Here is a 60,948-nt window from a genome sequence, read left to right as displayed (position 1 = left end):
AGATATTCGCCACTGAAGAGCTCCCGTGGCCAAAACCTCCGATAATCCGACATCGTCACGATGCTGATCGGAGCAAATACTGTGACTTTCACAAGACAAAGGGCCACAACACTGAAGAATGCATAGATGTAAAAGACATGGTCGAAGCATTTGTCAGAGATGGGACGCTCGCGCACCTCGTGGCGCAATAAAGGCTGAGCAGGCGGATGCGTGTAGAACCCCAGCTGGGGAAAACGAATAAAAATTCCAGCTTCAACATTGAGACTACATGCTGCGTAAAGAACGAGATCCCGAACCAGGTGCGTATCGGCTCGATGGCGCTCCCATCCCAACATGGAATGGAGCTCATTTACACAGTTTGCATGTAAATCAATTCCAATTTGTAAAGAAAAGGCCAAGAGCCACTTCTAATGGAAATGATTCTCTTTTAAGAACATCGAAGCTGATGATTTTACATTTATACTTTTCTGAACACAAATATGTCGGTTTTCACCGCATAATTACGTGAGGACATTGCATGGGAAGGCGGTCCTACCCGCACGAACCCGAAAAACGTGACAAACCTTCACGCAACCGCGCGTCGAACGGTTAAACTATGCAACACTGGTGACGGCATTCACATTACGTGAAGTCGTTGCGTGGGAAGGCGGTCCTACCCGCACGAACCCAATAACGTGGCAAACCTTCACGCAGGTCAGTTGAAGGAAAAGTTCAATTCTCCCATTAAATGAAAGTGCCGGTCTATCCGCATGAATCATGAAAGGAAACTGAACACTAACCTATCGACAACCGCGCGTCGAATGATCAAAAACAAAATTCTTAAAAGGATAAGGAAAACCTACACGCAGGTCAGATAAGGGTAAAGTTTTACCATCATACTAAGTGCAAGTGACGGTTCTACCCGCACAATCACGAAAGAGGAAGCAAAACTTCACACCTATTATCAACCACGTTCAAAGGTTAACTTATCCTCAAAAGATGAGGAAAACCTACACGCAGGTCAGATAAGGGTAAAGTTTTGTCATCCTACTAAGTGCAAGTGACGGTTCTACCCGCACAATCACGAAAGAGGAAGCAAAACTTCACACCTATTATCAACCACGTTCAAAGGTTAACTTATCCTCAAAAGATGAGGAAAACCTACACGCAGGTCAGATAAGGGTAAAGTTTTGCCATCCTACTAAGTGCAAGTGACGGTTCTACCCGCACAATCACGAAAGAGGAAGCAAAACTTCACACCTATTATCAACCACGTTCAAAGGTTAACTTATCAAAAGATGAGGAAAACCTATACGCAGGTCAGATAAGGGTAAAGTTTTGCCATCCTACTAAGTGCAAGTGACGGTTCTACCCGCACAATCACGAAAGAGGAAGCAAAACTTCACACCTATTATCAACCACGTTCAAAGGTTAACTTATCCTCAAAAGATGAGGAAAACCTACACGCAGGTCAGATAAGGGTAAAGTTTTGCCATCCTACTAAGTGCAAGTGACGGTTCTACCCGCACAATCACGAAAGAGGAAGCAAAACTTCACACCTATTATCAACCACGTTCAAAGGTTAACTTATCCTCAAAAGATGAGGAAAACCTACACGCAGGTCAGATGAAGGTTAAAGTTTTGCCATCCTACTAAGTGCAAGTGACGGTTCTACCCGCACAATCACGAAAGAGGAAGCAAAACTTCACACCTATTATCAACCACGTTCAAAGGTTAACTTATCTTAATGCCTTAAGAAATTTCGAAAAGGAAAACCTACACGCAGGTCAGATAAAGGCTAAAGTTTAGCCATCCTACCAAGTGCAAGTGACGGTTCTACCCGCACAATCACGAAGGAGGAAGCGAAACTTTAACCCATTATCAACCACGTTCAAAGGTTCTTATTCTAAACACTTGGAAAATTGCTAATTTAAACTAAGTATGCAAGTCATAAGTTTATAAAGCAAGGAACCCAAAGAGGGAAATAACAATCTTATACGCAAAAAGATTAATATTTCAAGAATATATTACAAGAATGGCCGGGTAACTACCCGCCTAAAAGAATAAAACTATACAAGTCTATCTTAGCAATGGGAAGGGATCTTCAGGATCAAGCTTCAGGGCCGCTTCCACTTGGACCCGCTCCGTCAGAAGAACGGGGTGGTTCGAGGAACGCTTTGAGGACAGCTAACCCATCATCAGCAGCAGCTACTTCGTCCACCTTCTCCACCACTGGATGCGGGAAGGCGGCGTATTGGTTCAATGCTTGGTCATAAATGGCTTCGGTATCCACATCGAACAAAGGGAAGTTGGAAGGCGGGACGCCTTTCTCAACAAACCCTAGACCAAGCAGGAAGCCGGCCTTTTCCCCATCCTCATGAGAAGCGTTGAGGGCTGCGGTCATAGCATCATCGTAAGAGGTCTCTGAAAAGACCCGACGCACAACCTACAAAGAAAACACAAGTATTAAAACCTTTTCTTACAAAAGAAAAGCGTGAAGATAAAACTAAACATACCTGAGGCAACGCTTCTCGAAGAAGCCATTGGAGGGCAGCTTGAGCTTCTTTATGGGCGCGTTCGGCTTCGCTCTTGTTAAGGTTGGCAAGTAAAACTTCCTTTGCGGCAGCCTCTTCGACGCCCTTAAGCTTCCGCTCGGTGTGGTCAAGCACCCCCCTCTGGTCCAGGATTTCCTGGAGTTTCTTGGCATCTTCCATTGCCAAGGCATCATGAGCGCGTTGGAGAGCCTCTAATTTGGCCTTGAGCTCCTCATTCTCCACACGCAAAGGCTCAGCAACGGCTTCAGCCTTGGCAGCCCTCTCGGTTGCGTTTCGCGCAGTCTCCCTGGCCAGCCGAAGCTGTTCATTCACAGCTTGGGCAGCCTTGGAGCGGGCCTCGAGTCGCGCCTGAACTTCAACCTCGAGGGCCTTGAAGGCCTTCTCCTTGTCGGCGGCAGTTGCCGCCAGCTGTTGGTTCTCCTCCCGAAGAGCACGCGCCTCAGATATGTCCTTGGCGCGAGCTGCTTTCAACTTGTCGTTTTCACGACAAAGCAGCTCGACGCGCGGCTGCATCCGGGCCTGGAGAACCCGAAGCTCATTAGTTAGCCTACCCTCCTGGTAGCTAACCATGGCTTCCCCCAACGCACCCGGAGGAGCAGCGTGGCGAGCCCAGTCCACGCACTCCACATGTGTGCGAAGGGTTGTTCCTCGGCGTATGTTCCATCGCGGAACATACACTTCATTGGAATCCGACACTGCAAAAGAAACAAAGGCAGTAAGGAAAAGATGATAAAAAACAAGAGAAAAGAAAGGAACCCTACGCACCTGTAGGGTCAATGACAGGCCGATAGCCGCCAAACCCATCACCTGAACCTAAAGGAAATCCATCCAACAGGTCAGGCAGACGGGAAGGTGGCAAAGATCGGCGGGAAGCCCTGCGCGTACCTGATGGTCCGGCCATCGGTGCCGGTGGCGCGGGCATGGTGGCAGCCGCCGAGGCCGCCGTTGTGGTCGCCGCCGCGGTCGCCGCCTCGTAGGCAGCAGCAGTAACCGCCGGCTCTGTGAAGGATGCTGTAAAAATCGCACTCACAGCCGGCGGTGACGTCATCTCAGCTGGAACAGTCTGCTCAGAGGGAGCAACTGAACCAGCGGTAGCAGGCGCAGGCACCTGGGTCGACGCCTCAGGTAGGCTGACCAAGCCTACCGTCATTGGCGGAAGGGTACTCCTCTGCGCTTCACCCCGGAATGCGTCAACATCCACGCCTGCACAAAGAAGAAAGTGTTAAGATAAATTTATGAAGTAATAAATCTACAAAGACAAACTATGATTGTACTTACGGGTTTTCTTGACCCTGAACGTACGGACGGGCGGGGAGGAACCCGATGGAGCCGGCCTCTTGGTACCGGTCACCGTCGTCTTCGTTGGTTCTCCAGAGGTAACGATCGTAGCCTCCGGAGCAGTGGTCTTCTCACCACCAGGCTCCCCCGCCACCTCTTCACTATCTGACTCCGAGTCAGATAGAACAACTGGATCAGCTGTGGAGGCCTTCTCCTTCCCCTTCACGCCGGCAGCAGCCTTCTTCTTCCGTACAAGGGGAGGACCATCTGCGGATTCCTCAGAAGAAGATAGGATGTAAGGATTTCCAGCAACGGGTACAGCATTGAGGGGTTCAGGATAGAATATCTCCTTACCTGGCCGTCGGTGGCTCAGGATCTCTTGGCCCGGCGGATAGACCTCCACAAACCTATCCGCCGTTTGCTCCAGGATGGGCAACTCATTGTCGTCCAGAGCACGAGTGCCCACCCGCACGGGACTGTCAGCTTCCCGCGGGAACAGGAGCGACTCCAAATTATTCCCCTCTGAATGAAAAAGAAACAGTTAGAAAATTAACTAATATCAGCAAGAAAGACAAGACATACCATAAGGAATAGAGTTCAAACCGTATTCAAGAAGGATGGGAAACCGGGAAGCATCCTTCCATACCCGGCTCATCCCCAGCAGCACCATCCCGGACTCCGCAAACCGGTAAACCGGAGATTGGACCCGGGATATCTTCGCGAACCATTCCGCCTCCTGGTAGCTGGAAGCGTGAAGGCTCGGAAGCGCTTGACCCTTCTTGAACTTCATAGCAATGGGGATGGCGCGGGCAGAGATGTAGAAGAACTCCCGCTTCCACGATCGGAGACTGCGCTCGGTCACGCAGATCTTCAAACCCTTGATACGGGTTGTCAGGGTGTACCACCCCTGGACGCACCTCCAAGTATAGAAGGTCATCAGGCGGTCCACGTAGGGCTCAATACCCAGAATCCGACACACCCACTCGAAGTGCCGGACCTTGGCAATCGCCATCGGATGCACCTCGGTCAGGTGCACCCCGTGTCTCTCCAGGACACGGTACACAAACTTTGTCAATGGGAACCTAAGGTTCCCATAAACAAAGAATGCAGCATATACCCCGATCTTGCCACTGGGGGCATCGTACACAGTCTGGTGGGATTCAGGAAACTCAGGCTCGAGAGACTCGAGCATGAACTTCCTGACGATGTACTGGTACTGATCGACAGGTAGAGCACACTGGCATTCGCCAGCAGTACTCCTATCGTCGGCTACAGCTTCAGCATCATGAGAAGACATTTTTGCAGAAAGAAGAGTGATTTCGGGAAAATGCTTGCCTGAAAAAGGGGAGTATTTGCCGGAAATCACTAAGAAGAAGAAGAGAGGTGAAAGTGTGGATTACAAAGAGGCCTCTCCCCCTTTATATACTAATCGCAATTAATGCGGTGAATTTAATGCGGAGGAGAGAGAAATCGACGGTGCAATGAAACTATGACACGTGGCAAAAAGCAAGCTGGCAACAACTGTAGAAAGGACGTGTGCCAGTAATTTCGCGGCCACGCGCCCGAAAAATCGAGCCCACGCGCCTGAAAAAGCGACTGGAATGACCATGTTCTGTCACGTCACCATAACTTCCTGCACGTCCTTTCCACAGTCAGAAGAAACCGTCGCACGACGTTTCAGAGGTTTGGACTTATCTTTTCACCAACTCTTCGAATTTCAAAATTCAAAATTCGAAAATATTAAAAAGTAAGCGGGAAAATACCCCTTACCCCTCGGCAAGCAAGTAACCGTAAGACGGATGCGGGTACAGTGTTAAGGCAAAACCCTTCACATACCTAGCACCCGCAGGGAATTGAAGCCAAATAAACCTTGGCAAGCAAGTAACCGTAAGACGGATGCGGGTACAGTGTTAAGGCAAAACCCTTCACATACCTAGCACCCGCAGGGAATTGAAGCCAAATAAACCTTGGCAAACAAGTAACCGTAAGACGGCTGCGGGTACAGTGTTAAGGCAAAACCCTACACATACCTAGCACCCGCAGGGAATTGAAGCCAAGAAAACCTTGGTGAACAAGTAACCGTAAGACGGATGCGGGTACAGTGTTAAGGCAAAACCCTTCACATACCTAGCACCCGCAGGGAATTGAAGCCAAGTACCTCGGCAACCAAGTAACTATAAGACGGGTGCGGGTACAGTGTAAAGGCAAAACCCTTCACATACCTAGCACCCGCAGGGAATTGACGCCAGGAATACCTTGGAAGTAAAGTAACCGTAAGACGAGCGCAGGTACAGTGTTAAGGCAAAACCCTTCACATACCTAGCGCTCCGCTGGGAATTGAAACCAAGAAGGATCTTCTGGGCAATGCTTGCGGAAACGGAAATAACATCCCCGCATAGCGGGAACGTCGAGAACTACGTTGTTTGAAGCTCCAGGATGGAATTGGTGGTCTTAACATAATTGATCACTATGTTCAAAACTACCAAAACCTCATGGAAAATACATACAACTGGGACTCAATGCTCCTGACTTGCGAGGAGGTTACAGACCTACCCGCATCATACCCAAAGACCAAGCAGGAAACTCGGGCATTTCTGCAAGTGACAAGGACTTCCGCGGAAAGAATCCCCATGGAAAACCTTACAAAACCCTTTTCAAAACTCTTTGCTCAAGTCCAAAAGTTCACCTCACTTTATTAAACACTCATGAGAAGAACATTGGACTGGGGGGACTTGAAGAGGTAGGTCCCAGCAGAGCCCAGTTGGACCCGCAAGACACCTTAAACAGGGACGTCTGCGCAGAGACCAACTGGATCCGCAGGACCAACCATGCTCAGAGACGTGACGTCCTTACACGCAGTACGCAAGCTGGTCCCGCAGGAAATGCCTCCCAATGGTGAAGGACTCCGCCTGTCCCCGCAGCCTCGGATACAAGCCATTAGGGAAGGCCACCCGCGCAGCATGGCTACACGCACAAGGCACTTAGCTCTTGATCATTCAGTGTCACCTGAAGGAATGAGCCAAGCCGGGAGCAATCCCGCACAGAGGCGGGAGGGGGAATACTCCCGCCCTAATAAGCCAGTCCGTATACTGAAGGATCTTTTACTGTACCTGACGAGGTATGGGCGAAAGATCTGATCAGAGATACGACAGCTCACTGATACAGTATGGCGAGCAGCATGCTCCTGTACTGTATCACTATTAGCCGCTGCCTACTCACCAACTACTGCCATACCACGTGCGTAGCCGTCAGTTGGTGGAACAGGAATAGTATACAGCAGGCCTGGTCACTATCAGCCGCTACCTACCCACCAACTACCAGCAGGGCACGTGCGTAGGCTACTGTTGGTGGAACAGGAACACTGTTGCAGCCGGCCATACCTCTTTGGAAACCTACCTTCGGCTATAAATACCACAAATGGTATGACCATCTCATCTTACCTTGTATGATCATCTTACTACATTATCATCATATTATACCTGATATCTGCTCTAGCAATCTCTTAATATACTTTTATATTTAAAGAGCAATCTAGTCTGATTCTCACGCCGGAGGGTGGTCACAAGGAGGAACCCCCCCCCTTCTCAGTGACGAGCTCACGGTGTCTGTTTTGCAGGTTATCAGAAGAACCATCTTCCAAGGGTCTAACCCCTCGTGGGAAACAGCTATCCAACCCCCAGGTTACCAGTAATCTGTCCGGGGTCCGGTTAGTGTTTCTTCAATTGTTAAACTCCTTTGGTTCATAAAAATATACTTATCAAAAGAAATTAAATCTCACAAATGAACTCAAATTTCAAGGAACTAAAATTGTCACCAATGATAAATTGTAATGTGTTATGGTTTTTTTTATTTGTCAAAGGTTAGTAAACGAAAATATAAGCAAATGACAAAATTTTCCTACCACATTCCCCACATTGTATTTATTTTAACAAAATTAAGACCAAGTCTTGTGTTTTGAAAAATGTCAAAAGTTGGCCGGAGCAAGTGACATGAAACCCTAAACTATTAACCAATAGCATAAAATTAGGTGAGTGAAAGATACATTACACAAAAAGTCACATTACCATTCAAAAAACATTTAAGTATTAAACAAGTACTAATTATATCCATTATCTTCACCAAACTTCTTCTTAAATTCCATTGGTATCCTGAAGAGAGCACAAAAATGTACACCGGAGTTAAAAGATACCGGCAAAGGCGAGGCTACCGCCGCCTGGCCACGGCCACCAATGAATCAAGATCAAAGCGTGGGAGGTGGTCATGGATAAGGATGCCACGTAGGTTGAAGATTAAGCTGAGGTGGAACCCTAAGAAGCTAGTTGATAGTGTTCATAGTGCTTATGTGAGGATGATGATGAAGTTGGCTAGTTCTTCGGTGGTAAGAGGTGGTGCAATACGCGGATATGGCGCCGGGGCAGAGATATGTCAGTTTGGGATGAGACCCATGAAGGAATATGATGAGAAGATGATAATTCAGATATATAAATCGTTGTCGGTCAGGCCGGGGGCACTCGCAGTCGAGCCAGCTGCCCCCAAAACCTGTTTGAAGTAACTTGGTGATCATACTTATGTAACATTAGTTATATTGTATTAATTGTATTATTAAGGATCTTAAACATGAATAAAACACTAGTTCTTCGTCGGTGGTGCACTCACCCAATTCATGTTTAAGAGAGGTCTCGGGGTTCCATTTGGTTAGCAGAGCATTGACGATTTGAGACGTTGCTATGAGTTTTCCGATAACAGGTTCTCCACGTGTCAATGCAAGCCTTTTGATCATAAAGTAATTTTTTGTTATGTACGGTAAGTAAATAGTTAAGTTTTTTACTATTGCACTTTGGAGAGCATATGCATGATAAGCATTAAATGTGTGTGAAAATGGATGTGATGTATTATGGATAGACGTTAGAAGTCAAGTGTGGATGTTGATTGGTATCAAGATGCCAACTTTTATGTCTTACTCAGTTATCGGTTTACATCAACATCATCAACCTATTCTACCGGTTTATTACGACTTGTATTTAATATGAAGAGACATGAGTAGCTACCTAGCATTCATTCATACCTATAATTCCATAGGGGTCGAGTGAATTCACAAAGGCATCTACATTGGGTGCACAAAACCTTAATAATAGATGTCTTGACATGTATGTATAACTGAGTGAAACAAACTTTGTTAATTATTTATTGAGAATTTGAGATCATCTTGTAAACATATTAAATCAAGTCGATCGAGCTCAAGATAGCTTGACTAGTAACTTACACAAAATATATCATAGTTGCGCTAGCTTGTTTTATATAATACTTGTGCTATATAACACTTTTACCATTTGTGTCGTACGTACAGACATACTTACATGAATACATGGTTGTTTTAGAGAGTGATAATTAAAATTCATCACCATTATTAAAGTTGGTATACTAAATTACCATGCACACCCCTAGTTTAGTATATTAAATTATTTTGTTAACTTATGTATAACTGGCTGTCTTTAAAGTAGTATTTCTAATGATTACATGACAAACAAATCTAGCATATACATAAGTTAACAAAACAATTTAATATACTAAATTAGGGGTTTGTATTGATTGGTTTGGGGCGTTTTTCAGACAAATCCATAAGTATAACCAATATGTCAGTTAATGAAGAACCATAAGAATAGCTTATCTGTTATAACAATTTTGGTTAATCGATTTGAATGTTATAATTAGTCGGTTAACCATAGCCAAAACAACGTAAATGAGCCTAAAAGTTTGTTATCAAATATTACAAAATAAAACATGACATGAACCAACAAAATATATAATTCATAATATTAATATAAATATTCAAAAAAAATGCAACATTATATATATATATATGGTTAATATCATTTAAGAACTCATAATTTTGTTGAGAACTTTGAGAACCCTTTATAACCAATTAGATTAGTTTCTTCATTTTCTATTTTTTAATAAAGAAAAGGGTATTATAGTATTTTCAAGTTTTATCGTATATATATATATATACGATATTTTGTTGAGAACTTTGAGAAACATGTAAATTTGAAATATGGTGACCGGCAGCTATCGTTTGATGCAACTCCTATAATCCATGTTCGGATGCACCGCCCCAATTCGATGAGGTTTCGCTTGCCTCACATCCCGTGCATTAACCCGCATGTTGATTGTTCGGATATGTTTGAGTTTGATGATGAGGTAAGTGATCGGTACTCGTGTTGTGAAGCAAGAAAGAGTTTCTTGATTGGTTATGGTGAGGGATATGATGATGATGATGATGATGATGATGAAATTTGTGAAGAACAAGAGATGGAAATTGATGTGAAGGCTGAAGAGTTTATAGCTAACTTCTATGAGCAGCTTAAGCTTCAAAGGCAAATTAACACAAGAAGAAGTGACTAATGGCATTGTAACTTTTTAGGCTTCACAATTTTGGCAGTTTGTTGTATCTTACTTGAATTCTTTTATTTTTCGAAAATACTTTTTTCACAAGGGGCGTTCGGGATTAATGTAAATACCGTAAGCTTCAACCGAGATTTAATAAAAGACTTGAGACATCACATATAATGTTACATTGAGCTTGTTCTAGTTACGAAATGAAATGAATATGTATTTCTTCATGATAAAACAATACATATAGAGAGAGAGAGATAAACTTAACTTTGATACAAAACTCTAACGGGCTTAACCATAAAGTACATCTAATGCAGTACTGTTTTAGAAGTAAGACGATTAGACGAATATTCAAACAGGTGCATTATTCATCAAACAAAGATGACGATATGGCCTTAGTCAAGAAGTCGATTAACACATTGAGAGAGCTTAATGGAACACGAAGGGCGTGAAACTCACCCATTGTTACTTTTTACCCGAACAAAATGTCAATCTCAATAGTATCAGGTTAGTGCATGCATATATGCCACTGTCACAAGAGACAATGGGGACACATAATTAAGAACAATGAGGTTAAAGTAGATTCCATATCCAACATGTCTCGATAATAGCATTAGCAGTTCCAAGATACTCATTCTCAACACTGAAGTGAGATAACAGCTTGATGCATAGATTGACCAAGATAACAAGTTACCATCAAAGAACACCTGAATAGACTGAGAGCATAAGTGGATGATACCTATAGTTGAATCTCATGATGTAAGGTACCAATAATTTAGCGGATAATACACTTGAAGATCATTAACGGTACCAATCATGTATACTATGAAAGAGCCTTAGGCATGCAATGTAGCCTTACCGTCAACCCATGGCCGTTAATCTCCAATTCAAAGTCAATAAAATTTAGAAACTTAAAATGTTTCAAAAAGCACACATCGATCTAAAACAATTCTTTAAACACAAATAGCTAAAGTTCACAAACTACAAAATCAAAAGTTTTTGTTGATCAACTTCACACATTGTCGTACGGTTCCATGTGTCCATACTGACTGTATCCATGCAGGTTCCCGCACCTAAATTTAAAGATTCCCCCCTAATCCACAAAAAGCCTGATATCAGCAAAACACGTTTTATATGCATGGTGTCAGTTTAGGTTCTTGTCGTGTAAGAAATTAACAATTGTTACTGGTGTCAAAATTAGTACCTGACATTAAAAGAGTTTGGTAAAACTAAGCAGATCCATTCTGATGTGTTTTCACATATGCTTCCAACTTCCCTGTTGCTGCTAATATAAGACCTGCACTCAAATATACCTTCAGTTAAACCACAATGCTTCATAGATTTATATTAAACACAAAAACACGAGACTTAAAAAGAGATATAACAAAGAAATACAAAAAACTCAAGTGAAAACAGAAATAATTGCTTCACCTAAAAACAAAGCTGAAGGCTTTCCAGGCCTCGATTTGTACTCGGGATGGAACTGTACCCCTACATAGAATGGATGACTTGGAAGTTCTAAAATCTGAATAACACAAGAAGATAAAATTAACATATTTCAATAACAATAATATTATTTATTGAGAATTACAATTTTATTAAGTGTCTTATCATAAAACAAACCTCCATTCGTTGACCACTTTCATCCCTCCCCACGAATCTTAAGCCAGTTTTTTTCTAAATCTCCAACAACCTCAGGATTCACCTTCATGACAATGTAATACTCAATAAACATGTGACTGTAATATAAATAAGCAATCAACCACAATACCATATTTCTTTATAATAAGAAGAGTTAATTACATGGATGGTCCTTGTGGTTAACCTATATTGCAGGTTAAGTCCCTACCTTTGATAAAAATACACTGATAGTCCTTATTGTTCACTAGCAATTAACACGGATGGTCTGAGTGAATGTCAATAAAGTTTTTGATATTGAAAAAAATACCCTTAAGTAAAAAAAGGGTATTTTGGTCAATAACTAGAAAGTTAACAGACAACCTTTCCAGAGACCATCAGTGTTACCAGCTAGTACACAATAAGGACCATCAGTGTACACAGGTAAGGACCATCGTGTAGTTAATTCTAATAACTAACCTCATAACGATGTCGATGTCGCTCATCCACATACTCTGGATTGTGATACCTAACAAAAAAAAATGAACACAATAACCAAACATAAGATTCCCAATATATTATTAACTTAGAACACTTATAGAGCCAAAAGCGGTGTTTATGAATTTAAGTAGTTAGAAACTTAAGATATAAAATTATACAGTTTTGCAGTGATGCAATCCGGTGTCTGCAATAAGGTTCTTCGAGAGCCAAGTCTCATTGTGTTTCCCATGTGTGTTCTTGAACCCTGAAAGTAAATGCGTAAGAACAGAAGATTGATAATACCCTATTTACATCTCAAAACAAAAGCTTGTGTAAATATAAGAAAACATAAATAATTAAATACCTCAGGCATGAATATTACAACAGGATTGGGTGCATGCTCATCAAATTCGGTACTATTTGCCCCTTTCCAGCCCAAGATCTAGATAAATTGGTTAAATTAATAATATATATCATTATTAAGAGTAATATACATGTAAAGAAACAACTTACAGATCTAGCCATCTCAATAACAGATATCTGCATGCCTAAACAAATGCCAAGATAAGGAACTTTATTCTCTCAGGCATACTTGGCAGCTAGTATCATTCCCTTCACACCACGATCTCCAAATCCACCAGGAACCAAAACACATGCTGAATTCTGAACATAATAATATTTAGTTTCACAAAACTAGTAACTTACTTTGAAACATCATAATATGCATACCACAACAAATAAACTCAAATATATCACGTTACCCTTAGTCTCCCAGGCCTTTATATGAGCTTCGGGTGTCTGCAAAAGAATAATTAGTTAAGATGTTAATACTTGGATTAATATGAATTAAAATGATAAAAGCTCTATACCAATTGGGCACTTTCATCTTCAAGATCAGAGGCTGCAATCCATTCAATTGAGGGTTTTAACGACAATGCAGTGCAGGCATGAAGAAGGGACTGCATTTCAAAAGCATAATTTTCATATATGTTAGTTGTAGCAATGAAAGTGTCGTGTTAATTTAACAGACCAAAATAAAAGATGTTTTTTAGGATGGGAATAATCGCCAATAGTGATACCATGTACTCAGGCATAAACCTTGTATGCTACTTATATAAATAATAAGGAATAGTAAATCTCAAATTCAGCATTGGCACCAAGCCACCAAATATGAATTACACAGCTCAAAAACCTCACAGCTCGGCTAGCTCAAAGTCGGCTTGTTTGTAAACGAGCCGAGCCCGAGCTGAGGTAAGCTCAGCTCGTTGGCTCATTTAGCTCGATGGTTTGTTTAAATTAAAGGAAATAATGTAAAATATACGAATCATAACCCAAATTTAAATGCATATAAATCATAAAATATTAAATAGTTTGTAATGAAGATTTAGGAATTATAAAAAGATATTTTGAGATAAGATATGATTGAGTACTATCGCTCTTTTTTTTTAAATTAAGACTCTCGGACTCACGGAATTATGCCATGTGGCGTAACTAGCTACTTATGTATTAGGGGTATAGATATGTCTGCGAAAATAAAATAATTTTTTTAGAAAAATAAATGAGCTGGCTCGAGCTTTTTACAAGCCGAACTCAAGCTCAACATTTCAACTTGTTAAGATAAATGATCCGGGCCCAGCCCAAGCCCAAGCCCAGCCTGGCTCGGGTCGGCCCGTTTACGGCCCTGATTACACATCGCTGTGAGAATTTTAAAGAAAACCAAACCAAATAAAGACACATCCTAAGCTCAATTAGCATTTAAGATTTCATCATAATATTCTTATTTTAAAACCGCGCATGGAGTAAAAACACGCCAATCAAGTAACTATACCTTAACAACAGACAAATAAGAGTCTGTTAGGCCAACATATTTCCCAACCATTGCAATCTTGACCTGCATACAGTAATCTTACTTCAGTCACTAAATGAAACTATATAAAGGGTAGAAAATGTTTAGGATGAAAAAAATCGTACATGATCGGTTAGGTTGTCAAACGTTTCAGCCCTTGTAGTCCACTCTAGTAAATTTGGAGGTTTGGCTACACTGAAACACAATATCATCAGATTTCCCGCAGCCCGTAAATGATCAAAATTTAATCTTTTTAATGAAAATGTATTCTACCAAGATTCAATGACAGGGCTGTAAACGAACCAAACTGAATGAGACCTTGCTCATGTTCGTTCGCTAAGCATTTATCGGACACATATAACCAAACAGAACTTGTTCGTGTTCGTTCATTTAAGAGATGATTTTGTCCGTGTCCGTTTGTCTACATTCGTTAATTTCCATAAATGAACACAAACGACATAAATGAAAACAAACATATTAATTTGAAAATTGACAATCAAAATACTTAAACTCAGACATCAATCAATCAATCATACCCAGTAAAATCCCACCGACAGCAGAGCTATAGGTAGGGTCTGGGGAGGGTGGGATGTAGGCACACCGTACCTCTATCCAAAGGAATAAAGAGGTGGCTTCCAGAGAGACCCTCGGCTCTAAGAACATGTGTATGAAGCAAAAAAAGGAAATCAAAGTTTAACAGTTATATAAAAAACTACTACTAATTATAATAATATTAATAAAAAGGTCACAGTTTAACCGCAATATAAAAGCTAATAATAATAATAATAATAAAATATGTAAGGGAAATACCATTATGGTATGTGACCTAAATAAGTTAAGTCTAAGCCCTAAGTATTCAATTCTCTCTAAAAATCCTTAACTTTAATTCTACTTCTCCACGAATTCCTATCCTCAACCATGTCCTCGGAGAGGTTTAGGTCTATCAAATCATGCCTAATCCTCTCATCCCAAGTCAATTTCGGTCGTCCTCTACCCCTCCTCCCCTCTATAGTAATGTTTTCTACGGATCTAACAGGATTCGTCGTCTGTCTTCTCTTTACATGTCCAAACCATCTCAATCTCCACTCTCTTATCTTGTCTGCTATGTTCGCCACCCCTAATCTCTCGCGAAGCACAACGTTTCTTATTCTGTCTAGCCTTGTGTGCCCACACATCCAACGTAGCATTCTCATTTCTGCTACATCCATCTTCCGCACTTGTGCCTTCTTGATGGCCCAACAATCTGTTCCATATAGCATTGCAGGTCTAAACTCAGACATAATCACCCAAAATTAATATAAAGTTAAGTACTTGACATAACAAACTAAAATTAAAAAATATAAAATATAAGAACCCTTTAATGACCAAACACAAACAAAAGAACACGAATGGGCATTAATGAACGTTAACGAACGAACATAAACCAATGTTAATGAACGAACACATTACCGAACATTCACAAACACAAATGAACGAACACGACCTCAGTCCGTGTTCGTTCCATTAATTAATCTTACAAAATTCCTTGTTCATTTACAAACTTTCGGTTCGTTTACAACCTATGCAAAATAATAACATATTCCGATCCCTAATCGGTGAATATAATGTAAATATAAAAGCTCACCGGTCTAGTGCTAGCTGTTTCAGGATCGCCTCATGAGCATTTTGGTTCTGAAACAAAATCAATAAAATTTCAGAAATAACATGAAAGATTAAATAAATTGTTATAGTTTACGTACCCGGAGTACAAGAGGAACGTGCCATATGTTTGGAACATCATGAATATTGAGAATGTTAGCAACCTGTTTACAAAATAAATCAAAAAACAAAGAAACATAAAAAACAACATAAGATCACAAAATGGTGAATCCAAGATAAACTTACAGGCACATGGCAAAATTGTGAGAGTTTCTGCTTTGTGTTTTCCAACAATGGCTGCAAGGTAACCATGACAGTTATTTAATACTTAATTATTTATAATAACCATGAGATAAATGAGCCAAAAGAACAACATAACTGGGCAGACCGACATGCTAAAAAGTGAGGTGTTAGGCCTAACGCTCGCAGTTCCCAAACACTGTGTTGTGTAGGTTTTGTTTTCTGAAATAACAAGCATCAAAGGGTTTAAGCGTATGAATATAACATTTTCCCATTTCCTCAAACAACAAAACCAGGGATGTGCATGGGTTCGTCTGTGTCGGTTTTGACTTTTGAGCTCAAACCAAACCAAAACCCAAAAATTTATTTTTTGGCTTTTTAGAAACTGTTTGGTTTCTAATTTTCAAAGTGGGTTCGATTTGATTTCAGTTTTACCATTTGCGCTTGAATATCTTGGGCGGAAAAGAACCCAAAATAATGAATCTGGCCTTGAAACTTTGGGCCTAATTTATTTTATTAACTGGATTTTACATGCTGGGGCCTAAAACTTTTGGGCTACACAATTTATTAATTTCTTATAATATACTTAAAATCAGTTTTTTTTTCTCTTCGTTCGGTTTGGATCTAAAAAAATTTAATTGTGTTTTTCGGTTCGGTTGCGTTGGTTATTAAGATTATGATTCGATTATTTTGGTTTCATGCACGCCCCTAATCAAAATTAAGCTAAATCCAACATGGAAGCGCGGTATTATTACCTGTTCACCAACAACACCAAGCACAGGTACAAGACTAACATGAATAAGACAGAAATTATCTGGTCCTGTAAAAAATAACAAAAAACAAACATAAGCACAATACATACAACAATCATAATAACAATAATGAACATACCTTTTGAAAAAAATAACTGTCGCAAAGCCTCTATGAAGGGCATAGACTCAATGTCACCTAAAGAGGATTACAAATGTTATAACGATATTACCATTCATCAAACTTTAAAACAATACAGAACTTAGAAGTAAGTTTCATAATGAAATACCAACTGTCCCTCCTAATTCTATCACACACACATCAGCCGGGCCCGCTTCGCCATCAACAGGAATAACAGAAACCGACTCGATCCAGTCCTTAATTGCATCAGTTATGTGTGGAACCACCTGCACGGTTTTTCCACGATAATCCCCTTTTCGTTCCTTCTCAAGAACCGACTAAATATGAGCAAAAAAATCAGTTAATCACTATCTTTGCTAGACAAACACAATTATACATTTATATAATTATATCAACCATGAAACATTATATTTGGCACCTGATAGATCTTTCCGGCTGTGATGTTGTTATCTCTAGTAAGTCTGACATCTAAGAACCGTTCATAGTTGCCGAGATCTAGATCAACCTATCAAGATTGTAAAGATATATGAATCATTTATTAATGTAAAATATAGTAATTTAATATTATGTTTAAAGACAAGTAAAAATAACCTTTCCACCATCATCAAGAACAAAAACCTCTCCATGTTCAAATGGAGACATAGTACCAGCATCAGTGTTCAAGTATGGATCTGCAACCACATAAATAAACCCCCTTAATAATAATAATAATAATAATAATAATAATAATAATTACAAATTGATATTCAATTTCCACTTGTAAGCATCTAAATTCATAACAGATCAATTACGAATTGCAACATGCATGACTGCAAGTATTACATGAAACATGATATCAATTTGTTTGTTGTCTCTAAAATTAAAGGGATCAAACAACAGCAAAGTTAGGGACCTAATTGATGATAATAGTACTAACACTAACGAAGGGTTATGTAAAACAAACAAACCGATTTTGATACAGGTGACACGTAGGCCACAGGCCTTGAGGACGACGCCAATGCTACTGGCGGTGACGCCTTTACCGAGACCGCTAACCACACCGCCGGTGATCAAGACGTACTTCATTTCTGTTCTGTGTGTTGGGTGGGTGTCTGCCAAGTGTTTGTGAAAATGTCCCAGTGAAAGATAGTGGAGGTTGGAGTGGAGGTGTGAATTAATTGAGTTGAGAAGAATGTAATGTTAATGTAAAAGGAATTGCAGAGGTCTAAAGGGGCTCATGCCCGGGATTATTTTGACTGCAGTGTTCTTGGCAACGGATGTTGGCGGTTGAATACTGAGCGTCCTTAAATACCGGCTTATTATTCCCCTTTTCTCTCCAGATGAATTATACCCCATTTGTAAAAAAGCTTGTTTGGATAAATTCGGTGAGCATACCCTCCACTGTAAGGAATTGTCGGGATTCAGGTATCGTCGTGACTGGGTTAGAGATGTGTTATGGGATGTGCTTAGACGTGCCGGGATCTCAGTCAATAAAGAGGCACCTGTTAACTTTTTGAATGATCCGCGTGAGGGAAGATCTACCCTGCGTCATGCGGATGTTCTTGTGTTTGGCTGGACAGGGGGTAAGCATGCATGTGTTGACCTCACTGGGGTGTCCCCGTTGGTGGGGCTGAGAGACAGTGGCTTCGTACCGGGACAGGCGGTTTTGAGAGCGGAGTCTATGAAGGTTGCTAAGCATGAGACATCGTGTTTGGAGAATCAGCACGTGTTCATTCCATTTGCCTTCGACCCTTTTGGATCCCTAGCTCCCGAGGCGGTTCGCTTCTTGGAGCGGGTGCAGAAGGTGGTCCACAGTGACTCGCAGAGCCCGAGGAACCAAGGATTTATATTTAGTAGAATAGGCTTTGTGATTCAAAAGGGGATAGCGGCGCAGCTTGTTGCTCGTTTACCCATTATCCAGCTGTAGTTCGGTTTGTGTTATATATAAAAGGATCAATATTTTCGCTAAGCTAAACTTGTGTTTCTACTATACAATTTTAGATTAAAAAAATAAAAATAAGAAGAGTAAATTGTTTTGTCATCGTAGTTTGGCAAATAATGCGATTTAGTTAAAAATGTTTATTTTTTTCAATGGATCATTCATTTTTCCAAATTTTGCCAATTACATCTAAATCAATAACCCATTAAATTTAATTGTTAAGTTAAGGGTATACATGTCTTTTTACTCTTTTTTTATTATAATACTTATTTAAGTATAATTTCGGTTTCCGTCCCTGTGGTTTGTCCAAATATGCTGTTTTAGTCAAATAGTTTTAAGTTTACCCATTATCCAGATGTAGTTCGGTTTGTGTTATATATAAAATGATCAATATTTTCACTAAGCTAAACTTGTGTTTCTACCATACAATTTTAGATTAAAAAAATAAAAATAAGAAGAGTAAATTGTTTTGTCATCGTAGTTTGGCAAATAATGCGATTTAGTTAAAAATGTTTATTTTTTTCAATGGATCATTCATTTTTCCAAATTTTGCCAATTACATCTAAATCAATAACCCATTAAATTTAATTGTTAAGTTAAGGGTATAGATGTCTTTTTACTCTTTTTTTATTATAATACTTATTTAAGTATAATTTCGGTTTCCGTCCCTGTGGTTTGTCCAAATCTGCTGTTTTAGTCAAATAGTTTTTAGTTTACCCATTATCCAGATGTAGTTCGGTTTGTGTTATATTTAAAATGATCAATATTTTCACTAAGCTAAACTTGTGTTTCTACTATACAATTTTAGATTAAAAAAATAAAAATAAGAAGAGTAAATTGTTTTGTCATCGTAGTTTGGCAAATAATGCGATTTAGTTAAAAATGTTTATTTTTTTCAATGGATCATTCATTTTTCCAAATTTTGCCAATTACATTTAAATCAATAACCCATTAAATTTAATTGTTAAGTTAAGGGTATACATGTCTTTTTACTCTTTTTTTATTATAATACTTATTTAAGTATAATTTCGGTTTCCGTCCCTGTGGTTTGTCCAAATCTGCTGTTTTAGTCAAATAGTTTTTAGTTTGCAATTTTTATACCTATCAAATTTGTGATTTTCGTCCTTGCGGTTTCATTTCACTTTAAACCCGGATTTATTAACTCCGTTAAGTCTAGTCGTTAACCCATTTGCGTGCCCCTCAAGTGACGAACAATTTTGTCGTTTTTCTCCGTATATAAACCTCAGTCCTAATTCGCAAGCCCCCTCACGTGAGGGATTGTGGTGTATTTGAAAAAAAAGGACAAAAATGCCCCTCACGTGAAGGGCACACTGACGGGTTTAAACGACCAGGCTTAACGAGATTATTGAGTTCGGGTTTAATTGCAAGTGAAACGAAACCATATGGAAGAAAATTGCAAATTTGAAACTACTAGACTAAACCGGAGATTTGGATAAACCACATGGACGAAAAGCGCATTTCACTTAAATAAGTATTATAATAAAGAAATAGTGAAAATGCATGTCTACTCCTGACTTAACGATTAAATTTTACGGGGGTAGTAATTTAGATGTAATTGGCAATAATTAGGAAACATGGATGATCCATATACAAAAAATAAACATTTTAGATTCAATTCGTATTATTTGTCAAATCACAAGGACAAAAATACCCTTTACTCAAATAAGAAACATGTTAGTAAATTTTACATGTAAAAGAATTATTAAAATAATATTTTAGCAGGTAAAACCCCTATTTTTATACTTTTGTAGAGCTTGTACGTGTAAACAAATTTAAAAGTCATATTAATTAGAAAAAATATAAGGAGTTAAACTATTTTTCCTAAAATGTGTTTGTTTTTATTAGAACACCTTTAACATGTATTAATATACAAAAGCCTAAAAAATAAGAAAAAATAAACTTTTTCCATGTAAAATGAGTTTTTATTAGGTTCTTACATATAAAATTGATGGTTTTCCCGTTTCTCACTTTTTTGTGTTTGCCAAATGAGTCTCGCTCTATTATATATATATATATATATTTCGTGAATGAACATGTTATGGGAAAACTCACAAAGATATTATTGAAGCGTTAGCATACATTCTTCTAGTAATAGTTGTTGATGCAAATAAGAAAATTTTGTTATAGCTATTTAGGTATTCACTGAGTTGAGCATAGTAAAACAAAGAAAAACTGAATGATTTTATTGGAGTTGTTAATTTGAAAATTCCCATAATAGCTAATCATAGGTTCCTAAATAGGATTAAATTATGTTTGTAGGGGTTGTGGTTTTGGTACTAACATTTTAGAAATTACATCATTATAAAAAAGGTTGTAAAGTTGAGTGGTTTTTGTGAGACTGAAGTTGACACAATAAGAAACAACTATGATAGTATAAGATCATTAGACCATTGAATTTGTTGGTTATATATACGATAATGTTTAAGAAATGGGACAAATGTAATTCATATTAACGAATATCCACCAACCTGCACACTCTTGTATTTGAAGTCACTAGGATGTCCCACATGGACCAAAGGTTTTTTTTTTATCTAGGTTTGGTGTTTTCTGAAAGGTTAATGCATTTCTAACCATTATAGTTATATGAAATTCATTGTGAAATTGATGATTATGTTGTGTTCAACTTACACCAAAAGTATGTTTCATATTTTCATAAAATGTATTCAATATAAATGTGATAGTACAAAAGAAATTCTTAGTTCCGATAAAAAAAATTAAGTTGATATAGTTTGTAGGTCTTGATGATGTTTACCGATATGCAAGATAATATATTATTACCAGAGATCAGATGCCTTTATAATTTTGTGAGTATTTTAAAGAATTACATATATGGATCCATATTCAAAACAAATATTAAGAAACTGCCTACGTGAATAAAACCTTTGAAAGCAAAACGAAATTTCCTAAAAGCCTTCATCATAAGTTGATGCATTATAATAAAACTGATCACCCTATTCAAATATGTTTTTAGTTAATTGATGCAAACTCTAGAATAATAAAAAATTGTTCTAAAACAGGTTTATAATATTGAGTGAAAAGAAAGCGTAGACAAATCTATCATAATTTATTGAAGTTAAAGATCAAAGAAGACTAAGTGAAAAAAATAAAATAAAAAACAGAGTTAGAAACCGAACTAAGTAATTAAGACGCAATGCCATACCAAATCAATAAATAATAACAATACTAATGAAGAGTTTTGGAAAACAAACCGATTTTGATTGAGGTGACACAAAGTCCACAAGCCTTAAGAACGACGCCTATGCTACTGGCGGTAACACCCTTGCCGAGACCGCTTACCGTCCCTCCTGTCAACAAGATGTACTTCATTTTTCTGTTGATTTTATCGAATGTTTGGGAAAGTACCAAGCCCGGTAAAGATATTGAACAAACTAGAGGGGAGACAAACATCGACAATATAGTTGGACTACTTTAGTCGTATATTATTTATACATGTAGTGCTAATAATATTATATGATATAATCAGCACAACGCACACGATATAATATATGATATAATCTAAAATGATCTAATACAACATGATGTAGCATGTTATGATATGATACGATATGATACAATAACATAACATAATTTAATATGATTTAATACAACGTGATGACGTCTATTCGAGCCACTAAAACTCTATTTTGTGAAAGGGATCGAGAAGGAGTATAGGCAGACCCAAACTAACCTAAGATAAGCGGATTGGGAATGATCTATTGAAGTTGAACCTTTCCGAGGGCATTGTCAATGATAGGTCTGCGTGAAGACGTAAGAGTAGGTAAAGACTTCTATAGGCTCGTACCATTTTGTCATAGAGTTTGTTTCTTCCCATATGATTTTTTAAAAATATTGTTTATATGTATACTTGTCTACCATTCATATGTTGTTTGTAGCTTATTAATGTTATTTTTATTTTTTATTTTTTTGGTATTGATCTTATAATTCTTTTGTGTATTATGTTATTTTTTGTTTTTAAAATACTTTTAGGTCCATGCATGATTTTCAAAGAGTTCGAGGTCTATCTGAAAGCCACATTTGTATCCATTTGATTGATAGAGGAATGATTAGGCTACATCCCACGCTTCCTAAACAATACTAATAGTTTTGTTATGGATGAAATTCTATCGTGTATGATTGTTGTTGATATGGCACGATACGTTATAATGTAATATTATAAGGTTTGAATTCACGATCTCATATATCACACTATAACTGTCTTACCACCTCATCAAAGTATGAATGACATAATTAATATTCCTTAAGAAATGATTACATTAGAAAAACACTTATCATCATTCTATACCATTTAATTTTTTGTTTTCTTCTCTATCTCTCGTATTAAATGATGATATTAAAAGAATACGATATTTTTTTATATTTATTATAAATTTATTTATGGATACTTATTATTTACTTATGAATAGTTATTATATCATTATCCAATTAAACAAACCTTTTTTTTAACTTAAAAGCTTGTATATGAATCTCACTTATCAAGTTCAAAATTATTTTCGTTAAAATATTTTAGAAAAGGTAATGATAATGATAGTTTTTATTAGTGATTTCTAAAGATTTCAAATACTTAATGTGTTTTTTTTTTTAATTTTTGAAAGGCCAACTAAAAAAAACAGAAACTAGAAGAACCAGACAAGAACACCCACCATAACAACAACAAAAACCACCAAAATTAACACCTACACCAGGAGCAAACTAAACAAGGAAAAAAAACTCCTTCGGATTACAAAGAAAGTTAGTTTGAGTGATAAAATTACAATACATCAAATAATGAAAAAATAGGTGGTATTACAAAAATCCAAGTTTTAGTTCTTATTAAATAATAACCAATTTAAGTTACGGGAAATTACCAAATAAGCGTTTATGAAAACGTTTTTCAGGTTTTAAGTGTCATTTGCAAGAAATTCTCAAAATAGGTATTATAATATAGTCGTGACGAGTAGTTTGTATAACCAATTAAAATCTGACACGTGTCTTTAAACAACCATAACGAGCAGATTTACTAATTATTTACTCGTTACGACTAAATAAGTTTTATCCATCGTAATCAACGCTCACGAGTAATTCATAAGTTCTTTAGTCGCGATGAGTAGATTGTAAGGTTAAACTAGTCGCGACGAGTTAACTACTAATAAACTACTCGTGTAGGGAATATAAACCAGGTAAACTAGTCGCTGCGACTAAATGACTTATGAATTTCTTGTGGGCGTTGATTACGAGACATGAAACTTATTTAGTCGTGACGAGTAAATGACTAGTGAACCTGCTCGTTACAGTTAGTTTAAGGGCACGTGGCAAATTTTAACTGGTTCTACAAACTACTCGTGTGTAATCATAAACTACTCGTCACGACTAGTTTATAATACATATCTTGAGAATTTCTTGCAAATGATACCTAAAACCTGAAAAACGTTTTCATAAATGCTTACTTTGAGAATTTTCCCTTTAAGTTAACCATGCTTATCATGATCTAAAGGAATAAGCACACTTAGTTTGATGATTAACCTTAATTATCATATCAATAAGAAATAGTTAATACTTAATTACCCATATGAAAAGAACCGTTTAAAATTGAACTTAACATTTATTTAACCCGTTTATAGATTCTAATAGTATTATCTATCTATAATATATATAAACGAAAACCAAAAAATCCTAAGTGTCGCGATGTGGTCGCTTCCCCATTTTTTGGAGTCACCAGATTTTCTTGATTTTAAAATGGTGACTTCTCGTTAAATTAACCCGGTTTTGACCCGTTTAAGGTTTAAATTTCGCTGGTCATAATTCTTATGAAACCCAGATGCACTTAAACGGGTAAACGGGTCAGAACACCTCCTTAACCCATTTCCTTTCTATGTTCTCTCTGGTACCGAACCCTTCCTCTCATCCACCCTCTTGTCCACTTCTTTCTTAATCACCACCCATCACCCCAAATTCACAAAACCCTAAACCTCAATTCCGGCCAAAACTGCTACCCTCATCAATTTGGTGATAATCGAAACTGTGTTACGGATCCGATGGCCACCAGATTGCTAGATTTTTGAATGGTGAACTCTCTAATTTCTACTCTTTCTCAACCGTTCAATTAATTGATTGATTCACTGCTTCAGTTGATCAATATTTGCTTCAATTCTATGGCGATCAGTTAGGGTTATCAATTTTGAAACTCATCTAATCACTTAGCAATCCAAAGGCTGGCGGTCATCTTCACTAATGGCTGATGTAAACTGCAATTGCTACAGCCTCTCACAATTGCAAAAGCAGGTGCGTTTGAGAACCAAACCCAACCAACTAAGATATCAAAAAATAAATTGTCTGCATTTTATGGAACTGATCAGCTTTTTAAGTAGGTATGTTGGTTTTTTTATCATCCATTGTCACGTTCGTTGGTGTCAAGAATATGTATTTTTTACATACACTGCTAGAAAACTGAGATTTTCTAAAACTCATTTTTCTGGTTGTTTGTGATTGTGGACGGATTTTAAAGATTAGATTCATATAAGATTTTGTCTTAGGCATTGTCGATAAGCTAGACACTGTCAGTGATTCGTTATTGGCATCCATAAAGAAAGTAGTTTATGTAACAAATAACCCAATATTTATAAAACCGTATATCACAATACCTTCTCCACGTTCCCACACCACCGTCCTCTACCCACCGCCCTAGCTAATCTCTCATCCGATTTGGAATTTGGTTCTGATTCAGAAGTTTCCTCGACCCTAATCAATGGGCAAGATCTCACCAACGGTTTCGAGTTGGATTAGAGCAACGTCTTCTCGCTTGATCCTCCGAGGTTTCTGAATTTCCTTCAATGTCAAACGTATCCATGTTATGATATAATGAAACTAATATGTTTCTAGATTTGGTAACCTAATTTTGCTTTTGCTATGCAAATTTCATATTCTGATATAAAGAAACTAATATGTTTTTGTGAAAGTATGATTGAAACTCACTTACTAGAAACCGGTACTATTGCTTGGAGATCATGATACTGCACGATCAATGATAATGTTGTAAATTCTCTGGCACTACAGATGATTCTTCTGAAATTTTGGAATGCAAACCAGTAATGTTTTTTTCCTGGTTGTTTTGTTTGTAACGAGATGGGTCTGTAAGGTAACATGTCATAGGGTCTGAAAGCATCTAGACTTTTGTAACGGGTCAAACTGAATGAAACATTTTGTTGTTAACGACTTATATTGCAGTTTGGATTAAAGGATCATATTGCATATAAGTTAACGACCCGGGTTAGTAATGCCACTATCAGGTCTGCTATGAAGAATAATAATATATTACCTTTTTATTTATTATTCTGCATTTAATTAAAACTTTGACCCTTTAGGCGCCAAGATAGCTCAACACTAGGCAACATTCATGTCTGCCAAAATGGTCAAACAACTTGCCATTTTAAAGTTGCTATTGATTTGTTTTATTACAATCACGATTACTAACTTCATTAATGAGGCGATTTACTTAAAACATCAAAGTTGTAATTGATTTGTTTTTCAGGCTGGAGCTGTTGGACTCATATTGCAAGCTTCGTTGCATGCTATGTTATTTGTATTTTAAAGATCTGCACAACCATGAATTTGCAGCACAGAAATAATCACAAGGAAGGAATTACAGGGCTTGGCAAGCTAAGTAACATATGCTAGCCTTTTTGTTGTTCTGCCTTTTAGATTTGACAACATAATATTTTTAATATTATTTTATTTTTCATATTGAGGCCTAATTTTATAGACAGTGGTTTACCCGAACTGCAGTTGTCATCATTGGGTCTAAACAAGTCATGTTAAAAAAAATGTTAGATTGATTCCAATCAGAATGGGTTCAGGTCATAACAGTTAACACCATATTGGTTTGATGTAAAATTAGTTCGGGTTATAACAAGGGTTTTAAAAGTACATAAATTTTGGTTCAACTTAAAACAAGTTCGGGTTAAAACACATTATTTTAAAAAATACACTAATAATGATTATGTTGTTTATATATTAAAAACACTCGATGGGAGACTTCTCCGTTTCGCCCGATTTTTCTGTTCGCCTTTATTTTTGTTTGAGCTGTTAGTGATAAATATAACCCAAATAGATCCACTCATAAGTAAATGGGTTAGCGATAACTTCTGTTTTACGGGTGGAATTGGTCAGGTTAGATTGATCCGTAACACTTACCGTCCAAAACTGTTAAAACCTCAAACCCGAATGTAGTTATTATCCATCTTTGTTCCAATTGTTAATCTTTTTATATTATTGTTGAATAAAGGCTCAATCCTGAAGTCATTTGGTGGATCTTGAATATGCACATGATAATTTGAACCAAAAATGCATGAAGACATGTCAATCTCTTGCTAATCAAGGTACGTTACTTCCAATTTTGGTTCATCGTTGCCACTTACACGTACCCGCAGCTGTTGGTGTGATAGCTCTTTTAGTAACTTATCATTACTTACAGATGGTTATACCTAAAAAGACAATTATATTACATTACATTTTAAACTTCAAATTACGAGTCCTCTATACTTATAGTCACCCATTATACTTTATTTATTTTTTAAAATAAAGTTTGTTTAATGCTGCTTTTGATATATATATATATATATATCCCAGAGCATATCCCCTGTATTCGAATACTTCTTTTTTGTTCAACAAGTTTCTGTTTCACGGTCTAATATTGGATATGTGTGTGTGTGTGTGTATATATAGAACACGAACGTGTTCATTTTCTTATTGAACGAACATGAACAAGAAAACCGGTTCATATAACTGTTCGTGTTTGTGTTCGGTTAAAGTGAAATGAATGAACACGATAATGCCATTGTTCGTGTTCGTTCGGTTCGTTTGTAAGCCTACAAAATCCTTTTGACTGCCTCATTTTTTTGTTTTACTCAACAAAAATAAGGAAATTGTAGTATGTTCGGGTCATTTTAGAAATGCAGAATTTTGGTCCGGGTTACCAATTAGGATTGTAAAGCTTATTGTGCTAAAAGTTTGAGTTTGTTTGATCCCTGACTAAGGTAGGTATATGTTATTCAATGGAATATTGTAGCTGATCATATGCACCATTGAAAACAATGCATTTTTATTACCTGTCGTGCAGTAAGTTTTATTTTGTTCTTATTTACTTTTAGATAGATTATTTATATTTTATACTCACTCAGCCTTATGTGAATCTATTGAAGTCTTTAACAAATATGGTGTATCATATGTTTTTTCTTTTTTGTGTAATGATCTTCAAAGTAGTGTAAGACTAATTTCTAAGATAAGTAATTTATAAATTATAAAGTAAGCACTAGAATTTAACCTGTATCGCATTTTGTTAGCAAATATACATATTTGTAAATTGGCATTAGTTGTTTCACACCTGTGGTTTAGTCGGTTTGATATTTTTCAAGTCTGGTTCATAATTTATGAGTTGACAAATTGGTGGTGGTTTGAAATTTAAAATCGGCACTTAACTTTATTAAAGAGTAGTTTCTAAGTGCATAACCAATTGGACTTGTATTATAGAACTTACATCATACAGGTTGGCCGTTGGCCATCATGTGAAAATGGACTTGGGTTGAAATAGATCAATTTGATTTTGTGTTCAAAATATGACGAGTGATTTTATATTATACGTACTTGGATGGAACTCATATATTGCTTATATCACATATAGTTAATTAATTATAAACATATTTTTTTTATAATTTCTTCTCTTTGATTATAAAATTACTTGTATGATTAAATTAGGATTATATTTATAATTTATATGATTTTAGTAAAGTATCTCGAAGTTTGATGATAATGAATAAAACTAATAACTATTTGTGGCAGGGTGAGCCAAGTTTTTCTTTTTAGATATTTTAATCTCGGATCGTGGCATTGGTGTATCTCATTATTTAAAAGTTAAAAACCTTTTAATCATAATTCCTTTTGTTTATTAGTAGAATTAAATTAAATCATGATGTATAATAACAAACAGAGTATAAGGTACCAGTCAAACTGGGCTAAATCAATAATTAACAAACATTTATAAGTAGCCCGCGTTAGTATAATATAAAATATTACAATAAAATATAGTTAAACATATTAATTGTTTTTGTTAAGTCATGATAATGCAGTTATGGTTAGCTTTTTCATAACTAGAACATGTTTGATTCTTGTCGCTAATTGACACTAAAAAGTAAAAAAGTATGATAAATTGATAAATATTATCATTATACATTAGTCATAATACTAAATAGATAAATAATTAAAGATAGCAATAATAGTAACAAAGTTGGTGTAGTTTATTATGAGTAACAAACATGTTTAGTTGTGTATCCCAAAGGCCATTATTTTGAAAGTAAGATAGCATAACGGTATAATGGCTATTATTAGAAAAAACATTAAACATTAAACTTAAAAGGTTAAATTTGCAGTCTTTTTTTAAACTTGCCATATCCTTTCTAATATGATGGCACGATTTCATGCTACAAAAAACTAGTCTAAACGTACTGAACCGCTTTGATCATTTGGCCTACACGGCCGACCCAACCATCCCAGTCATTTTTGCTAAGGTTCTTCAAAATTTGTAACCAATTCAACTAAAAAGTCTCATCAAATTAACTATATTGAACCATTTTTGTCTTGCACCCGAACATAAAATCAGGCCAAGACCACTGAGTCGGGGGGGGGGGGGGGTTACGTAGAGTGTGGGTCACCTATGCAAAGCTGTAAACATTGGTTGGACTGTTGGAGCTTTGGAGGCATACATATTTCACTTTCAAATTTGAGCCATTTGGTGGATCACTTTCATGTGCCTTTATTAGGAATGGCCCATATACTGTGGACATTAGTGCATGATCGTTGTCAATCACATATCTACTCTTCATCCAAGTTTAAAATTGTAATGTTCACGTCATAATTGCATAAGTGGTCCATGTAGTATTCGAGCCATAGAGTTAATATATATATGGCACAAGTGCACAACTTGTTGACTTGAGTTCTATGCGATTACATTGCAACTTGCAAGAAGACAAGATCACTCTTGTTGTAATTATATAAACAATTAATTTGTTACTTGCAAACTGTACCTTCCCATGTAACAATGCTTATATAGTTATATACATGAGATAATGAGTTTAGACGAAAAAAAGTTAATGGTAATGAACTTCTAAAACTAGAAGAAAAGGTTGCGAAACTTTAAAATCTTGTGTAATATTATATTAATATTATAGACTGATTGAAATGAAATTCATATATATTACAAACTTTATAAATACTTCTTATTTATTTGAGAATGTTATTTAGGTTACAATAAACCATAAATATATTTTTATTTATTTATAATTTTAGAAATAACTATTACCAAAACCCGTGCTTTCTACACAACTAGTATTTACACCCTGCGTTGCGGCGGAGGTGTAAAACCTTGTATTTACATATTCACTCCACTCGAAAGCATGAAGTTACCACCACCACCGCCTAATTTGTTCGCCATCCCCTTTCCCGCAGTCAGTAACTAACGTTAACCATTAAGAAAAAGTAACAAAACATAGACGTAAAAACGTTGAACCACACACATTCATTGCATTGTGTTAACACACAAAAATAAGACCGAAGCATAAAATATAGAAAAAATAACTAAGTCAACTTAATATCTACGCGTTGCGATGTGGCTATTAAATGAGAAAATGGACATAACATTCAACCACACGCATGCGTTGCAGCGCGTTAACACGTTAAATTTAAACGTAAACGTTAAACAAAAAAAATGTAAAAGATGAAAAGTATATAACACCAAAGTTGAAAATGAAAAAAAATATATTTTGTGACATATTTGTAAACTATGAGAAAGTGTAGGGACCAAAAGTATAAAAATGAAAGTTATATAAAAATGAATATTACATGATACAAACTTGAATGCACAAAATACAAAAGATCAATGCATGTTTCTTCCACTTTTATTATTATATAAATTTTATGGACGTATTACTGATGAATGACATGTTCACTGATATATATCGCCATAACCACAACCACATTTATATCATCATCAATGTTGTTGCCACCACTAACGCCATTACAAATTTTTAGTTTGGTTAATTTTCTTTTAATTTGATGCAAATATACTTTTGTCATTTGTATTTCATTCTTTTGTCTTTTATCCCTATCAAATAATATTATAAAACAACTTAATATTTCATTTCCATATGTTAACCAAACAATACAAATTATGTTATGTGTAGTGGGGGAGCTACAAAATGAGACGATTTGCGTTATGTGGCACCCAATCAATAAATTGTGTGTTTTTGTTTTATAGGTGTAATGGTGTGTTTAGCCTCATATATATATATATCACACACACATATATAATAATAATAAACATTAACAAACAACAAGCGATAAATATTCATCGCCACCCCCCCCCCCCCCCCCCAAAATTGCCGCCATATCGCCTGGGGGCGGTGTTCCATATAAAAATCGCCCCCATCTCCCTTTATTATTCGCCCACCACGGATGACCATACTGTAATGATAATAATGCATTTCCTTATATTGTCAAGTTCATTAACACCGTCAATTCAATTACCATAAATAGACCAGACAGACCGGCCTTAGGGTTTAAACAAAGATAGGCGAGTTTGAATTTGGATTTATAGATGGTAGGGATTTAGGTGGGTGAGAGACCTATAAATGTTTCCTTCCACATTTATAATCAGAAATGGGACACGTGACACACAATTATTCTTTGTTAGTCGATAGTAACAATAGACAAATTGGCTTGGTTGTTCCGTTTCAATCAAACAATATTAAAACTAAATATAACTAGTGAATAACAAATTACAAATCTTAAAAAAAATATAGTCAATCAACAACTATGAAAGAAGCCATGCAATCATTGCCTCTTGCTTCTCAACATCCACTCCTACTTGTTCTATATGATCACTCTCACTCTCCCATGGCCATGACATTGACATAATACCATCATCTTTTTCCTCACTCCCTAACCCTAACATGCTATTAATATCACCTTCAAAATCCCACTCCCAGTCCCACTCAACCTCATTAGTTGATGAGCTTGCAGAATTCAAAACGTTATTAAACATCTCTTCTTGTTCATCTAACGGCAACACCGTAATTGGTTCCATTACGGCGGAAGGATTTTTATTACTCTCTGTCTCGGAAGACATTTTGGCGGTTTTCTTACGAGGTTTCTTGATCTTCCTGGCCGAGGGAACAGTAGGGGAGGAGGGTGAGACTTTGCGGCTCAAATGTGAGTTCCAGTAGTTTTTTATTTCGTTGTCTGTTCGTCCCGCTAAGTGGCCCGCTATCATAGACCACCTGCAACATAAAGTTAAATGCATTTATTATGCTCATCTGGCCGGCATCTTAATTCTTTTATATGTGTGGCTTATAAAAAAATATAGCTAAAAATCAAATTCATTTCTAATAAACATATAATATTAATAGTCAATCACCTGTTACCGAGCGAAGCTTGCAGCTTGATAATTGTATCTTCTTCCTCAGCTGATATGTTTCCTCTCTTCACATCAGACCGTAAATAATTTATCCATCTTAACCTGCAACTTTTGCCACACCTCAACAACCCTACAAACATATATAAAAGAGCAGATTACCAAAATAGCCCATTTAATGAGAGAGAAAATGCAAAATAGCACGTGAGATTTCAAATTCCCAAAATAGCCCTTCAAATCTCACGTACACGTGAGTTTGCGAGATTCCCCGTGACTTTTCGTGGTCCAATCAGATTCTGCCAAGTGTTTTCCACTCCCACCTACCCCGATATTTTTCATCCCAAATCTGTCGGAAACGTAACTTTTGACAACAAATATAACCTGAAAAAAACCAACTGTAACGTGATGTTTCAACTTGTTTTTATCGGCAACGTGAGTTTTCAAATAAGATTGATTTTGAGTTATTTTGAAATTCATCTCCTTAGATGAATTTCATATGAATTTCGTTTTTTTGAAAGAGGCAATCATCTTCATCATCTTCTTCATATTCATCTTCATCATATTCTTCTTCATATTCATCTTCATCACATTCGTTAATAATAATCTCACCACCCCCTCCAACCATATAACACCACCTTCTACACCCTCCACCCACCGGCGCCGAAGACAACAAAACGGCATCGGAAAAGCCGTCAGAATGCGGCGGAGAATCGTCGGAATCCACGGTGGGAACGTAAACACACAAATTAGAAGCTAAAGCCATCTTCACCTTCCTCCATTTGCTACTACCCATTATTATTTAACAGATCTGGAAGTGGGTTTTTGATAATTTGATAATATTGTTAATAATAATAATAAGAGAAAATTCTCGATATCTTTAGTTTGTTTGGATCTCACCAGATGATAATGATAATAAGGATGTTGGTGGGAGAAGGGTGTAGAAGATGGTGTTATATGTTTGGAGGGGGTGGTGGGATTATTATTAATGAATGTGATGAAGATGAAGATGAAGATGAAGATGAAGATGAAGATGAAGAAGAATATGAAGAAGATGAATATGAAGAAGATGATGAAGATGATTGCCTTTTTCAAAAAAATGAAATTCATCTAAGGAGATGAATTTCAAAATAACTCAAAATCAATCTTATTTGAAAACTCACGTTGCCGATAAAAACAGTTTGAAACATCACGTTACAGTTGGTTTTTTCAGGTTATATTTGGTGTAAAAAATTACGTTTCCGACAGATTTAGGATAAAAAATATCGGGGTAGGCGGGAGTGGAACACACTTGGCAGAATCTGATTCGTTCACGAAAAGTCACGGGGAATCTCACAAACTCACGTGTACGTGAGATTTGAAGGGCTATTTTAGGAATTTGAAATCTTACATGCTATTTGATGTTTTCTCTCTCATAAAATGAGCTATTTTGGTAATTTGCTCTATATAAAAAGATAATATATACCAAATTCATTTAAATAAGTAGTGAATATTAATTAATTAATATTAAAGTCTAAACATAAAGTAATCAAATACCATTACCAAATGACTAACCTATAAGATAAACCAATAAATAAATTAACTAGTTATATATATATACATATTATATATATACATATTATATATATATATATATATAATATTATTGTAATTAATTACCAGCATTTTTAGGCAAGGATCTCCAAGAACCTTCACCGTGTTCTTTAATGTAGTTCGACAGTATCTCGTCTTCTTCGGCCGTCCACCGACCTCTTCGCAACCCGACTTTCTGGCAGCATGGAGCTCTTCCCATGTTTAAGACTCTATTTTATTTTATAAAATTTGCATGCATAAAAGTTTAAACCCTAGGGTATATAAATATTCATGCATAAAGATTAGCTAGCTAGCTAGAGTGTGTTTATCTGCAGTGGACGTACAACTGGAATACTGGATGAATTTATAAACGAGGCATTATGACGGGGCCGAAATTATGCGTGGTATAATGTTTTGCCACGTGTGCAGTAGAAATTAGGATCTTGTCGTGGCTTCTTCTTCGTCGAGTGGTCTTCATGGCGTCTCATTTCCCACGTTTATCTTTCCTCTCGCTTTTTTGCTATTAATGTTTAGTCTCTTGAAAAGTTTTATTGTTATATTATTATGTTTTTAATCATTTATTATTTCATGTTAGAGTTCTGCTTTATCGCACCATAAAGACTGTCAAGTAGCAGCCGGTAGACGTGCACAAAATAACCGGTTTCAGAACCGAACCGGTGGAACTGACCCGGAACCAGTTCCTACCCGTACCCGGAACCGGTTCCTGACCGGGTATAGGATTTCTCCTCGGAGCTGGTTCCGGACCCGGAACCGACCCGGAACCGGTGGAAAAAACCCGGAGGGACCGGTCAAAAACCCGAAAAAAACCCGGAGGAACCGGTCAAAACCTGACCCGGAACTGGTCAAATACCCGATATACCCGGAACCGGTTCCTACCCGAACCTGGTTTGACTTTTGTTGACCATACCCGGAACCGGTTCCTACCCGGTTCCGGGTTTTTTAAATACCCGATTTGTGCACGTTTAGCAGCCGGTGGTATGGTTTTCTAAGAAACATATACATCAAACTCTAAAGTCATCGTGAGTCAGGTTAAGACAACATAGTTTGTTTAGAGTGAGACAACAGACAATATAGCTCTCCAAATTGAACTAGAGTGTGGTGGTCTAAACACAAAAAAAAAATCGTCGTTCTAATAAAAAAATAATGAATAAATTCAATTGTTGTGTATATCCTTATATAACTTTTTTTTTATTTGGAGGATATTTTGTTTGATTAGTATATGAATGAACTTATCACTTGGATATTTCAAGAACACTATGCATAATTTCGATCGATTCAATATAGAGAGGCCAAGTATCGTATTCTCGCGTACACGGTACATCACCTTTAGTGATCCAAATGCATGGTCTTCAAACTCTCGAGCTTCTTGAAGTCATACTCTAGCTACAAAACTAATGTTAGATGTCTTTTTTTTTTTCAAAAAGAAAGAGTATATGTGTAAATATTAGGATCCACAATTAATCTTTATCTAATGTTGTTGTCTTTTCAAAATTGTTTCTATATATTTATGAGTATCATCAATTACAAATTTATTATGCAACTACCATAATGACGCGCTCTGGAATCACACCACACACATTGATACACTTTTGAGAGTTTTCTAATTATTCAATACATTGATTTTAACTAATATCGAAATTTTAAAGCACACATTAATATTAATATAAATTAGAAAACTACATACTAATCTATATTTATTGTTATTTAGATTAGTATAATTTGAGAGTTGGATCAAAGGGTTACATAGCCTTAGAGGGTGTTTGGAAAAGTATATTGGGAGTTGGATCAAAGGGTTACATAGTATAATTTGAATTGTTTGGACGAATTGAAAGCTCGTTTAATTGGGTTGGGGAGACAAAACTAGCTATGTTTTGGTTGGATATTTAGGCTTGTGAGTATTCATTGAAGAAGTTGTTTTCTCGTTTATTCTGATCATTGAAAATAAAAAGACGTGTTAGTAAGTGGTAGCTATTCTTGGAGTAATGGTGAAAGAACTTGGATATTGAGATGAAAGAGTCAACCAAGGGAGGGTATAGAAGTGATTTCCAGAATTGTTTGAATTTAGTCTCTAATGGGAGATTTGCCTTCGACAACAAATGTTTTTAGTCTCAAATCTGGTCAATGACATTAAAGCTATCTCATATCTTTGCATGAAAAACACGTACAAACAAACATCTAAACTTGGTTTGGAAGAAATGGTACAAGTTTTGTTATGCTAATTTTTCGTTGTAACTCGTTTCATTTTTTTTTTCGTTTGTTTGTTTGATGAGCTTCTTGCTAGTTATCCCCAATTTTTTTCTATTCTAATATGATTGGTCCTTTTTAAAATTTTTTTGAAGTTGGGTTTCTTTTTAACACGTGTCTTTCTCTAATAGCTTGTTTCATATAAAAATATAAGTCCTAGACTAAGTTGGATATATCACTAATTAATATGGACCAACAAGATATAGGTGGCGAAAACATGACCTAGGCCCATGGTCTAGAAGATGAAATGTGTGTGAACAATGAAGTAATCCGTTGGAGTGGTGGAAAGAAAAACGAAAACACCTTTAACTATGTGTACCCAATTTCTACTTAACAGAGAAAAGAAAAGGAAATAGATGGAAAGAATGTGATGTTTGTGTTTCAGAGTTTCATTAAAAGAAAGAAAACAAATAAAAGAAAAAGAAATATTAAGGATATAAAGAGTAAAATGATGAGGTTTGGTTTCTTTCCAAATTGAAAAGAATAGGAAGGAAAGAAAGTCGGGAAAAAAGGAAAAAAGAGAGAAAAGAAAAAAAAGAAAAAACATACACTATTTTTTTCCTTTCTCTCTTTAAGGAAACTAAAAACATACGCATTTTTCTTGTAGTAAAAAGCCCATGACATTATTCCATATGCCTAGAGGTGTATAAATCGGGTTTTCTAAATATTCGGGTTCGGGTATGACCGGGTACGGGTATGACCGGGTATTGGTAATAGTCGGGTAGGGTTCGGGTCGGGTATTGTCTCTAAAAATCATACCCTATGCATCGGGTTCGGGTAAGGTACCGGGTATTTGAATACCCTATTATCGGGTATTGAAAAAACTCTATTTACGGGTTTTTTCGGGTTTTTTCCGGTATTTTTTTATATAGATTGGATTTTTTAAAAGTTTACACTTTTTAGGGGTATTATTCGGGTATTTTTAAAGTATTTTTCGGGTATACATCGGGTATTTGAAATACCCGGTTTCGGGTATTGGAAAACCTCGGTTCCGGGTTCGGGTATTACTAGTTACAAATCGGGTTTTCGGGTATTACCGGGTACAAATCGGGTCCGGTTCGGGTTCGGGTTTTAGTGCCAAAATGCATACCCTATCCGTACCCTACGGGTAGGGTCGGGTTCGGGTTCGGGTATTAAAAACCCGGGTATTAGAAAAACCGGTTCCGGCTATTTATTTCGGGTCCGGTTCCGAGTTCAGGTTTTATTGTGCACCTCTACATATGCCATGTCCAAGCCCACTCAGTATCATCACAATCTTTTTCCTAGCTAGAAACCATTAGGACATGTCTTTTCCTCCCATTTTAAGAAAAAAAAAATCTCTTCTTGAAAGGTGTTATTAACATTTATTCATATACGGTGTATTGGTTTTTATGAATTGCAACTATTATTTTTTGGTTGATGTCGATCTCTACTAACAAATGAATTAGACAAATTGAAAATAAATAATATCACATTTTATGTATTAGCCGATAATAATTAAGCCTTTGAAAACCATTAACAACGGTCCAACCTTTCAACTATTTTTGTATCAATGAACATACATTAAAAACACTTAACGTCATTAAGTTTTTTTTTGAGTTTTAACCCAAGCTTCCTACCACTATATCACATTAGAAATGACTTTGAATTTAAATTACACCAATAGGCATTCGAGCGGGTGAGTTTTTCTCATGACATGAGATAACTTGGAGGCGCTTAAGAACTCCATACAACTGGTTGGACCAGCCGACGGTAACCTTTTGTCATTAGATAAAAAACCATATACAAAATAGTTACACACTATATTTGTTGGCCGTAGAAAAAAATGATCCCAAGTTTTTACATATCATAACAAATGAGTATTTTTACATATCGTACAAATGAGTAACAAACTACTATATAATAGAAAAAAATATATATACGTCAAGAAAAGAAGCATAAACAAATAGATCTTCGTTGTCCTTGGCCTTTCTTTCTAGCCGTGTTTGACGTGTCAATACGTGTCGCAACCTTATTGGTTCAGACAAGTGTTAGCTCGCTCTGATTGGCCAAATTTTGTCAGGCACACGTCACACATAGCCAAGCTTTCTTTTCGAACATCTACTATAAACTCCGTCTTCACCGCCGTCGGAGATTTCGATTCCGCGGTCAGTGTGATCCTCTTCACGGTGCTTGTGATTCCACAATCCCTCAATTTCACATTACACACACCACTAGTTCTAATTTCTGAATCCGGATCGTATTTTTCATTCGGATCGGGTTTAATTTGCGCTAATTTCAGCAATGACGCATTACAGATCGAAATTGTTGTTCGCTATCTATTTATCGATCTTATTGATTGCTAATGCGGCGTAAGTTCTAATTGAGTAATTTCTACTTCCTATTTCATCTTATTTTTTGTGTATTATATATTAATATTGTTTGACTCTATTATTTGATTGATTGATACAGTAAAAGTTATTATGATATACTTCAAGTTCAGAAAGGAGCATCAGACGATCAGATTAAACGGTCGTATAGAAAGCTTGCTTTGAAATATCATCCTGATAAGAATCAAGGAAATGAAGAAGCTAATAAAAAGTTTGCTGAGATTAATAATGGTAACTGGTTTGTTTATACATTGTGAAGTGTAGGATTTGTAGTTCCAGAGGATGTAGAGCTTAATGTTTTTGTGAGTTTGTTGTTTGCAGCTTATGAGGTGTTATCGAACAGTGAGAAGAGGAATATTTATGATCGGTATGGTGAAGAAGGTCTTAAGCAGCATGCTGCTGGTGGCGGAGGCGGTGGCGGAATGGATATTCAAGATATATTTAAATCGTAAGATTTTGCGTTCAGGCATCTATATACGTCAACATTAGTTGTGTGATGGTTATTGGTAGTGTATATATTCATTGCTATCATCTGATTATAAGAAATTGTATGCAAATAGCCAAATAGGAGGATTAAGGCCTTTTGTTGGTCACTGAATTGTTTATAGGTAATCATTACTTGATACACATTGATTGTCTCCAATGCAAATAGCAAAGAACTCCCCTGATGTAAGCTAGACTTAGTCTTCTGGTGCACCAGAAGCTTAGAAGATGCGTTTTTAAGATACATGAGGGACTCGGTAGAAGTTTGTTGCATTCAAAACTAGTTGTAGGACTCTGTTATGAACTGAGGAATTGTTTTTCTTGATGTAGTCCCTTTATTCAGGTAGTTGTCTTCGGCCTTGATTGACCTGTGTTTAGAATGAAACTCTTGGTTATGTCCATGGTGAAACTTTGTTCTCAAGGGATATGTGCCTAACTGGCCAAGTAAGTAGGATATTGTAATCATTTTGTTCTATTTTCTTTGTAGGGTCCTGCTAGCTATAGCCTTTAGGTCTTGATTAACAAGTATGTAATCATGTAATAGTTATGATATCCCCCTTTTAGTGGTTATGAGGTGGTTAGTTGTAAGAAATGATTTCATCTAATGTAATCATGTATTAGTTATGATATCCCCCTTTTAGTGATTATAATCCAATCAAGATAATCCAGTTGTCGGAAGTTGCATTCAAGGGCTATGGTTAGCAAAGCACCTTTTTTAACATTTATTATAGCATGTTTTCCTGAGTTGGTTTTGGTTATCATATTTCAGCTTCTTTGTATGGCAAAATTGCCCAGCAGTTGATTAGCAGAATGATGCTAAGGAAAAATACTGTTTTTTTTTGTTTTCTCTGAAATTCAAACTTCGATAATCTCATATGTGATCTCCTTTTGATAGTTTTAATAAAGTATTTGATTTTGCCCAAGGTCATTGTTACATAATAGTTGCTGCATTGATGTTGGTCCACAAATTCCCCCAATTCTATCATCAGTGAAGAGTAATTTAGGCACATAAGCATTCGTTTTTATAAACCTTGTTCTCAATTAGGGGGTGTTTGGGATTGTATAATTTTCTAAATAACCAGACAAGCATTTTTAAAGCAAGCCAACTCCTAAGCTGCTTATTTCACTTACAAATAATCAAAACATAATAATCATAGAAACAATATTACATTATTATCTTAATTCTGTCATTATTATCTGACAAAAGGAAGGATAAATAATGCCATAAGATTATATAGAAGAGCAAAAATTAGGTCAGTTTTGCTTACATCGTCCTACATTTGTTCATTTAGGACATACAGCTGCTTTTGCATTAGTCCTAAAAAAATAATGTTGTTTCCAAGTTTGCATTTTGCAGGTTTTTTGGTGGTGGAGGAGACCAAGAAGAGGAGGAGCGGGTTGTCAAAGGCGATGATGTAATTGTTGACTTGGATGCAACACTGGAGGATTTATACATGGGAGGAACATTAAAGGTATAAAAACTTCATTAGCTAGATTAATAAAAACAATATAAAACCTTGTTTTCTTTTTTCTAAATTATGGTTTAATTAATCAGGTTTGGAGAGAGAAAAACATTCTAAAACCTGCTCCAGGAAAAAGACGCTGCAACTGTCGGAACGAGGTTTATCACCGACAAATTGGTCCCGGGATGTTCCAACAGATGACAGAGGAGGTACCCGCCTTACTAAAACCAATCATCAAATATTAATATATATGCTTTTATACAATTTGTAATACATATGTTTTTATTATGTTACTTCAGGTCTGTGAGCAATGTCCAAATGTAAAATATGAAAGGGAAGGAAACTTTATCACTGTGGATATTGAAAAAGGAATGCAAGACGGACAAGTAAGTTGTTAAGATACTTTCAGCATTTTAATATAACATTTTAAGGTTACAAATTATTAATTTGATGAATGGCTCTCAACACTTCCAGGAAGTCGTCTTTTATGAAGAAGGCGAACCGATTATAGACGGTGAACCTGGAGATTTGAAGGTTTGTTCCTTTGCTTGTTCTTGCTTTTATATATTAATATATGAATTTTATAATTATCTGTTAACTTAATGGTGATTGTTAATCTAAATTTTTTCTACAGTTTCGCATTCGTACAGCACTACATGACAGGTTTAGGAGAGAAGGCAATAACCTTCATGCAACTGCCACAATTACTTTGGTAATCATTTATTTTCATTTAGTTACTTCTTGTGGATTCATTTTAGTAGCATATAATCGGTGACATAATATTGGTTTGTGTGAACTATTTTGCCTTTTTAGGCTCAAGCGCTTGTTGGGATCGAGAAGACCATTACACACCTTGATGATCATCTAGTGAATATTGGCACAAAGGTAATGATTTTGTCTCCAAAATAATTTATAACATTGTTAGCATTATTTATATATATGTGTGTGTGTGTGTGTGTGTTCACGTGCGTGTGTAGAGAGAGGTTCACTACAAAAGACTAATTATTGTGAGATCAGAACACAAAGAACAAAACTAAACTGTTTAGTTTTTCTATCAATGGTTTTTAACTTGTTTTTAAAATCTATCTTTTACTTGCATAAAAATTTCTTATGTTATACGCATAAAAAACCATTAAACTAATGTGTTCATATGTTTTTTTTTTCACTTTTAAACGTATACTTACACATGATGCACATAACCTACACATGCGTAGGCTCTATAAATATGCGAATTTTGTTTGTGTATTTTTGTAGAATATGTAATGAGATTAAACGTTGCATTTTAATCATTTTTTTCGTATTTTACATTCTTTTTAAATTTGAAACAATGGATGATTTTTTTGGTCTTTCTCTCCTCTCAATAAAGTGTCTTTTGCGTAGGATCATGATCATTTCAGAACTTCCAAATAATTTAAGAACTCCTAAAAATCAATCATTTTATTTTTGTTTATATATATATATATATATATAATATTATTTGAGGGTAGATTTGTCATTATATGTTATTTTATGATTACACATGTAAATTGCTTTTTACACATATGTAAACTTGTGATTACATAAATTATATATATATATAATAAATGACTAAGTTACCCTCGAATAATATTTAATATACGAAATAAATAAACAAACGGTTGGTTGTTACAAGCTTTTGAAGTTCTTAAATTCTAAAGAGATCTAATATGATAAACAATAAACATTATTGTTGATTGGTTGAGAAATGAATAATTCAGGGGATTACGAAACCGAAGGAGGTTAAGAAGTTCAAAGGCGAAGGGATGCCATTGCATTTTAGCAATAAGAAGGGCGATTTGTTTGTGACATTTGAAGTTCTTTTCCCTACATCATTAACAGATGATCAGAAGACTAAGATCAAAGCCATTCTTGGTTAGAACTTAGAAGTAGCAGTATAATTAATACATTCAGTTGTAAAATCACAAGGTTCTTATAGATCTTTCTTTATTTGGCAAAACTAGTCCCTGTACTTTTTCTTGTAAGCACCCACCTGTCACGGAATTTTGAAAGTGTTTTCGACCTAGGTAAAATGCCAAATTGACACATTTATCAGCTGAGAAAAATGTTCATCAACTTTCCACTTAAACAGTAATATGACGTGTTCTGTCTCGTGATCATTTCGAACGTTATCAGCTGTTGTGACGCTTGTGCATAATTTGTTTGTGTGCATTTTTAGTTACTGTAATGGTTGTGTGCTCTTCAGTTCGGCTCAGGTTTGTATATGGTGTGGTTGTTATTAGGTGGATGGGGTCAATCGTTAAGTCCAACTTGTAACTACCATTTTAACTAGTTTACTATTTACCAACATAAATAATCAATCATTAAGTCCAACTTGTAATTACCCTTTTATCTAGTTTTACTATTTACCAACATTAGTAGTCAATCGTTTAAGTCCGAATGATAATACCTTAGACATCTGGCACGTCCAACAATGCCGGGTTAGGCTATTTATGACCCGCATTTATGACAAATAGTCCAAAAATATCTCAGCTTTGTTGGTGCATCTTCTCCTTGTACATTTCAGGTGTGCAGAAAGACATTCAACATCTTCAGCACACATCCAGAATTATACATGCATTTTAACTGTCTTAATAATATTGTGCTAGGTTTTCTGATAATGTATAGACTGATTTAGAATGTTGTTAATTAATCTGGAATTACCACATAGTAGACCATAATCTTTTACAAACAAAGTTCTTAGAATACATTTAAAGTAACTACATCCGAAAAATGGATAAATCAATTACTTCTTTCTATGTCTTAACCTTCTTTGACTTCACAACCGGCGTCTCATCATCACCATCATCATCTTCAGACTCTACTTCATCTGGGACATCAATTGGAACGTTATGAGCGGTAATAAACTCCTTCAATATGTTCATACTTTCTCCTTTCACGAAAGCCAGTTGTTCTGAATTAATCCCTTTGCAAGCTTCTATAGAATGCGTCTCAGATCCGAGACGAAGTGTTACTTTAACAGCAGGAACCTGAATTTCCATTGTAATTTCACCACAAAAACCTGCATAATCTTTTACCCAGTTAACAAGCCTGATCAACAATTGAACACTAAAGTTTATATACTTATATTACAATTGTAATTTTTTGTAATAATATACATTACTTCATTATTAAAATTATCAAACTTACATGTATACCGATACTTTTATGTTAATATACTTAATATATTAACAAAATAATATAAATTGCAGGCTCAACTAGGCTCACGAGCCTAATCGAGCCCGATAAGTGAAGCTTAGGCTCAATTAATGGGAAAACTTCACAGAAATGTAACAAAGTCACTGTATTGTACCGATTAGGTCACTCAAACTTTGTTTGCATCAATTAAGTCAGTCATACAATGTGCTAATCATAGGATTTTTTTCTCCTATTTAATAGGTGACCATGCTGACAAGGCATTTTACCTTGATAGAAAATTTGTTAATGATGATGTGGACAGATGATGCTTTATCAAACATCATGCGGTGTGTAGCGCTATCCCCAAACGAAATTACATTTTTGTCGGTTCTATTGGCTGGCAGTCATGGAGGGCTAAATAAAGATAAGTGGTTATTATTTGACAGAACAAATGTGTGAAAGGTTAACATTCGATTCATCATCCAACCTCGACAACGATATTATTTCACCCAATACTTTATATATATTTTCAGATTCTGGGTGTGATTTATCAGCAACCATGAACTCATGAAACTCGCCCTTCACTTCTATAGAACTCCGACCCGGAGTTTTCTTAACATTGTTCCCTCTCATCATACTCCTAACACTTTTCACGTCATCCCATTCACATCTTGTAGCACATAAACCTTCCAAAAGCACATAAACACCACTATCATTTGGATCCAACTCTATGAGCTTTTCACTAGCAAGTTTACCTAGATCAAGATTATTATGCATCCTACACGCGCTAAGAATCGCACCCCAGACAGCTTTATCAGGCTCCAGTGGCATGTCTTTTATCATTCCATAAGCTTCATCCAAAAGCCCAATTCTACCAAGCAAATCAATCATGCATGCGTAATGTTCAACCGTTGGTTTTAACCCGTAGATGTTCTCCATCTCTTTGAAGTAATGTCTTCCTCGGGCGAGTAAACCTCCGTGACTACAGGCTGACAGCACACCAACAAATGTGATCTCATCGGGTTTGTATCCCATTTCACACATTTGTTCAAAAAGATTTAGGGCTTTCATTGCATGCCCATGTGAAGCGAAACCAACAATCATGGAGTTCCAAGATACTAAATCTTTATCTTCCATTTTGTTAAAGAGCTCGACTGCTGCATCAATGTTCCCACACTTGGCATACATGTCTATGAATGCATTTCCTAGTGTCACAGTAAGATGAACACGCGTTCTTGTAATGTAAGTTGAGTACAACCATTGACCTAAATCTAAGCAGCCCGATTGAGCACAAGCAGAGAGTACACACACTAAAGTGGTCTCTACGGGAACCAAACCTGCATCTTCCATTTCGTAAAAGACTTCTAGTGCTTCCTTTGGCTTATTATTTTGAGAATAGCCTGCAATCATAGCATTCCACGATACAACATTTCTCTCAGGCATTTCATCGAACACCTTCCTTGCCATAATCAAGTCCCCATTTTTAGCATACCCGCTAATCATACTTGTCCATGAGAAAACATCACGTGTTCTCATGCCCTCAAATATCTCCCTAGCAGTAACTAGAGACCCGCATTTAACATACATATCCAATACCGAATTCATCAAATTAAGACCCATGTTCAGATTCTTTCTTTTAACATAATCATGAACAGATTTCCCCAAATCCAAATCCCCGTTCTGAGAACAAGCTGAAAACACTGCTATCATCGTGACCTCGTTTGGTTCAACCCCACTAGCTTTCATCAGCTCAAAAACTCTAAACGCCTCATCTGGCGTGCCATGCTTAACATACCCATTAATCAAACTAGTCCAAGACACAACGTCTCTCTCAGGATTTTCATCGAACACCTTCTGTGCACAACCCAACCGCCCTCTCTCACCATAAAAATGAACCAGCCCGTTTTGCACAACGACATCACAACAAAATCCCACTTTCCAAACCAATGAGTGTACTGATTCGCCAGCTGATAAACTCTCGCACGCTTTCAATCCAAATACAAAGCTCCTACGGTCCATTTCCACACACTCCCGCACCATTAAACGAAACAAAGACAAACCTTTTGAATACAAACGTGATTTCAGATACCCTCTGATCATAATATTCCACATATAAACGTTGGGGTTAGGACACTGGTTGAAAAGACGTTGAGCGTGAGGTAAATCTCCTGCTTCCGATAAAGCACAAAATGTTAAGATCCTGCTTAACGGGAAAACATGGAAAATGAGGCCTGTTCTTGTCATTTGTGCTTGGATTTCCTTCAACATCTCCATGGTACTGCATGATTCTACAGCTAATAGAGTTGGGTTCGTGATGACGAGAGTGGTTTGTGAAGAATTCCATGCGGGTTTTGAAAGAGTGGAGAATAAGCGAATACCGCACGAAGCATGGAAACGAGCGAGTTTCATGTGTAATCGATCTTCGACGACAGGCGACACGACACCTATGGTGTTTTACATGCCCCTAATATTAATTAAGGAATATAATTATAAATTCCACATCACCAGTCCACGATTTTTCTAAAAACAAACTGCCACGTCAGCATGGTAACCTATTAAATAGGTAAAAAACCTACGATTAGCACGTTGTGTGAAAGTCGAGTGATCTAATTGAGACAAAAAAAGTTTGAGTGACCTAATTGGATACAATAAGGAAACTTAGCTACATTTCTATTGTAATTATCCAATTAATAAATGAGCTAAAACAGAAGCTTCGACTAATCGAGGTTTTAGCGATATTTCAACTGTAAGACAATTTACAATCTTACCCCCATAATCTTATCCCTAATAGTAACCTGTATCAAACTTCAATGAGAAAAGGATATAACAATCATACTTAATTTGTTCGATAAATTGACAACTAACATGAACCCTACTTCTAATTATAGCTAAGGTATATAAATATCTGTATAATATACATATATATATATATATATAAGACTATAAAACCCTAGGGTTTTGACTGAGAGGATGATGAAACTAACCTTACTGATGCTAACGCCGCCTTGTTCAGCTGCTTCTATTTGGGCCTTCAAATATAAGGATTCTAACAAGTTACAGAGTTACAAGCGTTGTCCCTAAACTATTGTTAATATTTCGATTCTAGTCTAAAAGTTTCATTTATATCATCCACACCCTATAAGTTTCATTTACGTCTATGTAGTTAGTTTCAAATTTGCGATTTTAGTTCCTGTGGTTTCATTTCACTTGCAATTAAACCGAACTCATTAACCCCGTTAGGTCTGGTCGTTAAACCCATCAACGTGCCCCTCACGTGAGGTGTAGTTTTGTCCTTTTTATCCCCAAATAAACCTCAGTCCTAATTCGCAAGCCCCTCACGTAAGGGGTGGGGTGTATTTGGGGGAAAAAAGGACAAAGCTGCCCCTCACATGAAGGACACGCTGATGGGTTTAAAGACCAGACTTAACGGAATTAGTGAATTCAGGTTTAATTGCAAGTGAAACGAAACCATAGAGATGAAAATCGCAAATTTAAAACTATTGGACTAAAACCGCAGATTTGGACAAACCATAAGGATGAAAACCGCAGTTCACTCTTTTTTAAAACAATGATTTTTTTTTTGTGTTTAGGCCATCACACTTTTAAATTTAGAGAGCTTTGTCCCATTATGTATAGAGTATAGACTATATTGTCTTAATCGGGTCGAGCTCACGATGGCTTCAGAGTTTGGTTGGGCGTTCCCCTAGGAAACCATACTGTCGGCTGCCACTTAATAGTCGTTGTGACGCCACAAGAGTAGTCCTCTTGGGTGTAATATACGATGAGACGAAAACCCAGGTGGGCTCAAGATCCGAATTGACAAATTTGCAAAGTCTAGTTCAAATCATTCATTTTCAATTTTCACTTAGATTGACACAATTAGAGTAATGAATCTTCATTAAAAAACTCAAACCTTCTATCACTAGGGACAAGAAAATAAGGAATTAGATATTGAAAATCCCTTCATTGTAAAGTTAATATTATTGTGATAATATTTTCAGAATATAATTTAAGAGTAGGCTAGAAAGTCATAAGCTGGTATGAAGTAGGAACCACTTGGAGCACATATTCAAAAATGCATCCCAACCTATAGTATGGTATATAAAATATTCCAAGTTTCTAACTTGGGTTTTACCTGTTGGCCCCTATATTGGTGAAAATTGAGAACATAAAAAGTAGAGTTTACACCTAGTTGGGTCAAATAGGCCCATAAAAAATGAAAGTAAGTACAACAATGTGTATCTTATGTTTTAGTTTTTTCCCCCTTCTTTTTAACCATCTTTATCTTATTTATAACGTTCATCTTATATCTATAAATAATTTTAAACGACTCCATCCTCAAAATTTTCATTTTCAACTCAGGCAAGCTGTAAATTAAAACATTAAATATTTTTCCAATTTGATTTATGAGCCCATATTAAATAACAGTTTCGTATGATAGAAGTGTGATACAATGAGTCCACTAAGTTATTTTAGAGTAGGGGTTTATGAATTCTGAAAAAAAAGGTTCATACTTTTTTTTATGAAAAGTTGAATATTGTACACTACGGGTACTGAACCTATGTCAATCAAATTCACACCCAAACCACCATAACGTCCCATCAAAGTGGAAATGACAAAAAAAGGTTCATAAATACTTACATTATTTGAAACAAAAATGAATTTGAATTTTTAACATAAAATTTTGAAGATTGTTGATTTTTATAAACCAACACCTAATAGGCTGACTGACCCAGGTTGTTTAAGGTTTTACTTTACTAACATGCACATAAGTTTGGCTTAATCAAAAGTTTACTGACAAGAATGCTTAAAGTTTTAATTAGGTCTTCTTTAGTTTGTGGAATTCATGGGAATTGAAATTACTGCCACAAAGAAAAACTTGGCTAATTGGCCAACTAAGGAATTAAAAAAAATCATTGGAAAGTTTGAAATCCTAAAAAAGAAAAAAAAAAAAATCTTATCTTCCCCATGTATTTTTTATTCCATTATCTTCAACGATTCTTGAATATATATATATCAAGAAGAAAATTAATGGTCCCCAACAGTACTTCTGCAACAAAAACAAACCACAATAAATTATTGGTGAAGAAAACTAATTAATGGTCCCTGTAGGGGTATGGTACTAAACCCGGCTTACGACCTTAATTTATTATGTTTGGCTTATTTTATTATATGGACTAATACAATATTATTGGGCTGAGGGGGTTTTGTGGAGGTAACCCTAACTGGGCTAGGCCCATTAGGGTACCATGATGGTAGCCATGAGGCTCCCTTTATAAGGAGGTCTCCACCTCCTTATTAAGGGTTGTTGTTGTTGTTCTCAATAAGAGCCACCACCATAACCATTTTTGTGTTTGTAAACAAGAGATCATCGAGATTTCTTAGCAGTCACCTCCACACCCCCAAAAGCCATTGCAGATCTGAGCGGAGAAGACGATCTGAGATCTGGTTAGATCTCAAGCTACCGGAGAAGAAGATCGAGTCGTGGTTCGTTCATCTCGAAGACCGGGGAACATTGTCATGGATCAGGTCAGATTCATTTCATGTTTCTTCATTGGCGCCATCCGTGGGACGGTAACGAACCACACCTCAATCTTCCCCGTTTCATGTCCAGATCTGTGTTTCTAAAGTGACGGAGGTTAGATCTGGGTCTAATTCCTTCAGATCTGATTCCGTTTGAGCAACAGTTACGTTCGATATTCTTGTTTGTCTCTCTAGATCTGCGTTCATACGTAATGGGTGCCGGATCCAGATCTGATTTTTCAGTGTTCAATGCTGGAATAAGTTCTAGATCTATAGTCACAAAGCAAAAATTAGGGGTAAAAAAGGAATACACAGGTACAACTCTTTTTGCAGTGGGTACCATCATATTTGCATATCTTTGACTCATGTGGAAAGGCATCTTCTAGGAGAATGACAGGCTGTGTACAGCCTCAAAATAATAGCCATCAATATTATTCCATTTTGGGGTTTCTAATAAATTATACCCTTCGTCATGCATGCGCGCTCAACTCCCGCCATGCATGCGCGCTCAACTCTCCGCCACAGCGGGTTGCATGCGCTCTCCCGGCGATTACTCTCCGCCACAGCGGGTTGCATGCGTGCTCCCGGCGATTACTCTCCGCCACAGCGGGTTGCATGCGCGCTCCCGGCGATTACTCTCCGCCACAGCGGGTTGCATGCGCGCTCCCGGCGATTACTCTCCGCCACAGCGGGTTGCATGCGCGCTCCCGGCGATTACTCTCCGCCATAGCCCCCGCATGTCAACTTCAATCAACCGCGGATCAAAATCGCTCCCCGCGGATCAACTATAATCTCATGCGGGTCATTTTTTGCTTCCACATTGCGAATGAAGCTTTATGAACGCTAAGGGTCAACTTTAGCTTCCGCAATCAACTTCTGCTTCCGCAAGCAAAGTTCCCGCGTGGCGTTATCAAAGCCTTAAGGGTCAACTTTAGCTTCCGCAATCAACTTCTGCTTCCGCAAGCAAGGTTCCCGCGTGGCGTTATCAAAGCCTTAAGGGTCAACTTTAGCTTCCGCAATCAACTTCTGCTTCCGCAAGCAAGGTTCCCGCGTGGCGTTATCAAAGCCTTAAGGGTCAACTTTAGCTTCCGCAATCAACTTCTGCTTCCGCAAGCAAGGTTCCCGCGTGGCGTTATCAAAGCCTTAAGGGTCAACTTTAGCTTCCGCAATCAACTTCTGCTTCCGCAAGCAAAGTTCCCGCGTGGCGTTATCAAAGCCTTAAGGGTCAACTTTAGCTTCCGCAATCAACTTCTGCTTCCGCAAGCAAAGTTCCCGCGTGGCGTTATCAAAGCCTTAAGGGTCAACTTTAGCTTCCGCAATCAACTTTTGCTTCCGCAAGCAAAGTTCCCGCAAGGCACAATCAAAGCCTCAATGGTCAACTTCTGCATCCGCAAGCAAAGTTCCCGCGTGGCGTTATCAAAGCCTTAAGGGTCAACTTCTGCTTCCGCAAGCAAAGTTCCCGCGTGGCGTTATCAAAGCCTTAAGGGTCAACTTTAGCTTCCGCAATCAACTTCTGCTTCCGCAAGCAAAGTTCCCGCGAAACAAAGGCACAATCAAAGCCTCAAGGGTCAACTTTAGCTTCCGCAATCAACATCAACCTCCACGCCGTTCGCGAAACAAACAAGCCGCATGCGTGCTCCGGCGATTCAACTCCGCCATAGCATGCCGCACGCGCTAAATAATAATTAGCGGATCACATTGTGAACTCCCGCGGATCAATGAATAACTCTAGTGGGCAACTTAAATGTTGGAAGGGACCAACCTCACATACTGCGGGTCACTAACGCGCAACCGCGGATCAAATCTGACCTCCGCGGGTCATGGCGAGAAACTCCAGCAGCTTAAGTACAACCTCTGCGGGTCACAAGAAAGCTTCTGCGGGTCAAACCCGGCTTTTGCGGATCACATGTACGCTCTGAGCAAAGAAATGGCCGGTCAGGTACGCCAAGTTAAAGCTCCGACACGATCACCGCAGGTAACATACGCGCCATACTTAAAGGTTGGGAATCCTCATAAACCCATACGGCTACGCGCCAAATTTAAAGGTTGGGAATCCTCATAAACCCATACGGCTACGCGCCATACTTAAAGGTTGGGAATCCTCATAAACCCATACGGCTACGCGCCAAATTTAAAGGTTGGGAATCCTCATAAACCCATACGGCTACGCGCCATACTTAAAGGTTGGGAATCCTCATAAACCCATACGGTTACGCGCCATACTTAAAGGTTGAGAATCCTCATAAACCCATACGGCTACGCGCCATACTTAAAGGTTGGGAATCCTCATAAACCCATACGGCTACGCGCCATACTTAAAGGTTGGGAATCCTCATAAACCCATACGGCTACGCGCCAAATTAAAAGGCTGGGAATCCTCATAAACCCATACGGCTACGCGCCATACTTAAAGGTTGGGAATCCTTATAAACCCATACGGCCTCGCGCCGAATACAAGGCTGGGCACGCTCCGTATACCGGACGCGCTCCGCTTCGCTCAACGCGCCATCATGATTAAAACCTCTTACAACCCGAAGCAAAGTAGAAATATAAGCAAAAAAGTACATTTGGGAAGCACCGGATCGGAAAAACCGTACAAGCATTCCTAATAAGTCCAGAACTCCAACTAACCGCTTGCACGCCCAGGAGCAGCACTGGACTAGGGGGACTAGTGGAGGTAGGATCCTAAATACCCGGTGGGTCCAATTTCCAATTTTCTTATCATCATCCAAGAATTTCATTGAAAACCTATCACCGGAAAAAACAAAAACATGGCGGGCAATTAGAGTCCACGCCGCCTCCTTCTCCGGCAAGCAAGCCGCAAGTTGTAATGATCACCGTGGCACAACGCTCCGCCACCGCGCATGCGCTCGCCGTGGTTCAATACAATGCCAACATTCATGCGCGCCACAACAAGTAAACCTCGCCATCGGGTAATGTCATTGCGCCACCACGCGTACACGCCACCGCGGATAACCATCTGACCGCCATGGTGCATGCCACCATGCATAAGTCCCACCACTATGAAGCAGCAGCGCGCCATCACGCATACGCGCTGGCGCCGAGCACCGCATCACCGCGATCCAACACCTCACCACCGTGCATGCGCATCGCTAAACAACACACTCCAGCTTTTAATCATTCCCAAAAATTTTGCCTTTATGTGATGAAGAAAGAGTACCCCACACACGCATATCGGTGCTCCTCCATCACCACCGGAGCAACTAAAGTTAACAGTCTCGGAAAAACTCCGCCACCGCGGAAATATCCATGCTCCGCCATGACGCATGCGCGCCCGCGAGTCATCACTCCGTCGCCATGCATGCGCGCCCGCGGAAACCACCATGTGGGTCGGAAGACGACTCCATGCCTTCGGTTTTACGCAGAAGACTCCACCTCAATGCATGCACGCCCGCGAGTAACCGCTCCGCCGCCATGCATGCGCACCGCGGATCAAAACCCCATGCGGGTTGGAAGACGACCCCATGCGGGTCAAAAATAGTACAATATAAGCTTGGAAGACGACACCATTCATGGGCGCCGTGCTCCGACATAACAAACTCTGACCAAGGCGGGTCACCTGCAAGCTCCGCAGGTAAGCACCCGACCACCGTTCATGTGCGCCGATAGGTTTCAACAATACGTCACCATGCATGCGAGCTAAGGATCATCGCGTCACCGTGCATGCATGCGTGTCCCGCTGATCAACTCTACGCCGCCATGCGTGCGCTTCCGCAGATAAACAATCCGCCGCCATGCATGCGCGCCATGCACATGTTGCACTCCACCGACATGCTTGCGCGCCGCTGCTGATAGTGCACTACGCCTTCATACATCATGCGCGCAGCCGCGCGTCAACACTTCGCCGCCATGATGCGTGCAGCCACAGATCAACACTCCACCACCTGTGGAAGACTTCGCCACGATGCATGCATGCGTCCCCGCGGGTGAGCATTCCACCATTATGCATGCGCGGGTCGCGGATAATGCACTACCCCGCCATGCATGCATGCAGCCGCGGATCAACATTCCACCTATGAAAGATTCCAATGCCATGCATGCGCACGCAACCCTTCGCCATGCAGGCGCGCTCAACTTCCCGCCATGCATGCGCGCTCAACTCTCCGCCATGCATGCGCGCTCAACTCCCGCAGGCATTATGCGTGCTCCATACTCCCTCTAGTAGACCAACTCCACCACCAGTCACATGTGAGTAGACGTGCTAAAAGCTGTCCGTGGCAGGTCATATACGCGGACTGGAAGACGTGACAGCCGCTCCCGCGGGTGACATAAGTGCTCAGATATTCCATCCCCGACACAGTGCCACCATGAAACACTAACGGCGTGTCATCTGGGCACTCACGAGGATCAACTAGCAACCATAAAGAGCCGCATGCGCACTCCCACAAGTTAACTTCAGCCATCATGGATGTATCGCGGGTCATTTCTGGCTCCCGCAGATCACGAGAGAGTTCCATAGCGGGTTGATTCTCGCCATTCCGTGTCCGTAAACAACTTTTGCGGGTTACTACCAGGGCTCGTCACGCTTCCGCATAGATGAAATTCACTACCACCATCATCGGGGACTGAAGAAGCGATCTGGATGTCTTTCGTATGATGAATGAAGGTGTTTTCTTGATGTATGAGTTAACTCTTTATATCTCTCGATATATATATATATATATATATATATATATATATACATACACATATGCAGATGCGTAAGCAAAGCACATGTCGTGTGCAATGATGGTACACTTTTTAAAAGAGGAAGGAATTATTTCCAATTTTTCATAACAGCCCCTCATCCGCCCATGTGATTAAAACTTTATTAATAAGTTTATTATTACAAGTTCAATGCTCCTAACATTATGTAAGGCCCCGAACCCGGTAGCCCTACTTTAACGTCGGATTTACTCATAAACACAGTCCTTCAAATCAGAGTTTATTAAAACTTTTCGCGGAATATAAAACATCAATCATTTGTTACAAAACATTAAATCTTTTCTTTGATACCATAACACAAAACTTTATATTTAAAACATCTTTACTTCTTTTTTCAGATGCCAGCCGTTCAATCCATGCCGTGTGTCATCCTCATGCTAACTCTGTAATCAGCTCACCTGCGTGCATACTAAAAGTCAGCTACGCTGAGTGAGTTCTAGTTAATCATACAATACCATACAATACCTTATTACATACATACGTACTTAACCTCATAACTTTCTTTCATACACACATAAGTACTCATACCTTCATTCTTACTTACATACTTTCTTTCTTACTTACATACTTTCTTTACATTCATAATCATACGTTTTAAAGAGCCTTTCGCCCTATAACCTCACAGATATTATAAGGGTCTGGTCCCTAACATCACAGATATTATAAGGATCTGGTCCCTAACATCACAGATATTATGAGGGTCTGGTCCCTATCCTCACAGATATTGTAAGGATCTGGTCCCTAACATCACAGATATTATAAGGGTCTGGTCCCTAACATCACAGATATTATAAGGGTCTGGTCCCTAACATCACAGATATTATGATGGTCTGGTCCCTATCCTCACAGATATTGTAAGGGTCTGGTCCCTAACATCACAGATATTATAAGGGTCTGGTCCCTAACATCACAGATATTATGAGGGTCTGGTCCCTATCCTCACAGATATTGTAAGGGTCTGGTCCCTAACATCACAGATATTATAAGGGTCTGGTCCCTAACATCACAGATATTATAAGGGCCTGGTCCCTTGTTTTCGAATATTAGTAGGGTTCGATTCTCTCTTCGTTACCATACAACCATACAACCGTCATTTCCTTCTTTTATTAACTTTATTACGTTCATACACATAAACATACATATCGTACTTACCATATTTATAACGTTACAACCTGACAGTACGTGCAATATCCGAAGATCGTTCACGTACCATCAAGCATTCATTCATACATATCACATATATCACATATGGCAGACACTTATCACTTAGGATAAATGTATTAACAACACATCAAGTATGCACACAGCCCCGAAAACATAACAAGGAATGGGGCTAGAAACTCACCTGAACACGGTTACGTACTCCGTTGATCGTAATCCCTTTCTTCAGTTGTGCACGGCTGACTGTATAACAAGTATACATATCAATTTAACTATCACTACTTATAACATCTTTCTAGTCTTAATTACTACCCACAACGAACGGGGGTCCGGGGGCAGCGCCCCTGGCAGCGGGGTCTAGGGGCGGCAGCCCCTAGCAGGGTCCAAGGGGCAGAGCCCCTGGCTAGGGTCGAGCTGCCAGGTCAGCTTGGAAAAATTTTATTTTCGATAACTGCCTTAACACATTTTCCATTAGGTTTTTAATTTATTTTCTAAACGAACTTCACTTCAGGCGAAGTTAAACCTCGGGCGAACTTGGCTTCAGGCGAAGTTAATCCTTAGGCGAACTTGGCTTCAGGCGAAGTTAAACCTTAGGCGAACTTGGCTTCAGGCGAAGTTATCCTTAGGCGAACTTGGCTTCAGGCGAAGTTATCCTTAGGCAAACTTGGCCGTAGGCGAAGTTATCCTTAGGGGAACTTGGCCGTAGGCGAAGTTATCCTTAGGCGAAGTTACGCTTGAAGGCGAAGTTACGCTTGAAGGCGAAGTTCATCAGGCGAACTTAATCTTGCAGGCGAAGTTATCGCGCTGCAGATCTGTTTGCCCATAACTCCTTCGTTTCTTAGCCAAATAACTCGATTTTGGTACCCACGGAATCGTATGATCGGCGCCTACAAATCCCAACCATCAAATCGGCCTAAAATCGACGTTTTAGGGGTCCGATTTGGGCAGTTTGAGTTTCGGGTCCGGTTAACCCATCCAATCCTAACCATTTACAGTAATATTAGCTTTGTTGGATTTGTTCTTACCTTACCAACTCAGATCTGTCAACAAAATCTCGGGTCTCGGCTTCGAATCTCGATCGGTTAGAATGTGTGTGTATGTGTGTGTTAGGAGTTTTAGGGTGTAGGGTGAGAATGAAGATATTTTGGGTTTAGGGGATATTTATATCCCTTAAATCCCATTCTCATTTAACCCATCTCAAATAATCCAAGTCCACAACCCGCATCCATTACCCAACACTAGCCCGATTCATACCAACTCCTATTCTGTTATTTATTTCCTAATAACCCGGGTAAACTTTCTCTCTAATATTAAGTAATATAATTAATATTATCTTGAAAATCGGGATGTTACACATTATTTAGCAGCAATGAACTGGGGGACCATCGTGGTATACCACCACTACATTATCGCGATGGAAGACATCCGAATCTTAGGTCGGGAGCTTAATAATATCCCACATGGCCACGCGCCAAACATAAAGGTCGGGAGCCTAATAATATCCCAAACGGCCACGCGCCAAACATAAAGGTCGGGAGCCTAATAATATCCCAAACGGCCACGCGCCAAACATAAAGGTCGGGAGCCTAATAATATCCCAAACGGCCACGCGCCAAACATAAAGGTCGGGAGCCTAATAATATCCCAAACTGCCACGCGCCAAACATAAAGGTCGGGAGCCTAATAATATCCCACATGGCCACGCGCCAACGTAGGTTGGGCACACCTCATAATTTACCCGAGGATGGGAACCTTGTAATACATCCACTTTTAGTCGATATGTTTTTGCAGGTTCGGCTACGAGTCGCACAAGCACCTATGACATTATTATTATCTGGCTGTTTTTGCCTCCATTATTATTTTGAAGACAAGTCGGGATAGTCATCCTACGTAGAAGAGGCCCTTGTGGGCCAGTCATTATCATCATATTATAGCTCATAAGCCGCAACTCGCGCATGCTCCATTATTTTATAGCTCGTAAGTCGCCTCGCGCGCAAGCTTCATTATTTTTATAGCTCGTAAGCTGCCTCGCGCGCAAGTTGCATTACATTATTATCGAGATGCGCACTCTATCTTTTATCAGGCCCCGCGCCACTATTGTTATGATGCGTGCTATATCTTATTCATGTCAGTGCACCATTATTATCATAAGGATCACAACATGTCACCATCATGGAGAAAACCTCTCAAAACTAAAAGACAATAAAGACAAGGCCGAAGAAAGGGGAAAAAACCGCCTCATATCCTAACACACCTTATGAAGTCCAGCGCTCCACCTAAACGCTTGCACGCCTAGGAGCAACACTGGACTTGGGGGGCTTGTAGGGGTATGGTACTAAACCCGGCTTACGACCTTAATTTATTATGTTTGGCTTATTTTATTATATGGACTAATACAATATTATTGGGCTGAGGGGGTTTTGTGGAGGTAACCCTAACTGGGCTAGGCCCATTAGGGTACCATGATGGTGGCCATGAGGCTCCCTATATAAGAAGGTCTCCACCTCCTTATTAAGGGTATTGTTGTTGTTCTCAATAAGAGCCACCACCATAACCATTTTTGTGTCTGTAAACAAGAGATCCTCGAGATTTCTTAGCAGTCACCTCCACACCCCCAAAAGCCATTGCAGATCTGAGCGGAGAAGACGATCCGAGATCTGGTTAGATCTCAAGCTACCGGAGAAGAAGATCGAGTCGTGGTTCGTTCATCTCGAAGACCGGGGAACATTGTCGTGGTCCCTAATACATACAACAATCACATTATCAGAAATGAGATCGAAACATCGCCTTCAATGAAGAAATTGTTCTCTCTGTAGCAACAACCACAAAAATCCTGAACTCAAAAGATACGAATCAACAAAAAAAGCCCGACACGTCAAATAATTAATGATTATTATTAGTTTAAACATTGAAAGATTATAAGTTTACCCGTTATTTGTGTTATGTGTAATCATTCTTCATTCAGTTTCAATTATTTAATAATATGTACAACAAATTAGTGTTCTTATTCATTTATCCATAGAATTTTAGTCAGCGAAAAAAATTTACATGTTTTCGTCCAAAAATGTTCACATGTAGTGTAAAATTTATCTATTTTCGTCCGAAAATAATTGAACACACCCGCCCTGGTTTCGTCTGAGATTCGTCACTGTTCAAATGTATCACCAAAAGTGTTTAATGAGTTAAGTTGGTATACCGCCGTATTCCAGATCTTAGACTATAGATGCAAAACTGAGATTCATATATTTAATTCATACAACTTAACATTTTATGACATTATTAGAACTCAACAAGTTAACATGATTTTATAACACATCCGACATCTAAACTTAAATGCAAAACTTTTTGAAGTACTTGACTTTACTTTCTGTAATTTAAAAACATTTATATTACTTAGCAATCCATTTTTACACCATTTACAAACTTTAGAAAATAATATAAATGGTAAGAAGTGTGACAAGTGATGCAGGCAACAAAAACAAAAAGACGTTTAACTTTACCACGCCAGCCCCCCTCTACAAAACACTTCTGCACACTAAAATCTAAAATTTTTGTGCACCACTTTTTTGGCCTCTGACATCTTTCCAATTTTTATTTTTTCTTTAATTTTCTACCGTTACCCCACCCCCCATTAAAATTTAGCAAGATTATAAAGATCTTTTTTTTTCTTTAAATGGAGAATTCTGACAATTTATAATTGTTTGTGGGTAAAGCTAAGGGTAGCGCATTGGAGGGCTACAAAATGGGAACGATTTTTATCGCGTGGTGTCACGTCAGCAAATAAGCGATTTTTATTTTAGAGGTTTAATGGTATTGTAGTATATTTTTTTTATTATTTTTAACATTCACATGCGAAAAATCCATGTTGCCCCACATATCGCCGGGGGGCGGGGTTGTCGTCTGATATCGTCCAAAAAATGTTAGATTTGTTGCGCCACTGTTGGGCCTAAGAGGTGGGATTTTTTGGTTTTTGTCTATTTAAAGAGACTTCGAGATTATAATATATTTGATCAATAGTTCATCGTACATTCCTAAGAGGCTAAGATCATCTTATAATAACGTTTCAAATATAATGAAACGGTTATAAATATGAATTCAAAATTCACGATTTGCATATCTTCTTTTGTGATTTGTGGGATCATCTTTTTGATGTATCAAAATATGGCCCACAATCTGACTTGCATTGAAACATCATCAATCTTGTAGGATTCTTAAAAGTTTTGATAGTAGAAAAGAAAATTTAAATAAATTGTCGTCTTATTTGTAAAGCATGCATGATTCTTCACAAAATGACCACCGATGCAGAAAAATGTGCTTTTGACTGTACTTTGTGGGTTGGTTGTATTTTAGAGAGATGTTTGATAAAATATAAACATTTATGATACTTTCAAACAATAAGTTTTTTTCTCATGGAAAGTGTAGTTAGGGGGTGCTTGGGATTGCTTATTTTTACGAACTTGTAACTTATTAACTTTTTGAAAACTAATAAGGTGTTTGGGATTACTTATATTGTGAGAGGAAAAGTTTCATAAGTTACACTTTTATAACTTATTAACTTAATGAAAAGTTACAAGGACATAAAATAAGGAATCCCAAACACCCCCTTAGACTGAGTGTTGTGGAAGGTCATGGGTGGCGTCGACCATATGACTTGATTTCAGTGGCTGACATCTTTCATTCTCTTTAAAGGCCGCCAAAGGACTAGTGCCTCGCCTCTGGCGTTTAACCCTCTTTGGCGCCTCGGAAGGTGCTGACAGTGGCCATGGATGGCGCCCCCATGACCTTCCACAACATTTGTGTCACACCCCGACCAAAGGCGGTGGAACATGCCGTGGTGCAACGATTGCTCATAAGCGCATGACACTATTTAAAGCGACAATATTTAACAAACTCATTTCATTTCACAACATCGAAAATGTCACATAACCAAATATTCATAAGTCAAATACAACAAAATATAACAAAATATAGCAAATCAAATATTGTTCATTTTTGCTAATATCCTAACGGTATTTGTGACGTTTTCTTCACCGAACTCCAAAATCAACCTAGATGCAAACCTGTAACATTTCATAAAATAAAGTTTATCAACACAAAGGTTGGTGAGCAATTCATAAGTTTGAACAATAGATATAGCCACAAAACTAGTATACAAAACCATAAATAATAGCTATAAACTTGAATAAATAGTTATCGCTAACAAGTTAGCGACACCCAACTATAAGGGGTTGCCAAATAGTTTAGGATTTTATAGTTATCGTTAATTGCATTACGTTAACGACACCTTGCCATGAGGGGTTGCCAAATGGTCTAAGATTTATAGTTCCACCATCAAAAGCGATAAACACATAGGCAAATAAGCATAGAACACCAAATAGAGCAATTATTCAAGTAAAGTATACAACAACGTTTGTGGTTTAAGACCCAAATATAAAACATTTAGTTTAGATAAGATGAAATGTCACCCCCAAAATAAAAGATAGAAAACGGGGTATGAAGTTACTCACGTTCAAGTATAAAACTTGATCGGTAAAATATGAATAACCGGATGGATGAAGTTTAACGAGCAAGGCCTAAATGACAATAAAATCTTGGATTTAGAATGGTTGTCTTGAAGATCTTTAAATAAAATAATTGTTGCAAAAAGTAAACAGTTAAAGTTCAAGGTTTAAAATGTAACTATTTAAGAATTTATAATAACAATCATTTAAAAATGCAAGTTTGCTCGAAACCGGGTTAAAGTATCTAACCTTAATATTTACTTAACCAATGTTAAGTAATAAGGTAGGAAAAATGCTAAACTGCAAGTTTTTTTGGGACAAAGATACTAAAACGGGTCTTTAACGAGTGTTCGGGTTGTCGGTTCGGGTCTTGACAAATGGTCAAACACAAAGTCAACTTTCCAACATATTAATTGTTATGAGATAACTCATTAAAATATACTAA

At 37.8% G+C, this 60,948-nt stretch overlaps 2 protein-coding genes and 2 pseudogenes across 4 annotated transcripts; 1 reads left to right on the top strand and 3 right to left on the bottom strand.

The window, feature by feature from the left end:
• Nucleotides 1-10,918: 10,918 nt before the first annotated feature.
• LOC143564216 (uncharacterized) lies at nt 10,919-18,086 on the bottom strand (annotated as a pseudogene). Its single transcript, XR_013140813.1, has 22 exons — nt 17,865-18,086; nt 17,509-17,588; nt 17,336-17,422; nt 17,066-17,234; nt 16,918-16,974; nt 16,782-16,846; nt 16,168-16,248; nt 16,033-16,086; nt 15,888-15,950; nt 15,773-15,819; nt 14,274-14,343; nt 14,131-14,193; nt 13,172-13,261; nt 13,059-13,100; nt 12,816-12,965; nt 12,667-12,744; nt 12,482-12,567; nt 12,303-12,351; nt 11,829-11,910; nt 11,637-11,730; nt 11,410-11,502; nt 10,919-11,314 (listed from the first exon to the last, which is right to left on the bottom strand). The product of XR_013140813.1 is annotated as an uncharacterized LOC143564216 (transcript).
• Nucleotides 18,087-31,660: 13,574 nt separating this feature from the next.
• Nucleotides 31,661-34,355, bottom strand: LOC143564200 (transcription factor MYB30-like). The gene is made up of 3 exons (XM_077051551.1): nt 33,969-34,355; nt 32,316-32,445; nt 31,661-32,178 (listed from the first exon to the last, which is right to left on the bottom strand). Exons 1-3 carry the CDS (start codon nt 34,099-34,101, stop codon nt 31,713-31,715), a joined length of 729 nt encoding a protein of 242 aa, XP_076907666.1. The 5' UTR covers nt 34,102-34,355; the 3' UTR covers nt 31,661-31,712.
• A 3,939-nt stretch (nt 34,356-38,294) lies between these two features.
• Nucleotides 38,295-42,567, top strand: LOC143564199 (dnaJ protein ERDJ3B-like). The gene is made up of 10 exons (XM_077051550.1): nt 38,295-38,476; nt 38,577-38,725; nt 38,816-38,942; nt 40,335-40,449; nt 40,533-40,649; nt 40,740-40,826; nt 40,915-40,974; nt 41,075-41,152; nt 41,254-41,325; nt 42,177-42,567. The coding sequence occupies exons 1-10, from the start codon at nt 38,409-38,411 to the stop codon at nt 42,333-42,335; spliced, it is 1,032 nt and encodes a 343-aa protein (XP_076907665.1). The 5' UTR covers nt 38,295-38,408; the 3' UTR covers nt 42,336-42,567.
• Nucleotides 42,568-43,312: 745 nt separating this feature from the next.
• Nucleotides 43,313-46,480, bottom strand: LOC143564214 (pentatricopeptide repeat-containing protein At2g22410, mitochondrial pseudogene; annotated as a pseudogene). Its single transcript, XR_013140811.1, has 2 exons — nt 43,881-46,480; nt 43,313-43,477 (listed from the first exon to the last, which is right to left on the bottom strand). The product of XR_013140811.1 is annotated as a pentatricopeptide repeat-containing protein At2g22410, mitochondrial pseudogene (transcript).
• Nucleotides 46,481-60,948: the final 14,468 nt, after the last annotated feature.

The sequence above is a fragment of the Bidens hawaiensis genome, unplaced genomic scaffold, assembly GCF_021521415.1.
Source record: "Bidens hawaiensis isolate Kalapana, Puna unplaced genomic scaffold, B.hawaiensis_p1.1 tig00021834_1, whole genome shotgun sequence".
NCBI classification, from domain to species: Eukaryota; Viridiplantae; Streptophyta; class Magnoliopsida; order Asterales; family Asteraceae; genus Bidens; species Bidens hawaiensis.
The sequence above is the reverse complement of the archived record's forward strand: the minus strand, read 5'-3'. Positions and strand labels throughout refer to the sequence as shown.

What these genes read in the sequence shown, in the direction of transcription:
- LOC143564200 (XM_077051551.1), bottom strand. Translation starts at nt 34,101, where the DNA reads ATGGGAAGAGCTCCATGCTGCCAGAAAGTCGGGTTGCGAAGAGGTCGG. An exon ending in ATCCTTGCCTAAAAATGCTG is followed by an intron (nt 32,446 to 33,968) that starts GTAATTAATTAC and finishes ATATGTTTGTAG; the next exon opens with GGTTGTTGAGGTGTGGCAAA. An exon ending in CAAGCTTCGCTCGGTAACAG is followed by an intron (nt 32,179 to 32,315) that starts GTGATTGACTAT and finishes TTTATGTTGCAG; the next exon opens with GTGGTCTATGATAGCGGGCC.
- LOC143564199 (XM_077051550.1), top strand. Translation starts at nt 38,409, where the DNA reads ATGACGCATTACAGATCGAAATTGTTGTTCGCTATCTATTTATCGATC. An exon ending in TTATTGATTGCTAATGCGGC is followed by an intron (nt 38,477 to 38,576) that starts GTAAGTTCTAAT and finishes TGATTGATACAG; the next exon opens with TAAAAGTTATTATGATATAC. An exon ending in TAGTGAATATTGGCACAAAG is followed by an intron (nt 41,326 to 42,176) that starts GTAATGATTTTG and finishes TGAATAATTCAG; the next exon opens with GGGATTACGAAACCGAAGGA.